Here is a 72,089-nt window from a genome sequence, read left to right as displayed (position 1 = left end):
CGCAACTCATTTGATCTAGCTCGGGAATACCATTACGATTCCTGCAACCGACGAAGCTCCTCGATCTCATTTGCAATGTCGTTGCAAAGCTTCAGCCTACCCCCTTGGACCTCTTGCAATTTACTCTATGCTTTTTTATTTTTTTCTTCAAAACACCAAATGTCTTCTCTGCCCAAGAGGTTAAACTCTCTTCCACCCAAGCTATTCTAGTAGGCACTGACTCATTCACCCCAACACACCACACATCTGATACTACATTACCACACTCCGCATTCGATAACCACAATGCTTCAAACTGAAACAACTTATCATTCTTCCTATTCACATCTTTGTCACCAAATTTTAACAAAATAGGAGCATGATCCGAGTGGAAAAGGGGAAGATGGATTACCTCCATGTATGAAAAATAGAACACCACCCTACACAAGCAATGTATCTATCAAGACGCTCGTGAGCCAACGTCTCTTCCGAAGTTCCTCGCTGCCAAGTGTAAATGTTCCCTTTGAAACCAAGGTCCTTGCACTCGCAAACAACTAGAGCCTCTCGAAAAGCATCAATTTGGCGCTCTCCCCTAACCGCTCCACCCTCCTTCTCATGCATCCCAAGAATCTCATTAAAATCCCCGAACATCAAAATAGGAAGACTCGACTCCGCTTTAATTTTCCTCATCAAATCCCAAGTAAGGTATTTATTTGCCGCCTCCGGCCACCCATAAATCCAAACCAACCTCCAGACCGATACATTCTCACTGTTCAAAACATCGGCATAAATATGATGAGCAGAAAAAGACCGAACCTTCAAATTAATTTTCTTCCACCACAACCCAAGACCTCCTTGACTTCCCTAAACTACTTAAATATAAATGATGTGTCTATTTTATATAGTATTTTATCCCGTCCCTTGGTCATAATTAGTAGTGTTTTTGGCTCTTCAGATCCACTTTTATTACTAATTGGTGTTTTCTAGTGTTTTCGTAGATTTGGTTGACTTTTGCAGGGATTTATATTTTTTGAGTATTTTTCCGAGATATTTTGGAGCAATCACGAACATTGGAGAAGCACGACCCGATTTTATAGCCCAGGGCCGGTTAGAGCCATCAAACCGGTGATTAAGGGCTTGGTATGTGTGATACCGGGGTATTTAGACCGAGTATTCAAGACCCAAAGAGGAAACCCAGATTGGCCCGAAGAATTGGAGCCCAATCGAAGTCCAAATAGTGGCCCAAATGAGCCGCCCAGCCAAAAAGGCTGGCGCCCGGAGGCGCGCCCGGCCGGGCGGGAGAAGCTTAGGCTGGCGCTCGGTGACGCGCCCGGCTAGGCGCGAGATTAGTAGTAATGAGCAAAAAAGGCGCGCCCGATCGGGCGGTGCCTCGCCTGATCGGGCGCGTGTTATTATTAGGAGACGCTTAACGTCGTTTTAATTTGTTTTAGTTTAGGATTTTTGTACGGAGTATAAATACTCCTCCGTAATACGATTTTAGATGACATCTTCTTCTTCTTTTTCACTTTTCTTTACTCTCTTAATTATTCTCTTAGATTTCTTCTCTTAAACCTTTGTTCTTAATTCTACTCTTAATTCCAGATTTATTTTGGTAACGATTTCTCTTCCCTTAATCTTAGTTGCTTATTTTTATTCCTTTCATCATGATTTATTTTATTACTTTGATTAGTTTAGTTTTTAATATGTGTGAGTAGTTTAATTTCTAGGGTTTATGGGGATCTAATAAATAATATGAAGGGGTAATTTATTGTTGTTAATTATCAATGCTAGATTAATTTCCTATTGATTGATTTAAGGCTCTGTGACTAGATTAGGCCTATCTTTTATGCATGAGTTTGACAATATTTATTCAAGATGCGAGAGATGAGAATTGATGTTTAGGTCTAGTTTCAATAGGCAGGTTAATTTATAAATGGATAAGTCAAGATTCGAGAGATGAGATTTAATACCGGTAAATTAATTGTGTGATTGTAATACGTAGCGAAAGCCCTTTACAATCTGGTTAATTGATGCATTGATGATTGACTATTATTGATTATTGGTATTGCATGATAATTTCTTATTGAATTGTATTAATGTTTTACAATTGCGGCTTGTAAAAGTATAGCAATATTGAATTAATGAATCGAGCAGATGTTAATTTTATATTAAAGGCTATTTTCAATAGGAACTTAGATCTAGTAAATTGCGAGAGCCTGTTAGATCTATGTTGGTTAATAAATTGCGAGAGCTTGTTAATCATGTTATTCATGCAATGTCAATGATTGATTACTATGTTTTACCCTGGAGTATTATTTATTGGTGAACCTATGCCCTATATCCTTTTATTTATTATTTTCTCCCTATTCTCAATTTTAGTAGTTTAGTTTCTTATTCAAATATAAATATTGGTTAATTCATAATCTAGATTATTTTAGTTAATTAGGAATAGAAAGACTTGTTTCCCTGTGGAGATCGACCCTACTTCCCTATCTACTTTAGTTAGAGGATTTAGGAATTATTTTTGATTAGGGGATACGACTTTATCCTGTCAAAATTTGGCGTCGTTGCCGGGGAAACGGTTTTATTTTTTATTTCTGATTGTTTTTGTAGTCTAGATTATTTCCCTTTTTGTCTCAGAGAGCGTTAGTTCTCTAAGACAAATCTCACATTTTCTTCTAGTTTTTGTTTATTCCCAGGTGTTCCAGATCAGGTTATATCCCATTCGATCCTGAGATCGAACGCTCCTTCCATAGACAGAAAAATCTCTACAAGCAAATCCTGGCGGATTCTGGTGATAATAATAATAATCACCGCGATCCTCCAACTGATTCCAGCGATTTAGAGGCATCATCAGACGCAGAATCAGAGATGACGGCTCCAAAGAAGCTTAGTGATTATTCACAACCAAAGCTTACGGATTTTCCACATCTCACCCCTACTCCGGCTCTTGATGGGGTTCAATTCGAAATCAAATTTCAATTTATAACGATGATAGAGAGGAAGCAATTCAGTGGAGCCAAGGGTGAAGACCTGAATCTTCACATTGCTGACTATTGTTAATATTGCAACACCATCAGGCAAGTCGGGGTTACTCAAGACAAAATCAGGGAGATTCTCTTTCCCTTCTCTTTAACTGGAAAAGCTAAATTGTGGTTTAATGGCTTAAATAGAACTACACTTGCTATAACTGACTGGGAAATTCTTGTTTTGAATTTCTATAACAAGTATTATCCTGCAGAGAGAATAGCAGTACTACGGAGTGCGATTCAGAACTTTGCCCAAGAAGCCGATGAATCTTTATTGAGGCTTGGGAGAGGTTCAAGGACTTACAAAGAGAATGCCCTCACCATAATTTAGCGCAATGGCAGTTAATCCAAGCCTTTTATAACGGCATTGGAAATTCCTCTAGAATAATTTTAGACTCTGTAGCTAGTGGGAGATTCATGAATCTTAATGTTGATGATGCAGGTCAGGTTATTGAAGATATGGCGATACACAATTCCCAATATGGGAATCCCAGAGGATTTGCTAACAAGGGGAAGCATAGTCTCGACTCTGTATCCTTTTTGCAAGCTCAACTAACCTTTATTTGCCAAAAATTAGATAATCTGAGCACTGCTAATGTAGCTAATGTTTCTGCAATTAATAATAATTCTAATGAGGCTTTCTGTGAAAATTGTGGTATTGTAGGTCATTGGGAGCAAGATTGCAGGAGTTCCGTGGAGCAAGTTAATGCCTTCCAAGCTTATAGGCAGAATAACCCATACTCCAACACCTATAATCCTGGGTATCGAAATCGTTCGTACCTTTCTTACTGGAGCACTAATGTTCAAAATCCACCACCACAAGAACCACATGCGCCAAAGCAGCAGAAATACTATCATCCCAATGCTAGCCAGAAGAACCAACCACAACAAACCCCCTCATCTTCTGATCCTTCTCTGGGGGAAATTAGAGCAATGTTGGCTAATATGCAAAAGCACATGGAGAGCAGAGATGCGACAATTGATCAAATTCTAGCGCATAATAAAATTATGGATAATCAAATTGCGCAACTCTCCGCTACTCTACAAGCCCGCAAATAGGGAGCCTTGCCGGCACAGCCTACTAGGCCTACGGATCAAGCATTTGCAATTACTCTACGGAGTGGTTCAAACTATGAAGGGCCCTCTATGCCCGAAGTTGATGAACCTATTTTATCAAATAATGCTAATCTTGATTCCATTAAACCAAACAATGTAGTTGATAGCCCTGCAGGGCTAAAGGATAATACTAACATATTTAATTCTACATTGTAGGGTACAACTCCAGAGAAGGTGGCTACTCCAGACAAGAATAATAATGCTCCAAAGCCAATTATCAAACTTCCTTTCCCCAATCGTCAATTGAAGACAAACTTGGATAAGCAGTTTGGTAAGTTCCCGGAGGTGGTAAAAGATTTGAAGGTAACAGTTCCCTTTACTGAATTGATCACACAAATCCCCTCGTATGCAAAATGTATGAAAGAAATATTGACGAGAAAAAGGTCTATTAGTGAGGTAGAGACAGTAGCTTTCACTGCAGAGTGTAGTGCCGTACTTCAGAATAAGTCTCCACCTAAATTAAAAGATCCGAGTAGTTTTTCTATCCCTTGTCATATGCAATCTCTTGATTGATAATGCATTATGTGATTTGGGTTCAAGTGTTAGCGTCATGCCATTATCTGTGTGTTCTAAGTTGAATATGGGTAAACTAAAAGCTACCAATATAACTCTACAAATTGCCGACCTTTCTTTCAAATACCCCTTAGGTGTTTTAGAGGATGTCCCCGTTAGAGTAGGTAAAGTTTATATACCTGTAGATTTTGTTGTTCTTGATATGGCTGAGGATACGCAAACCCCAATTATTTTGGGTAGACCATTCCTTAACACTGCAGGAGCAGTCATAGATGTAAGAAGTGGTAAGTTAACACTATCAGTAGGGGATGATAAAGTTGTTTTTAATCTGAATAATGCCCCTAAAAGCTCCATGACTGAGGAGAAATGTTTCAGTGTTAATGTGGTTGTAAATTATTCTAACAAGCCCCAAGCTCTTGAAAAAGATCCCTTGGAGGCGGTATCTTGTGTTGCATCCTTTTTAGATGAGATAGACAAATGGCAGAAGGAAGTCGATGCAATAGAAAGAGCACTCTATAATGTTGGTCTTGGTTTCGAGGATAAACAAGTGGAACCGATCAAGCAAGTTGTGCGAATCGAGCCTACGGTAAGTGTTCCGCTAGATCGAGTTGCAAGTGTTGAACGCAATGACAATTTGAAACAACACTCGATTGAAGAAGGATTTTTAGTGCGTAGCATTAAAGATCCCCCAGTCCAAGTCAAGGAGGATCCACCGGATAAGGTGATTTGGCGTCCCACAAGGTATGTCAGGAAGCCGCATCGCAGCCTAAACACCGCTAGACCGGGTGAGAAACCCTCGATCAAGCGTTAGGCCAAGGGTCCTAGAAATTGTACTTGGTAAGAAGGTCGTGCGGGACCTAGATAAACCAGCGCTTTGCGGGAGACAACCCGTATTTTTAATGCTTCTTAGACAAGTTTTTCTTTTATTTTTCTTATGAGAGGAGAGATGAGGGAATTTAACGAGTTCTATGAGTGTTTGTACAGGTTTGAAGGAAAAGAGTTAGCCAAATTTTGGAGAAAAGACGAAAATTAATTTTTCGCCGATTTAGTCTCGGGCCCGACCAGGCGACTCTCGCCCGATCGGGTGCGAGAGCAAGGATCTGAAAATTAGTAATTTCGCCCGACCGTGCGCAAAATTCTTTGTATACGGACTAATTTGTCCGCCCGATCGGGCAAGCCTCGCCCGACCGGGCGCGAGAAGGGCAAAATTTTGAATTAAAAATCGCCCGATCGGGCGAATGGCGCCCGACCGGGCGCGAGAGCTAGAAGAAAATCAAGTCGTTAGATCGCCCGACCGGGCGCGAGAGGTTGCGAAATCAGAGCAAATCAGATTGCCTGACCCGGGCGAAGGTCGCCCGACCGGGCGCGAGAACCAGCTTCTGATTTTTTTGCAGATCGCCCGACCGGGCAACCCACCGCCCGACCGGGCGCGAGTGGTTCCGCGTCTTTTTCTTCTTCCTTTTCTTCTTTCTTTCTCCATCTCTTCTTTCCTCCATTACTTTCTCTCTCTAAAACTCAAATTTTCTCTACCTTCTCTCTAAGATTTCTCCTCCATTTCTTATCCAAATTCAAAACTCTTTACATATTTGTGATCTCTCTTCATCCTCTTCACTTTCATACAAAAATTTTTCAGTTTTAATTCAATAATTTTTCAAACCCATTTCTTGAACATGGCATCAAAGAGGGCTAGGTCCATTTTTGGTAGGAGCTCCAGTTCGAGGGAGGAATACGACCCGGAATTGCAACTCTCGTATTGACCGACGATCCGGATTGTGAGCCGGGAACAAAAGGAACGGCTAGAGCATTTGGTCGGTCATGAGGTAATTCCTTCTCGGTGGTTACACCGCCCTACCCTAGAATCATTTGGTTTGTATGATTTTGTTTAACGATTTTTGAATGACATTGGCATGAGAAAATTTGTTGACATGCACTATCCTACATACCGAGAACTTACTTGTGAATTCTTGTCCACTTTTCATGTTGTTAGTATTAGAAATGGGCAAAATTTATTTTTCAGGTTAAATAATAGAAATATTAGTTTAACTTTTGTATAATTTTGTAAAATTTTTGAATTAAATTCTGATTTATCTCACCAGTGGCATGCGGACTATAAAATGGGTGACTTATATTATGCTTTGACTGGTTTACCTACCCCCGACCCCCAACATGCTAGTACCAAACCTATTCACCACCCTGTCCCAAAAATCTGGCAAAGATTTGTGGGTTTGTGTTTTTTAGGTAGGGCCGAGCCTCATAACGCTCAAACTAACGAACTAGCTTTCATAGGACATTATGTGTACGGGTACGGGAAATTGAACATAGGTAGGTCTATAGTTCACCATTTGAGTAGGCATGCCACAGCCAGCACCACTTCCAAGTCCCCTATCCGTTTAGGTGGCCTTATCACTCGAATAGCGGTGAAAAAGGTCGGTTTTGTAGTAGACGGACTCCACCAGCTGACTAACGGTGGACCAGATACCTACATGAATGCTAGGTATTTTGAGGATGTGGGGTAGGTTAGACCGGATAGCGAGCAGACACCATTTTGGTGTATTCGGACTGGGAACGAGCAACCTTTGCCTATTTTTCCCTTACCCAGTCCTGACTTGACCGCTTTTCCCCCAGGGCAGCCTTCCTACACTTTTGATGTTTTAGTTGCCAACGCTAGGGGGCAGGCACCACCACCACCAGTTCCACCACCCCAGCCTCAGCCCGAGGTGGCTTTCTCTCCACCTCGTATGTCCCACTCCGTCCCTCTTGTTGACTCTGACCCAGTTTGGGATCTTCAGAGTATAGGTCAGGCCCTAGGACGTATCGAGCATTCACATTCTGACCTTAGGAGGATGGTAGGCTCCTTAGACCAGAGGTTAGGGTACCTAGAGAGGAACCAGGGTAGAGCTCTCTACCCTATGTACGATGATTATGCTCGTCGGGGCAACATTCCCGACGATGCTATTCACCCTGACTGGTTTCAGCCTCCACCCCAGGGATACGATAGGGATCCCATTGCCCGTGGTATTTACACTGACTATTCTTCTTTCTTCGGGTACGGGCAGGACATTCCTTTCGGGGGACCAGCGGGGGGGACTTTTCACGCTGATTATTTTGGTGGTAGCTCTTCTGGTGCAGGTGGTGCAGGTGGAAGTGGAGGTGCGGGTTTTGGCTCGATGGATGAGGATGATGAGGACTAGCTATGCTGGGCTAGTTTCCGAGCCAATGCGAACATTGTCTGACTCTTGCTTGGGGGAGGTTTTGGTTTGGTATATTTCTTTTTCTCTTTTCTTTTATTTTTGGTGTGTTTTCTTAGGTTATATTTCTTGCTTTCTAGGTTAGTTTTATTGCTTTCTTTATATATAAAAATACAAAAAAATTGAAAAATAAAAAATTCAAAGATACGTTCCAATGAATTATAAATTATGCTTCTCTGTGCCCCTTAATTGAGAAAAATTGTTTTTATTCCTGGTATTTGATGATAAATATTGTGGATTAGTTGATCATGATTTGATGTTTGATTGCCTTGAAACCTTAACTTGCGTCAATTTTGTCCAACTACTTGTGAATATAGTGCTTGACTAGTTGATTTGGTAAGGAATGTGTGATAGTTCCATAATTCCTGGTATGTCAATGAATTTGAGTATTGGTTTGCAACTATTAGTAATATTTATATGATTCATTATTATGCACATTGTGGAGGACGAAGGCATTTGTTCTTTTAGGTAGCCTCCAGATATTGTAGATACATTTGTTCCCTTCTTGCTACCCATGTTGTTGCCTTGACCTTGTGTTGTTTATTAGCCGCATTACAAGCCTATTTTGCCCCATCGGTTACTAGTCTCAAGCTTGGCTTGGGGGAGCTATTAGTGAGTGAGGTGAGGGAGTTTGTAGTGTACTTATTATTTGCACAATTTGGGTGGGTTTTTGAGAAGTTGTTTTGTTGTTGATCATGTTTATTTTTGATGAGTTTGAGAGTTATATTTTCTTGAAAAAATAAAGCATGATGTTATGAAAAAAAATAGAAGTTAAAAGAAAAAAAAATGTAAAAAAATAAGTGAACTTCAAAAGAAAAGAAAAGTGTTCAATGTTCAAATGTTCTAGTTGGAGGTCAATCAAAAGAGAAAAAAAATTTGAGCTTCAATGAAAAACTCAAGTTTGGAAATAAAGTTTGATTATTCACTCCACTTCTTCATTATTATATTTTTATGAGTGAAATTGTAAGAGTTAGGATTATTTATTATGATTGGAGTATATTTGGTTGATGTTAGAGTTAGTTATGTAGGAGATGTTGATCATTATTTATATTGGTCATGGGATTTATTAGGATTTGCTCCCTTAAGCATAGCTTTACTTTCACTTGTTCCCAAATGATTCCTACCCTTTACCCTAGCCTTACATTACAAGCTTTAAAGACCTTCCGACCTTTGTGCATAGAATTGTATGAATGTGAAAGTGTTGTTTATCAATGCAAGTTATGATTTGACATATTCCGAGTCGACTAGTAAGTTGAGCATACATCTTTTTATACACACGAGAGTGTGAGTTGGGAGGGCATTATTCAAATTAAAGGGGTTGGTTGGAGAGCGATCGAGTACATCTTTTACTCGCCACAAAAATGAGAGTCGAGTGGGTGAGCACTAGTTTTAAATTCTATATGCTCTTGTGGTTTGCTCTGTTTGGCAATTGTTAGGGAAGATTGGTAATTAGATGGATTTGATTGGTTGACTCTGAAGCATGTTCATTTGATTTACCCTGGATCGTTTGTGCTTGATTTTTACTTTAGGGGTGGAGCATATTTATTGATTCATTGATGAGATCTTTGCTTAGGGACAAGCAAAGGTTTGGCTTGGGGGAGTTTGATGTGTCTATTTTATATAGTATTTTACCCCGTCCCTTGGTCATAATTAGTAGTGTTTTTGGCTCTTCAGAGCCACTTTTATTACTAATTGGTGTTTTCTAGTGTTTTCGTAGATTTGGTTGACTTTTGCAGGGATTTATACTTTTTGAGTATTTTTCCGAGATATTTTGGAGCAATCACGAACATTGGAGAAGCACGACCCGATTTTATAGCCCAGGGCCGGTTAGAGCCATCAAACCGGTGATTAAGGGCTTGGTATGTGTGATACCGGGGCCTTTGGACCGAGTATTCAAGACCCAAAGAGGAAACCCAGATTGGCCCGAAGAATTGGAGCCCAATCGAAGTCCAAATAGTAGCCCAAATGAGCCGCCCGGCCAAAAAGGCTGGTGCCCTGAGGCGCGCCCGACCGGGCGGGAGAAGCTTAGGCTGGCGCCCGGTGACGTGCCCGGCCGGGCGCGAGATTAGTAGTAATGAGCAAAAAGGGCGCGCCCGATCGGGCGGTGCCTCGCCCGATCGGGCGCGTGTTATTGTTAGGAGACGCTTAACGTCGTTTTAATTTGTTTTAGTTTAGGATTTTTGTACGGAGAAGAAATACTCCTCCGTAATACGATTTTAGATGACATCTTCTTCTTCTTTTTCACTTTTCTTTACTCTCTTAATTATTCTCTTAGATTTCTTTTCTCTTAAACCTTTGTTCTTAATTCTACTCTTAATTCCAGATTTATTTTGGTAACGATTTCTCTTCCCTTAATCTTAGTTGCTTATTTTTATTCCTTTCATCATGATTTATTTTATTACTTTGATTAGTTTAGTTTTTAATATGTGTGAGTAGTTTAATTTCTAGGGTTTATGGGGATCTAATAAATAATATGAAGGGGTAATTTATTGTTGTTAATTATCAATGCTAGATTAATTTCCTATTGATTGATTTAAGGCTCTGTGACTAGATTAGGCCTATCTTTTATGCATGAGTTTGACAATATTGATTCAAGATGCGAGAGATGAGAATTGATGTTTAGGTCTAGTTTCAATAGGCAGGTTAATTTATAAATGGATAAGTCAAGATTCGAGAAATGAGATTTAATACCGGTAAATTAATTGTGTGATTGTAATACGTAGCGAAAGCCCTTTACAATCTGGTTAATTGATGCATTGATGATTGACTATTATTGATTATTGGTATTGCATGATGATTTCTTATTGAATTGTATTAATGTTTTACAATTGCGGCTTGTAAAAGTATAGCAATATTGAATTAATGAATCGAGCAGATGTTAATTTGATATTAAAGGCTATTTTCAATAGGAACTTAGATCTAGTAAATTGCGAGAGCTTGTTAGATCTATGTTGGTTAATAAATTGCGAGAGCCTGTGTTATTTTAGATGAACTACTACAAGAGGGGGGGTGAATGGTAGTAGGTTCCAATCGCGCAACTTATGCGGAAATTAAAAACAAAACGTAAAGGAACTTAAAGCACACAACAAGTTTTACGAGGAAACCATCCAGTGCCTAACTGGAAGTAAAACCTCGGCCCTATTGGAACTTATAAACAAATTCCACTATAATAGGCAACTCTCCTAGTACAACCTATTACACAGACCTTTGCTTTGCAAGTTCCACCACGGACACTTGACTATATGATAGGACACCTCCTACCAGACCTAAGACACCTCTCAGGACCCTTTTTCTCCCTTTACCCAGGACACTTCCTAGATGACCCAAGACACCTCTCAGGTTCCTTTCACTCACTGTGCAACCCAAGACACACTCAGGGTGACTAACTACCACACGAATTTTACGAGATTTCAAACTCATACACAAGCGTGAATTTATGAGAATTCACAATCTCACCCCAAAATACAAAACACTCAAAACCCTTTTTCCCATTATAAGATCTCATCGAATATCCCTAAATACATATCTATGAATAAAGAGATAAAACTAATATGTTGAACACTCAAGATCTGTCTGGAACTCACTAGACGTACTGTAACCAAAAACCTGATAGGAACTTTGACCAGGAGGACTGACTTAGCTTCGTGGTGAAGGATAAAACCATTAAGCACGACCACTACACTTCGTCAGCCTCATCTTTGAATGAATGCATATGAGCATATTTATAGTACACTCGAATTATTCATTTCATCTTGAAAAAGATAGATTTTCTGAAAAGATAAGTTTTCTGAAAAGATAAGTTTAAAAGATATTTTCTAAAAAATCAATTTTCCGAAAATATATCTTTTTGTTAAGAATAAAAACTGTCAATAATAATAAGATAAACTTAGCATAAAATCAGATTTTATTCAAAACTTATCTTTTTGTTTAAAATACTTTTTAAACAATCTTATCTTTTTCCAAAAGGGATTTATTAGAAGATAAATATCTTTATTCAGTAAAACCAAATCCCTAAAAGATATGCACATATAAGGTAAATATATATATCATTAAAACCGACTTTTAACGATGTGCATACTTAAGTTCCTATTAGGTTCCTGAACTCTGACAGTCTCCGAGTTCCTGACAAGTCAGTTACTCTAATTTCATTGACTGTTTGGAGTTCACCTTGGTTCTATATAGACTTATTCCAGACCGAATTTTATGTCCAACATACTTACATGAATCCTAGAGCAATATACTTCTATTTCTCTGTCTTCATGTTGCTTCTCTGAAACTCTTGTTCTGGAATCCTGTAGTCTTGATATATTCTGGATCTTAGGGTTTGCCCTAGCATTACACCGGAACCAGGTCGTTACAACCCGTTTCGAAGTTCCTGTTAAGAAACTTCTGGAAGTTCCATTTCTAGAACTCTTCTTCTAACTTTACTTGTATCCTCATGGATCCTCTAAAGTTCCTCTGTTTCAGTTCCTAATTCAGCTCTCAACGCTTACTGAACCTGCAAACATCACAACACTAGATAATCCTTATTAAATGGAAGTTTGCTCAATCATAACTATCATCATCAAAACCTCATAAGGGTCAACAAGTTGCCCCTTTTTAATGATGACAAACTGAGCAAACTTCTGAGGATAACAAAGTAAAACAGAAGGTTAGTTTTTTCATTTATAAAAACAATAAAGAAAACTAAACTAAATTAAAAGACTCCTACACATACATAACCTATATTTGTATAGGATACTTACCTTATGAAGCTAACATATGTAAACACATGTTTACATAGTTACTTTCATGGTTCCTTAGCCATCATCATGCTTATCAACCATAACACTTATCGTTGTTCTTGTTCCTCTATTGCTTATCCTATATTGCTCAATTTCCTTACATATATACATGTCATTACTCATGTTCCTTTTATCCTGTTCCAAGCATAACTTGCTCTTTCTATGCACAACTTAACATACACGTTAGATAGAAAATCATCATTAGTTTATAATCATCAAAACCTAATTGCTCAATAGCCTACTAATCATGTTATTTATGCAATGTCAATGATTGATTACTATGTTTTACCCTGGAGTATTATTTATTGGTGAACCTATGCCCTATATCCTTTTATTTATTATTTTCTCCCTATTCTCAATCTTAGTAGTTTAGTTTCTTATTCAAATATAAATATTGGTTACTTCATAATCTAGATTATTTTAGTTAATTAGGAATAGAAAGACTTGTTTCCCTGTGGAGATCGACCCTACTTCCCTATCAACTTTAGTTAGAGGATTTAGGAATTAATTTTGATTAGGGGATACGACTTTACCCTGTCAATAAACCATTAACATAACCACACCTATTCCTTACTAGCTCCAAGCGCTTGTCATCAATTTTAGTTTATGAGACAAACACCACATTTGGCCTATCTCTCCAACACCAATCTTGGAGAGCTATAACTGTTAATGGGTTGCCAAGCCCATAACAGTTCCATGCTAATATTTTCATTGCTCTTCGTAGGGTTGGGAATTACCAACCTCCACTACTTGACTCGCCACAAACAAGTCCATAGACACATCAGAATTTTTTGCTCTCTTCCCCATTTCCATCCTTTCATCCCCTTCTAGCAACTCCTCACATCCCATATCCTTCCTTTTGCTACCAGGTGGTGTCACCACAGAATTTGCACCTACCTCACCAACTAAGTTACTCCTATGCACCCTCACTTTTTTTTTAACCTTATTAAGTTGTGTCTTCACAGCAGTAGACACCCCAATATTAAAAACAGGAGCATTTTCATTAGAGTAATCAATCTCATCCCCACCCTCCACTTCCATACTTTCCTCCATCAACTCCCTCCCCAACTCCACTATTGGTAGCAGAACCTTAGTAGACTCCCTCTCCTTCTCAGTCACTCCCCCCTTCCCATCCTTCCCCAGCCCCCTTTCATGTTCTATTTCAGGCCTCACCACCAACTCTCCCAGCCCCTTCTCCACCGTCTCCTTCCTTGTCACCTCCAACACACCCTGCTTCTCAATAGGTGATTCTTTGGTTACAAAAGAAAGCTTTTTTGCAGCACTCAACTCTTGCACCTCAGCAGCATCCGACCTTCATTCGACCTCTTATAGGTGACGCTTTCAGCCATGAGCCCCACGTTAGGCCTTGATTCTGCATTTCCTCCGGCACAGAAACACAATCTTTCTCATTATGTCCCATCACACCACACAGGAAGCAGAAGAATAGCCTTTCTTATTTAAGATTAATTCTCACAATCGCACCTTCTCTGTTCTTCGCATTTACAAACCGTCTCAAAGGTATACAAACATCGAGCAACACCTTTACCCTCCTAGTTTTTCCTATACCCAAGACATCATCCTCGACCTCCAGAATTTCGCCCAATTTACCAGCAATTGCGCACATGGGCTTCTGACCTGCAATTGAAAGGGAGGTTCTCAAGTCTAACCCAAAACGGCGAGTGGGTCAAGACCACATTGTTCGGTTGTTCATCTCCCTTAATTTCGTTCAGGATCAATAAGCTCTGTTCAAAGCACCACGGTCGCCCTTGCAGCACCTTCTCTTTATCCCTCAATGAAAGAATTGGAAAACAAAGAGATTCGAACCAATCAACCTAATTACAACCTTCCCCTTCATTCCCCAAGATTGAGAAATTGTGCGTTTGAATGCCTCTACATTCACTCCTCTATCAGTCAACAACCTACCAACAACCATTAACGAAACCCTCGCATCGTTCTCGGACGTGTCCACAGTCCCAAAGTCCACGGTTTCACCATCATCCTCCTCTAGATTTAGATTAGCACATATAGCAATTAGGTCATCGGCCATTATAGCCGGAGCAGAACCACGACAAACGGTGGTAGGAAAATCCTTTCTTGCGAGGGAGTTCGCCCTTTCTTTTGAGGGAGGTTCTTGTTGTTACATTCGCAAAACACTTAAAACTAGGATATTCATTCATTCCCAAATTAGTTCCTCCAAACTATAAAAACCCACCAACACTCCCATAATTTCTCTAAAACCCTCTAGTCTTTACATTTCCCGCCAAAAAAAAAGAGTGGAGCTCGGTAGTCACTCAGTCAGTTACGCTACTCAATAGAGAGTCACTGCTCATACCCATTTGGAGATAGTGCAAGTCGCAAGTTTGCAACGGCAACGGGCGAAGGAGTAAAGATGAACATGCAGCAAAGGCCTTCATCAGAAGAGTCGTATTGTGATCTCCTGCAAATATGGCCTTTATATTTCCCCCAAATTGATCTCTCCTTTCGAGATTGGAGATACCTTCTCATCTCTAAGCTTGTTTGCTTCTTCGCTACTCCTCGCGGCCAACGTTTTGTCCCTCAGGTACCTTTTCGTCGGTCTATTCTCTACATTTTTTCCCAATTTTGCATTTGTATTCTAATTTTTTGATTTTGCCCTAATTTCTTTGCTTTATCAATGTTGTAATTTTCAGATTTATCGAAACAAATTTATGAGGGTGATTTTACTTGTTTCTTTTTATGTTTAGTTTTCTGTGAATTATAAATATATTTATCAATTTGATCAATTATCATATCATCTGAGAAATGGAATGGTAAAATTATTTATAGTTATTGGCTGTGTATTTTGGCTCATTATTAGACATGTAATTGCGGTTGATTTATGTGAATCTAGCCTCTATAGAACTGGGAATTTTAGTTTGCTGAAGGTCTAAATATAGTTCTGATTGTGATGAAATATCATGTAAAAGGTAATAAGATGCCAAGATCTCATCGGGGTAAGGTTTAGTTGAAGACGTGCACTTTTAAATGATAGGTATGGTTATGATATTCCAAAACATTTATGTAGAAGGTTTCCATTTAATAGAGCTGACAGGCAAAATTCTGTGTAATTAAAATTCAGTTTCATGTTGATTGGTATCTATCCCCAGATTCTTCTTTCGTGCTTTGATGTTTGAGAGAGTTGAGCTTATTCTGTATGACTAAAACATGATTTGGTTGAGTTAAAATGATTTTATCCAAATCGCAAGTTGTAGATTTTCTTGCTGCAATTTGCTAAAAGTTCAATGAGGTTTAATATTTTAGCAGCATGTGGGAAAAATGTTATTCATTAATGATATAAGTTCTTATCATCATGTCTCTTACCCATTCAGACACAGAACTCAGCATGTAGTATGAGTGCAGTTAGTCATTGAACATTTTGCAAGATATGACAGTCCTGTGATCTGTGAATCAAAGGCTCACTTGAAATCTCTGTTCAATTAGAATTAATGGGATTTGTCAATTGTCATATGGGTAGATCCATATATTAATCAGTTTTTTCAACCATCTTTCTTTGTCCATCTTTTCTGCGTTTTCCAATATTTCGAGTTGACACCTGTATCGTCCATCATCTTGCATAACTTGAGATCTACAATATCTGAACTTCAAATATAAAGCTTTCTAGGTTAATGATAACAAGAAATATTGCCTCTTGTATTGGCATCCTTACTACTTTTCTCTCTTATAAGCGCATTCACTGATCCTCTTAATGATTCTCCTTGTTGCGTAAAAGCCGTTAATAAAGAATTGACATGAATTTTGTAAATGTTGACTTGTTTATTTTGTCTTTCGTTTCTTAATTATCAAAGAGCCTTGATGAAGAAAATGCTTTGTACAGGTAAAGCATGAAGATGACACATTTTCCTTAACACTCAACTATCAAAAGTTCAGAAAGATATGTGACCTTGAGTGTTTCTTTGTTAATCTGGAAGAATACCCCAAAGAAGCTCTTCTATGCATGGGTGCTGCCATTCATAAGGTTTATCAAGCAGTGATTAAAGCTATTGATTAGCCTATTCCATTTCTCACATTTGAAAATACGCTGAGCGCATGATTGGTAAACTCTTCTACTGGTGCAGGTTTCATCTTTTCAGGAGAAAAGCAAGTTAGACTCTCATGGGAAGATCAATATCCGGCTTCATAATCACCCTGACTCATTGATTGCTTTGAAGAACCTTAAAGCAGCTTATATTGGTAGTTTTAATATAATTTGATTCAATGCTTTGTCCTAAAAGTTTTTAAAAATTTCTTGAAATTTCAATCTGGTTCAGGCAGGAAAAAAATTGATAATTGTATTTGGGTATGGTAGACAGGCTGGTATCTGTGCGTGGTACCGTTGTGAAGGTCAGCACTGTTAAACCATTGGTAATGCAGATGACTTTTAAATGCATCCAGTGTGGAGCAGACATCATGCGTTTCTTTCCTGATGGGAAATACTCTCCACCAGCAACATGTATTATGCGATGTTGCAAAGGCAAAACATTTGCACCAATTAGGTCTACTGCACAGTCCATTGATTTTCAGAAAATAAGGCAAGTCTTGTCCTGTTTGAGATTGTTTTTCTTCTGTGACAAAACTATAGATAGTTGCATTTTTCAAGATGCAAAGAACTGTTTCTTTTAACCATAGAGATAATTATATATAAAGTTAAAATTGATGTTCACATAGAATTTCATTATGATGTTCAAGAGAAAGAGTTGACTCTGTTGTAAACTGTATTTTAGTGATTTGTTCATCTGTCTTGTCCTTTGTTTCTTATGAAATGAATGAAAAATATGGGAAGCTTGGAAATAGTAGCTGTTTGCAAGTCCGTGATATTTTGGGGCACCCTAAAGAAAAATGTTGACATCTTTATATGAATATAGGGAGTATATTGTTTTCTGTAAACAGTGTTGCATTCTGATTTGTTATGTTCTTTAGATTGCAGGAGCTTTTTAAATCTGATAATCTCGAAGAAGGCCGGGTTCCTCGGACAGTCGAATGTGAACTTTCAGAAGATCTTGTTGATGATTGTATTCCTGGCGATGTGGTGACAGTAACTGGAATTATAAGGCAAATTAACAATTACATGGACCTTGGAGGAGGTAGTGTTAAGAATATGCATGAACCTAAGAGCAAGTTATTGGCGTATGTGTGCACTTTGTGGATGTCCCTTTTACAGATTCTACTAGCTAATGAGCTTGGTCATAGTTGCTATATTCATATATTATGTCTTCTTAATTGGTCTTATTTCTTTGCTCAAATTTGAGTTTTAGCTAGAGTTTGGCTTGATTTAATCAATAACACATTATCAACATTAGTTTCCAGTTGATAGAGACTGGAGCCTGATTTCATGTCTTTCTCTATTGGACTCATTTTTCAATTACAATCTAAGATAGTTAGATTGAGGTATAGTTCAGCTTTGATTATCGTTCTATTTGGCCTTTTTTTTTCTTTTTTTACTTTTTAAATTTTTTTTTTTAATTTATTATTTTTAATAATTATACATGCTCAGTGGAACTTGGCAACAGTTATGGCAAAAGGCTCTTTATTTTACTTGAACAAATTTAGTTCTTTCAATTTCCTTGCTTATCAGTACAAAATTCAACCACTGTTATATAGCTTCTTCAGTTTAAATTGTTTCAGGTAAATCAAAAAGCAAGTATCAAGGATTGTACTATTTATATATGGAATCTGTCTCTGTAACAAATTCCAAATCACAGACCATCCCAGAAGATTCTGAATATCCTACTGCTGATACTAGGGCGACTGAGATGTCTGACTTATATTCATTTTCTCCGAGGGATTTGGAATTTATTGTGAAGTTTAGGGAGGAGCATGGTCCTGATGTCTTCCGCCAAATGATTCAGTCTATCTGTCCATCAATATATGGTCATGAACTTGTCAAGGGTGAGTTTCTACTCCTATCTTGTGTGTTGAAGAACTGCAATGCATTTTTTTTCCTTCTTTTTAAATTCAATGTTGGCATGGTAGAGTTGAACTATGCAAGTATTTGTGAAATTAACAGAAATCAACTGTTTGTCTTAAGAGTAAAGACTACATACCCATTCCTATGTTCTCACGAATAGCGTTTTTTCTTTTCAATTGTATTGATTATAGAAAGTGTACTGCCTGCTGAAACATGAGCTCCCATTTAAGGCCTTTCATCTATTCTTATTTACTTGACATTATGACTATTGACAATATTCACTAACTCTACTTTGACTATCTTTAATTATGATAAAAAATATATTCATGTGGGATGTTAGAGTTGTCTCAAGGAATATTTTCATATTGTTAACATTTTATATATATTTTTTTTTCTACTTATTGATGAATAGAGATATTAATCGTGAAACTTGTGCGTTGGCAAACGTGATAAAAGAAACGTGTCAACAAAAAAAGAATGGAGGAAGTATTAAAGTTGCTACATTGTTTAAAAATGACAAACTCGATTATGCTTAGGCAATTATTATTTGTAAGAGGGGAAAACGAGGCCTTTTACACGTTCCAAGCCAGGGTAGACTAAGGGCTTATTTGCGCTGATTGTGGACTGAAGAGATCTCCAGTCCCAATTATGCATTGCTGTACTGACAAGGTGCTGTGGTAGACTGGAGAGATCTCCAGTCCCAATTATATATTGCTGTACTGACAAGGTGCTGCAGGAAACTAAATTCCCCAAACCTCAAGGATTGAAAGTGTGAAGCTTTAGAAGTATTTAGTTTAGAGTAAGCTCAAAACTTTTGGAAAAAAAATTCTTCTTCCATTTGAAAAAGTTGCCACATTTTGTTCCAATACATTATGATTAAAAACATAGAACATAATTACTAGAAGACCCTTCTACTATGATCATTTTTACACTAATCAATATTCAACCTAAATAACTTTGTCTTGGGGAAATCAATTGCAAGCCGTGACTCCCTCCATGATGCAAAGGTGCTTTTTCTTACAATTATGTTGATTCTTTGAGAATGCCTCAAGTGTAATTGAAAAAGAAAAACATTTCTTTTTTACATAAGGTCCCGTTTGTTTCATCTTATTTTAACTTTTATTATCTTATTTCAAACGAAATAGTTTCAGGTAAAATAAGTTTTAAAAATAAGTTGAGTTAAGATAAGTTTAGAAAAAATAAGTACAAAATAAGCTCAAACGTATAAGTTTAAAAGGTTGTTATATCCAAAATAGGGATGTATTAAAGCGAACGTAGATGCTCATGTTCCTGATGTTGTGTTGGTAGGGTTAGGGGTGGTGTTTAGGGATGCAGATGGAAATGTTGCCCTTACTGCTACAAAAAAGGTTGAAATCTCAACCCCGAATGCTGTGAAGCACAGGCTGTTCACTTTGGCTGTTCACTTTGCTCTTCGTCTGGCACAGAGATTTGGGTATAACAACCTTTGGGTGGAGTCGGATGCTATTAATGTGATTAATACAATTACTTCTCATGATGGTGGCTTTTCCCCTATTCATCTAGTTTATGATGATATTAGAATTGATAGAGCGAGTTTTAATGTTTGTTTATTTTCACATGCTAAGAGGAGTTGTAACACCGTAGCTCACCTCATAGCTAGGGGTGATACGAGTGGAAATGCGGAGTTAGTACGGTTTAATAATTTTCCACAAAGTATTGTAACTTTGGCCGAGATGGATATCTCCTCTTAATGAATTGAAGCTCTATCTTTCTTTCAAAAAAAAAAAAAAAAAAAACTAGTATAAAAAAAGGCCTTAAGTTTAAAAAAACTGTGACCTCCAGTTGGGGGGAAGAATGCCTTTAGAGTATGAAGGTAGATGATAACACCCCCCCCAACCCCCGACCCAACTCCATTATTTAATTTGTGATTGTGATTGCGATTGCAGTATTGTTCCTGCATTACAAAAGCGTACAATATTGTAATGCCGCTTATAGAGTCATGGTTGATGTGTTATGGATTTTGTATTAGTCATGTCAGTTGTAAAGTTTTACTGGTCCATTTTCAGCTGGAAGCACCTTAGTATTTGCTATATAGTCTCTAGATTCGCAAATACTCAGTTTACTCTAACAAGTGCCATATACACAAGGCCCTGTGAATGGACTTTGTACTTCACTCTCTGTGCATGGATTTCTATCTTTTTTTCTGGAAAGGTAGCCCTCTGTACAACACTTGGTTCCATGTGTAATTACAGTACATTGGCTGTTTTATGTACAGCGGGAATAACTTTGGCTCTCTTTGGTGGAGTACGCAAACATTCCATGGATCAGAATAAGGTACCAGTCAGAGGAGACATTCATGTGATTATAGTTGGTACGCAAGGCTGCTTATCCCTACCTTTGGATTTGAGAGTTGAGAATAATCTGTTTGTACACTTCATTTTTGATCATTGATATGAAGCTTCAGACTACTACATAGGACTATAGGAGCTAAACTAATATTTGCACACTCAGGTGATCCTGGATTGGGAAAGAGCCAATTACTTCAAGCTGCAGCTGCTGTTTCTCCACGTGGTATCTATGTCTGTGGAAATGCTACAACTAATGCTGGGCTTACTGTAGCTGTTGTGAAGGACCGAATGACTAGTGACTATGCTTTTGAGGCTGGTATTAAATCTTTTGCCATTATTTTCACAAGTGCACAAATGTCTATGTTTATATTGATAATGTGTGAACTGAGTCTGAAACACATAGATTTGCATCTATATATCTACTAAAAGTACAACATACAAAGCAAGAAGGAGTTATGCAATGCAATTTTATCTCTTGGCTCAATTCATTAGATAAATCTATTGTGTGCTTTGACGAGGGGTGAGACTAGGTCGTTGACTAATCCTCCCTTGGTCAAACTAAATTTATAAACACTTAACAAACCTAAATACAAGTATAGAGGCAAGTCAAGGGTCGAAACCAAAGGAACAGTAATGTTCAAATGCTCTCGATTTGGGCGCCTAAGCTAGATAGAAACCAAAGAATAAAAGGTAAACACTAACCAACTACCAAAACTAAAAAACCAAACAAATAAAACAGTAGGGAATGAGGATCAACAAGTAATCATGACAATTGTAGCAACTCGGGAACAACATGCAAATCAATGGTTGCGAAAACTAATGGTAAGAGCAATCAAAAGAGCTCGACAAGTTATCTCCTAGAGGTCTAATTAGCGCCAACTACGAGAGACACTAACTAGGAACGTCACTAATCAAACTCAATCGGCAATTGCAATTCCTAAATCAACGGTTCGTATCATTAGCAATTACAATGCAATCTAGCATAATTCTCAAGGCCTAATCGAATTACACACATACACAATTTCCATCAATCACTTTAATCTCAACAGTCAATCAACACAATTCCCAAATTAAGCACAATCAATCGATCATATAAGTTTTACCCAATCCCTAGCTAAACAACTACTCTAACATCATCATCTAATCAATTAACAACTAAAGAAATCAAGAATCAACAATATATGAAGAATAACTACACTAATCAAGCATCAAACATCAAAATCAATCCAAACAAACTTGAATATTAAACAAAGCAATAAAATGAGATAGAGTTAGAAATGCTCATTGATAATAGAGAAGATCTTCAACACAATTGTCACCATTGAATTTTCAATCCCTCAATCACCACTGAAATTCCTCACTTTCTCTCTCTAAATCTACTCCTAAAACTAACCCTAAAACTAGAGAGAGAAGCTCTCAACTAAGCTGAAATTATGATATAATTTCAATCTAAATCTCCTTTTCCTTCCCTCTCTAAAACCGGGTAACAAGTATATAAGTAGGAGGTGCAAAACGAAACCGATCAATGGCTTCGAATGAGCGCGGGCGTGGGCGCGGGCGCGTAACCCACAGGCGCGCCTTCCTGGGTTTAGTTCTTCTCGAAGGTTCGTGCGTTCACTAATGGCTTCGAATGAGCGCATCGAATGATGATGATGGACACCAAGACTAGCAGTCCTAAAAAGCACTTGACAGTGGGTTCAACACCCCATCTTCATGAGAGCGCGTCTTGAAAGCGCAAGAACTAGAACTTGGAGAACCCACTTTCTTGAATCTTGAGCTTTTCTATTTCCATGAGCTTGCTTCAAAAGCATCTTCCACCTTAGTAATCCATCCATATCAAGACCCGAACCTCGTACAATACCTACAACCACGACAAGAGAGCAAATAAAGGAGAAAATACTAGAAAAACCATCAAAATGCACAAAACCACAAAATAAGAGAAAAGGTAAAACAAAGAGCAAAAGCATGAAACTAAGCATTTATTAAGAAGGAAAAATATGAAAAGAAGGTAAAAACAACCTGAATGCTCATCAAATGGGTGCCATTTATGACACCCATCATGCTAGTATTTATTAACTATTCACGAGAGTGGTTTCTCTAAACTTGAACAACATAGCAATTGCAATTTAGTTTCTCCTCTAGCTGTGAAGTAGGATGGGTGAATTTTAATTTCATCATGTAGTTTGCAAGTGTGCAAATATGCATTTCTATATGCTCTTTTTGTGATATCTTAGAAAATTCCACTTTAAACCTCTAGTTTTTTTTTTTTTTTTTTTTTTTTTTTTTTTTTTTTTTTTTTTTTTTGGTAAATTTATTTATTTTTAAGTCATATCTCTTTTTTTGATGTTTGACTGAAAGCTATAAACTCATGTTTTGAATAAGAGCTATTTTTTTCTTGTAGGTAATTGAAAACTTATACCATCTCGATTTCCGCAAGCTCTAAATAGTTATTGTATACACGCAAATTAAGGTTATTGGAGAGAAATTATTAGTGTGGTGAGTAGGTGTAAGAATAAGGAAGAATTGCTCGTCCGCCCAAATAAATCCGTACTTTCGATTATTATCTATCACTCCCAACTTTAGGGGGTATTAATTTCTATTGCACCCAACAGGTCAACCCAACCTGATGTAAACACGTGATAGGTCCAAAAAGAATTAAAAAAAAAGAAAAAAAATAAAAAACAAAAATTTAAAAAACAAAAACAACCCAGCCCCACTGAAGACACCTCTCCCCCTCCCACGCACTGCCAGAAAACAGTGGCCAACCCACCCTCGAAAACCCCTCCCCCGCTGCCGGAAAACGGCGCCTAACCCTCCCCCGCTGCTAGAAAACGGCGCCCAACCCTCCCCCGCCCTCGAAGCTTACCCCTTTCCCTTTCCCCACCCCGAAAACCCCTCCCCTGCTGCCGGAAAATGGCGCCCTACCCTCTCCGCCCTCGAAACTTATCCCTTTCCCTTTCCCCACCCCCGAAAACCCCTCCCCCGCTGTCGGAATCGGCGCCCAGCCCTCCATTTGCTGTCATTTCCTCCCCCTTTCTCTTCCGTTTTCGCCCTCTTCCCTTCATTTTCGCCCTCTTCCTCTTCGATTTCCGCCCTCCCTCGCATCCTTGCTGATTTTCGCCCCTTCCCCTCCGAGTGGCCGGTGCTTCGGGGGAAACGGGGATGGCTGTTAGTGGTGGCTGCGGGTTGGATGGTTTTGTTTTTGTTTTGTTTTTTTTATAAATTTTTATGTTCTGATTTTTTTTTTTTTCTTTTGAACCAATCTGGTTGCGACACATGTGCAACTAATAAAAAGTCAGCAAAACTTACCTCTTCAACCGATTCCAAGTCATTTGGGTGCAATAAAAATTAATACCCCATAAAGTTGGGAGTGATAGATAATAATCGAAAGTACGGATTAATTTGGGCGGACGAGGCAAAGTTCAGATTAATTGGAGCAATTTTTACTAAGAATAATCGAAAAAATAAGAGAAATATAAAGGTGGGTGAGTGTAAGAATAAGGTAGATAAAGTAAGAGAATGTGAGTGGAAAGGTGTTAATATTGTTGGGTAAGAGAGGTAATGTAGTAAAAGGGGGTTGCCAAAACTGAAATAAAGTGAGTTTTAAAACATTCTTAAATGGACGAAGATAGAGTTTGTAAAGAAGTTTCAGATATGGAAGTAGTAGCTTTCATCAAAGAATATATACTCTTAATTTATTCTTGGTTTTAAAAAGCGCGCCTCAGGCGCGCCTCGCTAAATGGGCTTTAGCTAGGTGAGGCTCTGTGCCTCAAAGCGCCTTTGCGCCTCAAGGAAAATAACTAAGATTTAAATTATAAATTGAAGAATGATGGGCATTTTTTCAAATTCAGACTACCGTTTTACATATATATTTTTTTAATTTATTATGAATCTTTTTAATTGGTATTCTGTACAATCAAAGTACAAAATAATTTAAAATAAATATATAAATACATGCGCCTTGCATACAAAAGGTGTGCGCCTTCGCCTTGCGCCTTGCATCTAGGCTGCAAGGACCATTTGTGCCTTGCGCCTTTTAAAACTAAGCATTTATTACAGGTGTACAGATGCTAGAAAAATGAGGAGAGTGATGAAATGTCCTATTTTTTTAGTCTCATCCACTAGAAGTCAACATGTTGTGTGACTTGTGTCTTACCCCAGAAGGGTTGGGAGAACTTCATCTATGCAATTTTGTGTCTGTTTTCTTGATAACAATTAACATCGGACAATGGAAACTAGTTTGTCTATTTTTATTATTTCATTTGTGAGTGGTGACAGCAAATCACAAAAGTTTACGATAAATTTGAAAAGGTGTAAACAATAAGTTTTATACGTGATGTGTACTGCAAGAAGATATTGCTGGACTCATTTTTTTTCTAATCTAGCACTCTATTTCCAAAGGAACAATACAATCTTCAGTGAAAATTCCTGACAACTGTAGCTGTAAGTCATGAAATTATGTTTAATGTGGCATGTGGTTGTGATGTTAGGATGAAAGAGTACTTAAGTCATTGAGCTTGTTTTTTTTGTCTGTTTTGGGATTGGGGAAGATGAAGAGTTCAGGTCTTTCTCCCTTTCTAGAAGGTGGGAGGACCTTACTACTGACCTCATATTGGTTCTTTAGTGTTTCAAGAGCTAAATTTAATCTCTTTGTAATCTTTTGTCTTTTCTTGTTGTATGACTTGTATCTATAGATTTTCTTTTAATTGCCAAATTAACAAGGAAAGATTGGCCCGCACAGCACCAACGATGCTTAAGGTGCACACTAGCACAAACTATTGCGTGTGCAAATAATATCACAAATTTTGACCAAGGGTGGATGAAATGACATAAACTACACTATTGATGGCAAAGGGTGACATTAATCTTTAACCATTGATGCTTCAATAGTGTAGTGTATGTCATTGTGTACACCATTGGTTAAAGTTTGTGCTGCATCCATTGTAGTCTGTGCTGTTGTGTGCTCCTTACATGTAGCTGGTGCTGTTGTGGCCATTTTTTCAAAAAATTATTGTGGAACAATGGATATTTTGGGAGGTCCACCTGCACATACTGCCTAAATTTCAATGTTGTTAAACAATCAATGCTTATGGGAGGCTTTTTTCAAAAGATCCAGTTCCTGTTTAAAGCATATTAGAGTTATTGTAGGATAATTTAGAATTATGCAATTTATAATACTACGTATTATTTTTAAGTTGGAGGTGGAGCTGTACTGCAGCAGGGATGGGACACCCACCACTTTGTTTTGCTCTCTAACCTGACCGTTAAGCAGTGCAACATCCTATCTGGGCCATATCCTCAGTGAGAATATAATAGGAAGTTCATTTCTTTCCCGTTATTCTTAATTTGTACCTTCTCTTGCTACCCCTTTTTAAAAATTCTTTCACGTGTCTGTATCTGGTGCTTTCTGTTTAGGTGTTTGAGCTATCTAACCCTCCTTACCTCATATCACTGCGTTGATTTTCTTTCATATTATTGCAGTATACTCTGCACTATCTTTATCTCTGTCACAATTAGTATGTTATATTACTTGATTAATTGCCCAACAAAACTTTATGTTTTAGAAACAGAATAAAGAAGAAATAGCCAAAATATTTTACCAATACTCTGCCTTTCGGAGGATGAATGGTCTGATTGTTGCTCAACAACAATTTTGTTCAAGTTTGACGATACTTGTTTGTTTGCTCAAATTTTAAATGTGCTCTCCGCTCTAATCACCAAATTTTGACATATAATGTCATTGTATGTCTACCTGACGCCTTATGAATGAATGATGAGTAATGGAATGTGGAATGGGGTGTTTCTTTGATTATTATATTAAAATTTAGTTTACAATTCCATGAACGGAGGATTAAAAGTTATAAATGTTTCATACTCACTCTCAAATCGTGTCATTATATTAAGTGTCTGAAGTATGCTTGTGCTGATACTCTGAAAGTGGCTATCTAATTTTGTAGGTGCTGTTGTCCTAGCAGACCGTGGTCTGTGTTGCATTGATGAATTTGACAAGATGTCTGCTGAGCATCAGGTTTCCTTGGGTCCTGGCCTATTTTCTCCAGTTGTTGGAAACTATTAATGATACATGTTAGCTTTATTTGACTGTTTAATGGTCTTTGTGCTAGGCTCTGCTGGAAGCAATGGAGCAACAGTGTGTCTGTTGCAAAGGCAGGACTTGTGGCAAGTCTATCAGCACGCACTTCTATCTTAGCTGCAGCAAACCCTGTTGGCGGTCATTACAAGTACATCTTTAATTATGTTTTCTCAGTACCATCCTTATCTGATGCTTTTTTTTTTTTTTTTTTTATCACGTAAACCTATTTATGAAATTTTATTTATCCACTTTGAAATTGAGGGTTGAAAGTAAATTACTGTAAAAGAAAAGGATATTAAGTGTAAGCTTAGCAAATACGTCCAAAAATGATCTCGTAAAATGTTATTGGATGGTCTTAAAAAAAAAAAGATTATTGGATGTGTTTGGTTAGTAGTGTGTTGGAGATTTTTTAACAAAAATGAAAACACAACAAACTGTCAAGCTCAACTAACTTTCTAACCAAAAATACATATTCTGACTTTATAAAGGCTACAAGTATTATTTAAATTTCCCTTGAGAGAAAAGAATTGTAAGGTTAACTCAGGGTATTGTTCTGCAAAGGCTTAGCTGGTTTCTGATTGGCTTTGGTTTCAGGACAACCTTCCAATTGAATTAGAGACTGGACTTGTGCCTTTTTCCTATGCTCAAATACTCTTATTTCAAGGGTGTTTGTTGGAACTAAAAATCTTGTTATGAAACCAAGCTGGGATGTGAGATACAGCAAGTAAAGTGTCATTAATAGCTTTTTAATCGTGGCACATGGAACACTTGATGGGGTTGAGCAATTTTAGGAAGTTGTAAGGCTTTTAAAATTTTAATTTGTAAGCCACTGTTCCAACTTTCTCAATGATCTAATATGGGCTTAAAAACCTGGAAGCCAACTTTTTCATTTTACCTATCAAGACTTTTGCTATAGCATTTCAACCATACCCACTTTCTAATGTTAAAACGTCTGATCTGTTCCTGTGAGCCTAATTCTTCATATTGATTTGTGTCCTTTATAAGTGAAACTTGCATGTATTAGAGACTCTAAATTTGAATCTAATACTAATAAGGACAAAAACACAATACCCTAGATAGAGCTTCAGCTACAAGATTCTCACTCTTACTTTTGTGCAGAATTTCATGGTCAAAACCCATGATCTTGGGCTTTTGGCAACCAGAACTGTTAGAATGGTGTTATATTTCTTCTGTTGTATAACCCAATTTTAACTTTTTCCATGTCTAGTGCAAACCCTAGAAGGCTAAAGGATCTGTCTCAGTAGTGAAAGGCTTGGAGAAACAAAGCAAATCCAGTACTAATGCTTCAAAAGATTGACTAGACCAATTGAATCCTCCTTTCCTTAAAAATCTGAGTACTTGGTTTACCAATCCCATCATAAAATTTGATTAATTTTCTATAATAGCCTGTAACCAAAGAAAACACCTCAGACTATTACATATTTAGGAATTGGCCATTTACTGTTTCTGTACCTTTTCCTGAACATCAATATGGTTTGTGAGATCCAATGGCATCATGGAATACAATAACACATAATTAAGAAAATTCATAAAGATATGGTTTGTGAGATCAAATAACATTACCAAAAATTCATAATGTCCATTTTGGTTTAAAATGCAGTCTTGCATATATGATATATCTTCTTTTGTACCCTCAGTTGAACTTGATTCACATGCAACAGGTATAGGAAACTTGTCTTTTACTTTGTTTCTTATCCAGATCCCTATAATCAACCCATAACCTCTGTGAGTGAAGACTAGAATCAACCTAGAGAATGAGAGTAAGAATAAAAAGAGAGAGAGCGAGAGAGAACGCAGGTAGATTTTAAGTGTTGTCGTTTGGAGATTTGTGACCTAAAGTCACTAATTTGGAGAATTGGCTAGTGGTAGCCCCAGGCTACTGATTTTGTAAGCAGACTGTCTATTTCAATTAAGGCTTTAAATTTTTATTGCTATCTTTTCTTTACGTCTTGTGAAATCTATGTGTGGATTGAAGCAGGTGTTCAGTCAATTACACACTACTATACTTGGGAATTGAATGACAAGGTTTATTTTTTAGAGTAGCACTTTCTTTACTTCTCTGTATGTTAATTAAATAAGAGAATAGGAGGAAACTTTCCACATATTCTTTTATGTGATTAAAGAAATAATTACTTTAAATCTGTCTTCTATACCTGTATTAGCTAACACCATTAGGTTAAACAAAATAAAGATGCACTGTTTAGTTTCATTGCCTTAAAGTTTGACTTTATTTGAAAATATTTATAAGACAACAATCTCATGCATTTTGAGCTATATCTACATCCTTTACACTATGTTTGGAGTTTGGATACAAGCAAAGAGAGGGATAAATTTTCTCCTATTTGGATAGCAATTGCAGGGAGTTAGGAAAGTGGAGGGGAGGGGACTGAAAGGAAAATTTTCCCCTCATTGCTTAAGGATCAAATCTCTCTAAATTTGGAAAGATTTGTAACAAATATGACATTTTTGTGTAAATCAGTCTTCTTTTATGGTCTTGAATTTTTCTCTCATATCCTCTACTTTTTTCCAGTGAACAATGGAAGTAATGGAAATTTTAAACTATTTCAACTCTATCTTTTTCGTTACTTTTTGTTCTCTGCTCCATTCCTCTCTCTACTGTAAGCCTGTAATATTGGAGAAAAAACAATCCCTTAATTATCCTAGGGTTATGATCTAAGTTCTCTCTATGTCCTCAAATATTCTCTCAAGAACTTGCATATTGGTTTGCTAATTTTATTTATTTGCGTCATCTCTGTAGTATTCAATTGCCATTGTTTGATTTGCCTTCGTCAATTAGTGAGATGCAATTGATTCATACAAAGTTCCTTTGATCTCCTTTTTTCTCTTTAAAGAAGAATATTGTGTTGATGATTTTGCCTTCCCCTTCCCTCCTCTTTCTTATCCAAACAAGAGATAATTTTCTAACTTCCTATACCTCACTTTGCTGTCTCTCCCCTTCCTGATTTCCCGATCCAATCACACTGTTAATTCAAACCTTATATTTTTGCCATATAATCCAAATCACCAATTCTTAGGCACAAAAACAAGTAAAAAATTTCTGTAAAAAGAGTTGTCACCACCAAATCTTCTCTTCTTTTGCTTAATCCTTTCTTCAGTTTGTTTAATTCTTCTCCTCTTGATCGGAACATAAACTTCATCAAATGGTTATACATAGTATTACCTGGAGGGTCTCTGAAGATAAAAGGTACTTGTAAACATGCAAAGAGGAGCCCTGTGGAGTAAGCAACAATAGTTCTTTGTTCACTGGCTAGCAGACTGTGTGGACAACTGAAAGGCCTTGTATGCAGTGTGCCTGATAGATGCCAATGACTGGCGGATGAAATGACTTAAGCACAACGCAGGAATCTCTAACAATTGTGTTTGTTACCACCTTTATCCTTTCCAGGTTCTTATAAATAAGATTCTGCTATCTCAGTTACAGTATGGACAATTCTGACCAAGAAAAGTGACCCTTAAAGTGAAAAAGAAAAAGGGCTTGCTTTACATGCTGAAATGATTACTTAATGTTACAAATCGTGTATATTTATCATGATAGCTTCTTATAGCACAGTGCTAAAATTATGTATTTGCTTTTCCTCAAGCTCCTATTTACCATACCCAATCTTGCCTCAATTCAGGTCTAAGGGAGATCATCATTATATACATTCTATACTACCATCATATGACATTAATTGTCAGATAGTTTCATTTCATAATGTTATCCTAGTTGGGGCAGAGATGAAGGAGGATTGTATATATGCAGCATTTCCAGCACTATCAATTTATAAGATAACATGTGATTTCAATCCAAAAGTTCTTTCATGTCTGAAAGAATTTGCTTACACAAGAAAGGTTTTTATTTTTTATTTTTTAAAATTTTAGGAAAAATTGATAAAAATAATCCCAACTTTCGCCGATTCGCTCAAAATAATCCCAACTTTTGATTATTTTTAAATAATCCCAACTTTGGGGGTCTTTCGCTCAAAATGGTCCCAACTGTTCACCCAACCTATTATAACAGGTTAAGGTGACACGTGTCATCATAACATTGGTTGAAAAAAACTTTTTTAAAAAAAACTTAAAAATACAAAAAAGAAAAAAAAACAAAACAAAAAATCAAACAAATACCAGCCCACGACCACCCTCCTCACCACCAGCAGCCACGGCCACTCCATCCTCCATCTCCACCGCACTGAAAAACAACCTCCCCCGCGCCAGCACAAGCGACGCCCCCACTAACTACCAAAGCAGCGGCAGCCACCAATAATTGCAACCCAGCAGCCCGCAACAACCTATTCACCGTCAATTGCTTCCCTCACCGCGTAAAAACCCCCAAACACCTGTACCCCACCATCGGAACCCTAGCGCTAGGGTTCTAGGGTTCCGATGGTGGGGGAGGGGCGTTTGGGGGTTAACACTTTGTGGGGGAAATAATTTAGGGATTTCGGTGGTTGTGGGATTTGTGGTTTTAGGGAAAGGGCGTCGGGAACGGAGGTTTCGACGGCGGAGGAGGGGGTCTAGCCGTCTAGGCGCAACAGGGTGAGGGCCGAGGACTTGGGCTGGGACGGTGGGAGGAGGATCGTTGGACGGGAGTGGTGGTGGGGTTGTCGTGGGTGTTGGGGCTGGGTGTTCAGTTAATTTTTTTGTTTTTTTAAATTTTTTATTTATTTATTCTCAACCATTCACATAGTGACACGTGTCACTAAAAATCTAAAAAAAAAATTACCTCTTTAACAGGTTACGGGTCACTTAAGACCATTTTGAGCGAAAGACCCCCAAAGTTGGGATTATTTTGAGCGAACCGGCGAAAGTTGGGATTATTTTTATCAATTTTTCCTAAATTTTAAGGAACTTTCTATATTTTACAAGCCATAAATAAATTCGTTAAATCTTGCTAAATAGTTGGGTAGTAATTACTAACATATTTCATTTCTGCAACTTACTAATGCGTTATCCAAATGCTTAAGTCAATAACTATAGAAAATTAAATATCTAGGTGATTGAATATCTTAGTACTTGGTAGTCTTATACAACAAACTGGAAGTCAAACTTTATGCAAGCTAGATATTAGGTCTAGTCACCCCTAAATATTTTGTTTTGCTAACATGTCAGAAATGTGGTTTTACAGTCGTGCTAAAACGGTGAATGAAAACTTGAAGATGAGCTCTCCTCTGCTTTCACGATTTGATTTGGTTTTCATATTGGTGGATAAACCAGATGAAAACATGGATAAACGACTTTCTGAGCACATTATGGCTGTAAGTACTGTACACACAAGTTTTTTTGTTTGTTTTGTTTTGTTTTGTTTTGTTTTGTTTTGTGTAGGCTCTAACTCTGTTTTTTTGCTGCTGTGATTCTTGAGGGTCTTAAAAATCCACAGAATGTCAAATAAAAGATGAATTTTCTGTTAAAAAACAATTTCAAATTATTGTGCAAGATTTTTTCTCAAATGGCATTTGTATGTCAGCCATGCAAAGATATTAAAAGACTTGTTTCTGAAAGATCATGCTATCTTTAGGTCTGATGTATTTAACATCAAACAACAGATTGCTATCTGTTTTGTCAGGCTTCTGTTTAGTATTTTGTTAATGACTGCTGTGAGTTAAGTAACTGATTAGTTTTTCATGGCTCTCTTGTCCATATTTGATGATGTAAAATTGAAAGGCCAGACTATATTTATAACAACAGATTTGCAAGCACATGAAAACTTGAAAATTTTGTAATCATGCTTCTGGTATGTAATCTCTTTGCCCATATTGAGTGGGTTTGTTTGTTTTGTTTTTTTGTTTTGTTTTGTTTTGTTTTGTTTGTTTGTTATTTTTATTTATTTATTTATTTTTTTCCCCCTACTGGTTCCCAAATTGTTTGCAAGTATTTTACACTCATACCATCAAAGTTCTCTTACAACTCTCCTATTATGGGTATGAATCTAAAGTTCTAGTTGACTGCTCAAGATTAAAACATTCAATATATTGAAGTATTAACTAACACAAGTAATAATTATTAACAGAAGGTTAAAACTTCATTTTTTTTTGAGGAAATCCAAGTTACTCAACATGAGTAGCAAAATATGTTACTCAAAGGGGTACTATTATTGTCTTTTCAATACTACAATACTACCTTTCAACTTTCTCTCTCCTCACTCCTCTTCTACCTCAAGGACTCAACCATGGCAGCACCCCGACCTCACTTGACCACCACAACCACCATCATCACAGCCACACCATGGCAGCACCCCGATCTCACTTCTTCACCACCACAACCACCATCTCTATAGTCGAACACATCACAACAGCAACCACCATCATCACTTCTTTGCTCATCTTCGAAAATTAAGCACAATTAAGGGAGCTTCAATGGAGGAAATGGTCCCTTCCCTTTGGGGTTGACCATGCCCTTAATTTCATCCTTCGTTCATAAGGTTTTTGTTTTGTTCCAATTTGGGTGGAGATCGGGGAAGGTGGAGATGGGGACGCTTGAGTTTTGTTCCGCCGCGGCGTTTTGGGTTTGAGAAAGGATGAAGAAGAGTAGGTCTATCGAGGAAGAAGATCGGTGGGTTTGAGAGATGGTGGTTGTGTTTGGCAGAGAGATGGTGGCTTTGATGATGGTGATGGTTGTGGTGGCTGTAGTGATGGGTGAAATGGTTGGAAATTGTACCCTCCGGAAGATGATGGGTGAATGGTGGGAATTGCCGAGTAAACTTGTAAAAATAATTAAAAAATACAAAAAGTTGTTCGAATTTACATTAGTGCCATTTGAGTAACAAAAATCGTTACTCAAACTGAGTAATTGGGGCTATCCCAAATTCTTTTTATCTACTATGCATAATATTTGATGACTGAATACTATAGGTGTCGTTCGAAGAGTCGAAGTGCGCCTTCGTAGAACGTGTTGTGAATATGCTTTTGGCAATCATAGGAAATTGGATTTAATATTATAAGAATATGGATGAAAAAGTAGGGAGCCGTTAACTAGTTTGTAAGGAACCTGTAAAACTGTTCATGAATCATTTAAAACACCACAAAAGGGAGAAATCGAAAGACAACAACGATTTAATCCATAAAGATTACACTCCATTCATAATCCATGAGGTTGCTAACTCCATAATCTAGATATTCGGGGATGATGGTATGGAATTGAGTCATGAAGTCAATTTTGCCCATATTGGCTACAACTTGATTCTTTTAGCGATATGTATTAATTGTAACCCAAAAGACATACAAACAAGGTTCAATTCGCTCCAAAGTCCAAACTAATTAATTTGAGTTGGTTAAATTTTAATGCACATATAAATCTAATGACTGAGATCACTTCAATTAATAAACAAGATTACTGGGAACCTAAGCCGGTTGTCCAAATTATTTATTAGGCGTTATTTCCAATTACAGGTTTTGATTAAAACGTGCAATGTTGATGATTTAAGCAATAAGTAGAATAATCAAGTAAAAGCATGTATAGAAATATTGGAAGCAACTTGATAATAATAATAATAATAATAAAAAAATGAATTTAGGCATCCTAAACATGATATTAAATAATTATTAATACAACCCTAGGCATGATACTAACCTGATTAATAAAAACGCATAAACACGATACTAATAGTTAAAAATCATTCCCTAAACATGATGCTAGTAAGAGCAGCTATTGTAGAATTAATTAAACTAAAAGAATAATTAAGTCTACTTACGTCGATCGCCAAACTTTGCATCTATATCATAATTAAATCGTTAGTAAACTTCAATAAAATTAATAAATTGAAATAATTAAGGTTAATGATCAACTTTTCACGCCGTGGCCCCTAATATAGCTTCAAGTGTAGTATTGATGCCTAGGAACACTAGGAAGAAACGGTGAATGATTAGTATGGAGAGGATTGAGAAAAAAGAGAATTAGAGAGAAATTGAGACTCAAAATGATGTTTAACTCTTGAAAGATTATGGATTTATGGTAATCATAGACCTGAAGTCAGAAAAAAGAATAGAATTTACGGGAAAGCTGGTGCAAAAGAAAAACGATTGGCACCACGGGAAAGGACTTGGTGTGGCACGCCATATTTGACGCACCCTGTGGCAGGTTGGCGCCACACCACGATATTTGGCGCGACACTCGGTTTTTACGGATTTTGTTTTTATCATATTTTTTAATCCCGTATTCGGATTAAGGCAAATAATATTTCGTTGGAAAGTTCTTGAAGTTACTTTCTAATTCAATTGGAATCATGTCGATATCTTTTCTTGATTTAAAGATGTGGTTAAAAATAATACAAGGGTGTCGGTTTTGGACCGAGTTTGGTATTTTGATCATACTTTTTCCGTTTCAAATCGAAATTGGCCTTATGATATTGGAAAGCAGTGTTGAGGCTACAATTAGGGGTGAGCAAACCGGGTACCCGGTCAAAATATTAGGACCCAGACTTGGAATTGGTTGGAACCGGGTCCTAAAATTCGGATCTGGAATTGGAATTGGTTCAACCGGGTCCTAAAATTTAGGAATTGGTATTGGAACCACCGGGTACCGGTTCTGGTTTCGGGTACCCACTTTATGTATGTAATTGTAAAAATATAATACAAATTATAATTTTTATTTTAGTTAGCTTCATTTTTAGCGTTTAATACCTACATTTATATATGCGTTAAGCTATTTGTATTTATGTTAGGTATTAATAATACTTTTTTAATTTACAAATTAGATACATTCACCATATTTTTATTATTTAAAATTTATTTAGTTTAGCATATATTAGGTAATCGGGTACCCAACCGGTTCCGATTTCGATTCCAAAAAATTGAGAATTGGAATTGGAATTGGTTATAACCGGGTCCTTAATTTATTACCCGGAATTGGAACCACCGGGTCCAATTCCGATTCTGGACCCGCCGGTTCCTAACTGGTTCTGGTTCCAATTCCGGGTACCCGGAATTTTTGCTCACCCCTAGCTACAATGGCACAATGCATTAGGGGCCCTGTGCAACTTCTCAAAAATGAGGCCTTAGTGAAATGAATTTGGTAGATAAAGGATTTCCATAGATTAATTAATAATTGAAGAATTAAAGATAAAAATCGTTAAAATTAACCTTGGTAATAGAAAGATTTTGTAGAAATTAGAAAAGGAAAACTGAATAATTGAAGGAAGGAAATTAATTTGGATTGAATATAAAAGGTTTAAGAATGGAAAAGGTGATTATGATGTAGCTGATTACCGAATTTTGGGCGGAGAGGTTGAGGTGATGTAGCTGATTACCGAAATTGAGTTTGAAGTGAGTGAAAAAAAAAACAAAAAGTGTTGTGGAAGAGAATCAAACTTGTGATACCTAGAAAACTATAAGCTACACTCTCGAACTATTCATACACATAACTATATAGAACAAAAAAAATATATATCCAAATTTTGGGGCCCCTTAAATTTGGGGGCTCTGTTCTGTCGACCACCTCGCACTAGGCCAAAATCGCCCCTGTTGGAAAGCTTATTTCAAGGTCTATCCAATGATGTAATATTTGGCTGATAATTATGAACCACAAAAGTCAGATTTGCTCGGTTTTAGACTGCAATTATGAAAAGAGAAAATCTAGCTAAGGTATGTGGATTTTGGGCTAGGAAACAAGGGAAAGGGTTAAATAAAAGGTTTGAGCTTACTGGGAAATAGGATGGGCTAGGGAAATGAAATGAACTGGGTATAATACTCTACTCGAACCAAATGGGGATGAAAGATTTTACTCATCATTGGGTTTCGATCGAGTAGACATTTTTAGGTGTCTACAGATACGAGATACCGACAATAAACATTTTTTTATTAGTTGAAGCTCTCAAGGATTGCATCAAATAATGAATAAGGTAGGTAGTTGTATGTCATGTATGCCGGTATGTAATGTTGTCTAGCCAAGTTTGAACTTGTATGCTAGTTTTTATGTGGTATATAATTTATGATGGAAAATTCATTTGCTAGTTATTAGTCTCAAAACTCTCAACCCTCTCTCCCTCATATTAAGATATTTTCATCGTTGTCTTTTCAAAAACAAAAACATGCTAAAATGTAGTCTCTTGCAGCTTCATTCTGGTCACGGAGATAATTCCTCCACAGTTAAGAGACACTGTAGAGGTGATATTCCTTCTTAAGCTGATAATATTGTTCTCAACTCATATGCTGATACTAACAACTGTTCTTCTAAATGCAGCATCACAGAGTATTGGACAAATAGTTGTTAGTGCTTCAAGTGAGTCATTGGTTTCAAGGTTGAGACTGGATCCTAGGAAAGATAGTGAATTCGTCCCACTACCTGCTCCACTTCTACGAAAATATATTGCTTATGCAAGAGCTTATGTCTTTCCGAAGTGAGTCAAATGGCCCTCCTTGTTACTTCTACTCATGAGCTTTATTCACCTAATTCTGCGTGTGAACTTGTTTTGATCAGGATGTCAAGGTCAGCAGCAGAGACTCTTCAAAATTTCTATTTACGGTTGAGGGATCGTAACACTTCAGCTGATGGTACTCCCATAACTGCAAGGCAGTTAGAAAGTCTAGTAAGGCTGGCAGAGGCTCGTGCTAGGGTAGACTTGAGGGATGAAATAACTGAACAGGATGCTTTGGTAATTGTAGCACGGGAAATGAATTTATTCTTACACTAATATATGACTGCTACTCTCTGAAACTGTCTAGAAAAACCATGGAAATAGTAAAATATCCAGTGATATAAATTGGAGACTGGTAGTTAGTGGGTATAAAACCAAGTCAGATCTTAGGTCTTAAATTAGCAATTCCTTCTAGGAAATCTTTTCATGTTTGTGCTTCTTGGAACTAGTAATAATCTGTGTTAGATTATTATACAAACATGGCTTGCTTAATTATTCAAGCTCAAGACACCTTTTTTAACTTGCAGATTTTGTTGTGTATAACTAATTCATACTAAAATAGAGCACCTTATTATTATATAGAGCCCATTTGGTAAGTGGTTATAGGAATGATTTTGAATGTAAAAATTGTGAAGAATATCTTCTGGCATTCTCATGGTAAAGCTGCTTCACTTTAAAGTATATGTTCTTTTTAATAAGTTTTCACTACCATAAATTACCATTCGGGGAATGATACCACAAAGGTCTAAAATTGTTGTTATAAGGGCATTAAGATGACACCTTTTTTTTTATAAAAAAAAATAAAGAAAATTACACCTAATTCATTCCTATTATCACCGTCTAATTCTACTTGCCAACTGGGCTGATAATTACTCTTGGATATGTGACCTCAATTCAATTTAAAGTTGGACTGTAGTTAAAAAAAATCAAGAGCTAACCATGTATTCCAACTCTTGGTTAGGAAGGACACTGAATTTGTATGTGTATTGAGAAGTTAGATTCTTCCGACTGTGTTTTCCTGCATAGATTGCAAGGATGTGTTTGTTCCTTATCCTTCTTTTCTGATAATAAGTTATGCCTTTTTCTGAAAAACTAATTGCAGGATGTTGTTGAAATCATGAAAGAATCCCTGTATGATAAGTATCTTGATGAACATGGAGTTATTGATTTTGCTCGTAGTGGAGGCATGAGTCAACAGAAGGAAGCAAAGCGATTCTTGAGTGCTCTCAATAAGCAATCAGAATTGGACCAGAAAGATTGTTTTTCAATATCTGTATGTTTATTTGTTTTTCAATCTTCCTCGTTTACATTTTTCTTTCTTTGCTTGGTTGCAAACTGATCCTGCTGCTTCTTGTGATCATTATTGACCTGTATTTCACATATTTTCAGGAAATATACGGTTTGGCGGATAGGATTGGTCTCAGAGTTCCAGATATTGATGTCTTTGTTGAAAATTTGAACACTGTTGGTTTTTTGATAAAAAAGGGACCCAGAACATATCAGGTACTTGTACACTACACTATTTGAACAGTGCCTACATATATGCTTGTAATTGGTAATAGTTTACTAAGGTTACCAAGCTAGGCTTGACTCAACTGTTAAGAGTAGAACCTTAGTTCTTAGAGGTCTAGGGTTTGAATCTTGTCCCACCTAATCAGAAGTGGGGATTTCCTTACCTCTCCCCGTACTTCCAAGTTACTATTGGACCCAAAAACATGAGGGTTGAAGTTTAGTCCCACATTAGTCAATGTTCCACAAATCACAATGGTCCCACTTTTGTGTGCTAGTTATATATTGATGATACACAATCATTGATTTGCTCTTAATGTGGTGAGAATTCTAGCAGTCACTGAAATTTCATTGTGTAGGGACTTAGCTGATTTTCTCTGCCTTACATAGGCGTGATGATGGTTATAGTAGCTGATTTTCTCTGCCTTACATAGGCGTGATGATGGTTATAGTAGCTGATTTTCTCTGCCTTACATAGGCGTGATGATGGTTATGGGTTATGATTGATTAATTACAGCACGCAGTAGCTGGTCATTAAACTTCCTATCATTATCGTGGAGTTGCACGTATCTGATAGTTACTGTTATTATACGAAGACTGCGAAGGTTGAAGTTTAGTCCCACATTAGTCAATGTTCCACAAATCGCAATGGTGCCACATTTGTGTGCTAGTCATATGTTGATGATACAGTCACTGATTTGTTACTTACCAGTTTCTTAATGTGCCTTACATAGACATGATGTTAGTTATGGATAATGATATCGACTAATTACAACACTAATTGATCATTATACTTCCTATGTTTACCGTGGAGTCGCAATGTATCTGATAGTTTCCCTGTTATTACAGCTGCCTTCATCATCATACACAAGGAGTCAGGTATCAAGGTCCAGGGTCTAGACATGGGGCAGAAGGATATTTGCAGGTTATCTTTAATACTGTACTTTTGGTTATGTCAAAAACTCAAAATACAGCTATATGTCATGGAAAAGTGATAGTGTTCTACAAACAGAAAGCATAAGCACATCACTGCAATGAGGAAGTACTAATCAGTACTGGATTAATCTGTATTGATTTACATATACCATGACATGTTTGTACATAATGTCAACTATATTGTGCCCCGCTTTCTTGTTTTACATGTACATTCTTTCACTCAAGTCTTTTTGTTGAGACGCGTATAGTATACCAACACGTAGATGGTACTTTTTGATGATTTAATGATTTTTAAACCTTCCAATGGCACACAGTTTTCTGAGAAGTCAATCTTACATAAGTTGCAACATTATTTGATCTTAAAATGTGTTTCTAATACAAGTAAATTAATCAATTTTTCTAAATTTAGCCATTTTCCTTGCAAAATAATTTCCAAACTCATACTCTCAATGATCAATTAAAACGATAATTGATTCTGCATCAAAGCTCGCCAATATAAAGCTCCTCACTTTAACTAACCTGCAAATGTTTGAAATGAATCTAAGTCCACAACAAAGCTAACAATTGTCGAATTTTGATAATCGTCTAACTCTAAACTAGTAGAATTTCATGAATTAAAACCATATATCAAATGTATGATGCCAACTTGTTAAGATACGCAAACATCTGTTATGCCTCCAAGTTTCAATTGAAATGAAAGGGGTAAGTCGGATAAGAGGTTCGTTTGGCATCGCTATGATTTTTTGTTTTTTTTTTTTTTTTTAAATCAAATGACATATGTCATATAATGAATCAAAAATTATTTATGTAATACCCCAAAATTTTTTAGCTAGTATAAACTTTTAAACTTTAATTATATATGTTATATTAATAGATTTTATGATTATTATTTATTTTCTAATTTAAAAAAAAAAAAACCAAAACTGACTAAGGATAATTTTCAAAACCTATTTTGAATTTGGGTAAAGGAGAAAATAGTGGTGATTAGTTTTACCGGATAGAGATGAGCTAGTACTTCTAAACTCAATCTAATTTGGGTTCTATCTTTTGAACTTTCGAGAGAAATAAATCCCTACATTATATATACACCTCCTAAATACCAAAGTTGTATACCGTACAAAAAGAAAACCCACCTTTTTCAATTATTTCTCAAGCAATCAACAATTTGCATTGTTATCTTCAACCTTGATCTTTGGCTGGTAAGCTATAATTCACCACTATGATTCTCATATGAAATAAATTTTGTTTATTTTGGAAAATTCAAGTAACGATTGAACCTCACCCTCTGTTTTTATGTCTTACCCGTTCAAATTATTGATCCCATCCTCTTTAATAACTCTTGAAAATCTCGATCCGAATAATTTACCAGAACAAAATCATGAAAATATCCTATCTTTGAATGAAAGGAAGATGAAGTCAAGCTATTGTGGTTACGTGGGATGTGCTTCAAAGCACTGTATTAAGATTACTTTAAATAAGAAAAGTCTACCTTAGCATCTAATTTATAATGAGAACATTATTCTATAAATTGTCTTTTCTCCAATTTTATTATAAAATAGTGTTTTCTTTACACAAAAGTAGTACACTAGCTTACTAACCCTCGTGAGCATTATATAGCTTCGTGACGTGTAGGACTAATTACTTATCGGTTTATTGTAGACGGAGGCTACTAGGTGAACGTTTAGGAGGCTACTTACCTTGATATTTATGCACAACTCAAGGTAATTTTCAATGTCCATCATCTTTAGAATCCCGTTAGAAAATTGTTTTGAAACATTGTGCGTCAAATATGTGCTTATGTAATTATATGTGATGAGTGTGCTATCGTATGATATATTATGGAATCATATTATATACTAGATTCCTATTTTGTGAACTAGTATACTTCCTCCGTTCTTTTTTACTTGACCCAATTTGACTTTTATACTATTCACCACCCCTCCTTTGATCGTGTTTTGTGAATAATATGTAAGGAAAAACATATTTATGTTGATCATTTTGAATTCGTCTCAATAAGTACTATTATAATATATAACTTTAATATTTTTTAATTATGGAGAATTAAAGTTATTGACCGTTAAAGTTTTGCGTTGGCAAGCGTGATAAAAGAAACAGGTCAAGTAAAAAAGAACAGAGGAAGTACGTATTTTCGAAAAAAAAATGATTATTTGACATCGACATCGTATGAGTTATTTAAAATAAAGAAATCTTTGGGAATTGGATGATTTGATTATATGTGATTGATGGCCTCATGTGGGATGACTATGGACTAATAATACTGAAATTGAAGTATTGTTACTTGGGATTAAATTGATTTGTGCAATACTTGTGTATAGTGTAATTGGATGATTTTATCTAATAAGATGTACAGTGAAATTTAATCTAAGAAGGGAAATGAAGCCCGAAAGGGTGAAGAACAGGTTGCCCACTAGTAGTTATGGTTGCTACTAGTTGGTTTAATTATTGTATGTTGTTGTTAGTCTTCCTCCTAATCACTGGGTATTAGTGAGGGGTGTGCACACTAGGGACATTCTGCTTTATTTCATGGCCATTTGGGGTTATGCGCGACCCTCCGTAAAGTAGGTGGTGACATGGACTAGTCTCGGCTTACTGGAGTTCTCTTTCCCTTTTTTAAATAAAACAATAATATGTTATGTGACATGTTGATTTTGGATGTGTAATATAATGTCTATGAGACTAAATTATGTATAAAGTGTTTTGAACTAAAATTATTTATTTTACGGGATGAAGTTGGAATTACTCAGTTTATCTAATTTTTGGGAGTTTTCTCTCTTTTCTTGTTTTTGATTTATTTTGCAGGTTGGTTAGATGGTACTCAGTTACGTGTGAGGAGACGTTAGAATATTCATGTAGCTAAGACATTTAGTTTATTGTCGAATTAAATTATTCCCTTTTTTTTTATACTGTTGTTTTAAAATAATTGCAGTTTTGATGTAATTACTATTTTATTTTGCCACCAATTAAACCACTTAGTTTATTTAAATATTATTTCAATTTGCTTTGCATTTATTTTCTACGGAAAATAAGTGTAGCAGTAACACTCCCAGAGTTCGATGGTTGGGTTTTTTGAAAGTTAAAACTTACTCTTATTGTTTTAAAAAGCTCGAAGTCTGGGGGTGTTACAATTTAAACTTATTAAAATCGCGATAATTTTGTAAACTAATAACAGAATAGTAGAATCACCTTTTTCATATTGCAAATATTTTTATTTTATTTATTTATTTATTTATTTTTACTATTGTTTATGATTTTTAAATTTAAAAAAATAAAAAAAAATTTGAAGACTGTCAACTAAATAAATGGTGTAGATTTAATATTGAAAGTGAACGAGTGTGATTGTTGACACCTTTGCTGCCAATGTGTATCATTGGTATCGTCATTTTTACCATTGGCATGTACACTTTTTACAATTCATGTTGGAATCAAATCAGTCGCTTCTTTTATATGAGTGTATAAGGTTTGGCAAGAAGCTCAGCAATATGAGGCATAACTGCATAAGCATAAGCATATCACTTGTACAAATATGAAGCATAAGCATATTGCTGATATGCATATCACTTGATTTTCATTGTAGCACACAGCTTGAAAAGTACAAATCAATTGTATCAAATTTCATTGATTCGTGTAAGTGTCTTGAGTTCTAGAAGCTTTACATATGATACATGATGAAAACCTAATATACAATTTTACTAGCTGATGATACCTAAGGTTTAACTTCAGTTGTTTCTGAGTTTTTGATACAGCTTCAGATATTAACTTTGTCAGGTAGACGTCTTCTGCAAAACAAGGCCTTAAGGTTCATTATATCGGATGTTTTTGAATTTGTGATACTTCATAATTCATATAATAACTTTGTCAGCTGTCTTCAGCAAAAACCAGACCTGGCCTTGAGGTTCCATTTTAAAAAAATGTTTAGTCTTTTTAATACAGCAACTTTGTCAGCGGTGTTCTGCAATGTCATCCCCTGCATCCAGTTCATATAGAATCGGATTCATACTGATCTTGTCTGCCGGGTGGATTTAGACTCCATTCAGTAGCATAATACTCATTTGGTAATCCTAACCAAAACTTGAAAGCTTCTGAAGCTCTCTTTTTCTCTCGCCTTCTATCTTGCCTGGCTTTGGATGCATGCTTACTGGTAAACATCCTCGAGTGCATTTCAACATAAATCCTTGTAAATTTGGTCTTATTTGGAGAGATTCCATTCTCTTCCATGCAAGCAACAATCTCCAAAGCTTTCCTAAAGAAGGCTGCTCTTACACATATGTCGGCCAAAGTATCTAGTAGCCCTTCATCAGGTCTTATTGGTGGTGGCAATGTAGAATTGTTTGCATCATCGTCTCTTCTTGGAGCACATCTCTCCTTTACTTCATTCCAAAGAAGTAATGCTTCACCAGGCTTCCTAGCCAATGCTATGCCGTTAGCAAGGCTGCCATAGGTGGCCACATTTGGATGAAATCCATGCTCCCTCATTCTTTCAACCACACTCTTGCCTTCTTCAATTAAACCCATCCTACAATACCCTTCAACCAACATATTCCATGCCACTTGATCAACTTTTACTCTAGGATCCTTCAACATTTCCTCAAACACCTTATTTGCTAATTTCGGTTGCCCAGACAAGGCAAAAGCCTTCATCAAAGTGGTGTAACTAATCTTTGTTGGAGCAATTCCTCGAGCCCTCATCTCATTAAAGTATGCAAGAGCTCCCGCACTATCATCCACCAATATGCACCCATCAATCAATGTATTGTATGAAACTACATCGGGCAATATCCCGACAACATCAGTCATTTCCTTAATCAGTCCCTTTGCTCTATCAACCTGCAACTGTTGGCAATAACCCTTTAGTAGAATATTGTATGTGACCAAATTAGCAGGTACGCCAATCCTTGTCATCTCATACAGGACTTGCCTAGCCTTGTCCATTGACCCTGCTTTAACAAGTGCAGATATAACTGTAGTATATGAAACATGATCAGGATGACTAGCACTATCTTCCTGACGCCTCATTGCCTCAAGCATTCGCACCGTGTCAGACAATCTCCCAGCCTTCATATAACCCTTCATCAAGGTTGTGTATATCCTTGAATCCGGTGAATAAACTCTTGGCAGTAATGGAGGTTCTGCATTATCAATGATCGACTTAGGAATTAGCTTTTCAAAGCCATCATTTTCATGCTTGATTACAATATCATCATTTTCGTGCTTGATTTCAATCTCATTATCCACACCATCAACTTTAGCTAAACTTATGTCCCTAAGAATCCTACAAAGATCCCTCCTCCCCTCGCGCAATGCCTGAACCAACCGCTCAGCAGTCTCTAAATCACCAAATCCAACATAAGCAGCAACAAGAGAATGCAAAGTAGTGATACAAGGCTCAACACCTTTACTAATCATCAACATTAATACACAAACAAGCAAGTCTTTTCTATCAATTCTAGCACATAATTTAATCACCACATTATATGTCAGAGCATCAGGCACAACATCCCACTCAGGCATTTCATCAAACAGTTGGCAGAATTTTGTCACATCCCCAAGATTAGCACAGGCATTAAGCACGGCATTGAAAGCGGCCGTGTCGGGCCATGAATGAGCCACAAGGGTTCGATCCTCAACCCGACGAATACGCTTAGTAACCGAATAATACAGCCGAATAGCATCATTAGGACCATTATCAGGGGACCCAGAAAGACGGCTAACAACAGCACTCCAAGCCTTAAAGTGGGGGAGATAATTGGACCTAAGCATAGACTTAATTATGGAAATGGCGTAAAGGGTATGCCCAGATTTGACAGCAGAGACAGCAAGTAACCCAAGAGAGTTGGAATCAAGGCGATGAAGCTGGCGTTCATGGTGGAGACGAGAGATAATGGATTGCGCGCGTGAGAAAGATTCAGGGGTGTTCTGGTAGGAAAGCTGAGAGACTAAGCGGCTAAGGCAAGTGGGGTTTGGAAGATGAGGTGATTGAGAGTACAGAAGCCAAGCTTCCTCGGTCTTTCGGCTGCGAAGGAGGGATAGAAGGGTGTGGTCTTCTGAACGTTGTGAGGGAGTTGGGTTAGTGGTGATCGAGGTGGTTGTGGTGCGCTCAGCGCGGATGAAGGTTGTGAACTTGGCGGCGGAGGAGGTGGAAGGTGGGGATGTTCGGAGGAGAGAGAAAGTATGGGAGTTGAGTGAGAAAAGGGTGGAGAGAGGTGGTGGTGGGAATGTTGTTGTGTTCATCATTTGTCCATTTGGGGGAGCAAAGGAATGAAGTTGGGGGATTCAAGTTAACAAAATTTGAGTGATATTGGTGGATGTTAATTATGTTACGTTGAGGATATTGTTTTCTCTAGTTGTTCATCATTCCACATACTCAAGCATAGAGATGTGATTCTAAATTACAGGGTGTCAGAGTATATTGTGTTCTATTACTAGGTTTGGTCCCGTGTCATACACGATTATTTTCACTACATTATTTTATTTTTATAAAAAAGGAAATTCTATTTTCTTGAACATATTTCTTATCTATTTTCTTCATACTTCGCATATTTAGTGAAATTCAACATAAAATATACGAGTTTTACACCATACATCCATGAGTTGTTTTGTTTATTCACCATATATCCATGAAGTTTATAAAATTCATCATATACCCTCGAGTTTTCACAAAAATACATCATATACCCTTGATGGCTAATGATTATTAACTTTGTCAATTATAAATGTTAATTATGACCCAAAACTACCCAAAATACATTCCCCCACCTCCGAAATTACCCACATTTCTTTTTCTCACCTCCAAAACCACCCCTAATATCTTTTTCTTTTCCTGAAAATCGATTATACAAATATGATTTTTGAGGTTTGGAATGGTTTCAGGGATTGGATAAAGGAGAAGAGTGATTTCAGGGATGAAAGGAGAGATATAAGGTGGTGTCGATGCATAATTAATCAAATTTCATTCATCTTGTTGTTATTAAGGGTATATGGTGAATTTATGTAACAATTCAAGGGTATATGGTGAATTTGAAAATTTTCATGGGTATATGGTGAATAAATAAAAAATTCAGGGGCATGTGGTAAAAAAACCGTAGAATATAATGCTAAATGGGTATCATTTTCTTTTTTATTAACTGTAGACACCTAAAAATGTCCCCCCAAAACCAAACCCGATGATGAACACCTTTCACCGCCATTATTGGTCGGGATGAGTATTTAATCTTTGGAATACTTAAATCCATGTTCTATCCAATACATTTCATAAACCAATCCATTTCCTAGGTCATTTCCCTAAACCATAACCTATTTTCCTTTTTTCGTGTCCACATCGCAAAACCGAGAGAAACTGATTTTATTGCTATATAATTTTAATACAATTATTATTTTGTTGGATAGGCCTTGAAAAAATATTTCCAACCATATATCATAAACCCAATTCCGAGCTATAACAAAAAAGATATGAACAAAACACTAAACTCGGCCCAAAACCAACACCCTTTCACTAAAATGGACATATCTTAAAATCTACAAATTATTTTGACCTGATTTTAATTGAGTTGGAAATTAGACTTGATAAGATTTCCAATGATATATTATATGCCTTATTCTGAGTTACGGATCAAAAGTTATGATGATTTTAAAAACGGATACAAAAACTGGAATCACCGCGCATAGTGCAAAAGCACCGTGTCACGGGAGTGTGCCCCGTCTGACGGTGCCTTCCCCCGTTTGACGGTGCCTGTTGCCGTGACACGGTACCTTCTGCCGTGACACAGTATTTCTCACCGTGTCATGTTACTTTTTCCATGTAATTTCTGCATTTTCCCATACCGTGACACGGTGTACTGTACCGTGCCACGGTGGACACTGCCTTGTCACGGTACATGTGCCGTGTCACGGAATTTTCTCGTATATTTTTCGCGTAAACCCTTCACGCGTTTTCACTTCCCGTAGGTCAAATATTTCCCGTGTCACTCCAGATGTCCACCGCGTCTGGGGATTTTCCCCCGTCTGACGGTGCCTGGCACCTGTCACGGTGTTTCCTGCCGTGTCGCGATGTTAATTTTTAGGGCTTTTATCTTTTTAGGGTTCCGCGTGTTTCCTTTACTCAATTTCCCTATAAATTAGACCCTCATTTCTGCAGTTCGGGGCATCAAATCCTTCTCTCTTTCTCTCTTTTACATCGAAAATCATTCTCTTCTCTTTCTCTCATTTTCTAAGCCTCAAACCTATATTCCTAATTACATCATTCTTCCCCTAAGCACTCCAAGGAGTCCATACTTGACCCGAGGTTTCATCCTTAAACCAAGGTGTAAAAGGTACAAATAACTGAGGGTTTGGACCAAATCAACTCTACTTTTTATTTAATTTAATTTAAATTAATTTTCATTTGATTTATATTTTTTTTATTGAAGTTACTTACACTTTATTCATGATGTAGCAATTTAAAGGAACGCGCAAAATGTGAGTAATTAATTAATTTAATTACTCTTATATTATTTTTATATTGCTAGTATCATGATTAGGTCATTTCATTATTCGATTTAACTAACGCTATCATTGTTGAATTGCTTCCATTATTAATTTTTATTCTATTATTATTTATGATCACCATATTGCATGTTTAAAGGGAATATGTAATTGAAAATCACGCCTAATAAGATAATTTGGACAACCGGTTTAGGTTCCTTTTTAATCTTGTTGTTAATTCAAGTGATCACAATATTTTAGAATTATGTCTTGCATTAATAATTAACCAATTTAGCATAATAATAGTTTGGAGAAAATTGAATATTTTGTTTATATGCCTTTGAGATCGCAAGAATCATTTTTCACTATAAGAATCGAGTAGAGGCCAATACGGGCGAATGTGACTCCATGACTCACTTCGTACCATCATCCCCGATCCTCCTTTCGTGGTTCCGAACCATATGGAGTTAGTAATCTCATGGATTATGAATGAGGTGTAACCTTCACGAGCCAATCGTTGTTGCCTATCGTTGTCCCTTTATCGTGGTTGCCTATTATGATCCGTGAACGGTTTACAAGTTCCTTAAAACTTATTGGCGGCTCCCTACTTTATTTGTCCCTAATTGTATTATGTCAATTCTCACTTCCTAAGAGTGCCAAGCATATTCACAACATGCTTTTAACGTAGGCGCACTTCGAGTGAAGCCTACAATTTGGCGACTCCACTGGGGAGGATTCTTGGTTATTTATCGATTTGAGTGATCGGTATTAAATTAAGATGAGTGGATGAGACTTGAAAGATTCTTGAAAAATATTCTCGTAGGAAAAATTGAATAACTTGATTGCGTACGAAGGAAAACAGGGCACCAATTATATTTTCTGACTGCCGTGTCACAGTGCAGTACACCGTTTGACGGTGTACAACACCGTGGCACGGTGCTCTCTGCCGTGTCACGACAATCCTAAAATCAGTCCGATGGCTTATTTTCTCTTCTCACAGTCAACTTCCTTTGATTTTTCTGAAAAAACGTGTGTGTTCTACATATGTCTTAGCCCCGAGGGGTTTAAGCTCTATCAACCCAAAAACGCACATGGCAATAAGGGTTCATCCGAGTTTTTTTTAAATCCACCCAAGCCATGGAGTCGAGTTCGATTTCATCATGAACTCGCGGAGCCGCTCGTTGGCATACACCCTCAAGGGAGGCTGCCTTGCTAACGCGTCCAAACTCTTAACCATGGTACCCTTTTGACACCAAATAAACCTGACCATAGTCGAACATAGAACTTGACCTTAGGTTGCGAACTATTCTTTGCATCATTGTGCTTACGTGTTTTATGTTTGGTTGTTTTGATCTAACCTTAACGTTCTTTTTCTGTCTATGGTGGATTATTTTATGACTAACAATTGTCAATGGACCGTACTCACTTAGTAATTAGAGCCAAAGAAAAAAAAAGAAAAAAATTCCCGTGCCACGTCAGCATCCACCGTGCCACGGGAAAGTCCATCGTGTCACGACAGTTTCCACCGTGGCACGGTGAATTTCCAGCAAAAAAAAATTGTCATGCCACGTCAGCATCCACTGCGCCGCGGGGATATTTACCGTGTCACGGCAATTTCCACCGTGGCACGGTGGAATTCCAGCAAAAAAGAAAAGATCACCACGTCACGGCAGCTTGTACCGTGACACGGTACAGTTTTCCGTGTCATGGTGCCTAGGAAATAAGTCCAGTCAGCTTTTTTTTAGTCTTCCGTGTTAATTTGGTTCTCGCGTCATCCATTTTTGTTACCGTTCACATGTCTAGCCATACGATCATACCACGAGTCTTATAACATCACTTAATCACTCACGAGTCAAGTATAGTCCACACACTTTCTTTATTTTTTTGACTCGAGTCATACACCATGTCGTTTATGATCGTATACTAGGTTCATGCACCCCCATTTCCATCATAATAAAAGATGAGTGGATCAGAGTTATTCTCACCTATTTTCAAATGACTTTTTTTTCCTATCTTGAGCAATGTATTAAACAATTAAGTGCGGTTGTTTTATTTCACAGCACCTGGTCAAGGAGCAGGGGTAGATTGGTATGGTTCGAGTCATTACTACATCAACCTCTTAGACCTAAGAGGCGTTTAAAGAGAACTTTTCCATCTCCACGTCACTCATCACCTTCAAACTACTTTCAGTTTGTCCCAATGATCACTAAGGAAGATATTGAGAACATTAACACGTCCATTGAGACAACGTCTAACATGTTACAAACACTCACTACTAGAGTCAACACAGTAGAGCAAAACAATGTTACTGCAGCTGCAATGGACAAGATCAAAGAGCAAACGAGCAAGATTTATGAGGATTTCACCTATGTGGAACGACCTCCCACTCCTTTGGATGTGAAGGACAGACTCCCTGAAAAGTTTTCCCCTGTTGATATTCCAAAGTTCAAGCCTACTGACAATCCATTATTCCATTTGAAGGCGTTCTCTTCAACCATGGCTCTTAAGGGATTGGACGTAATACTCTTCCCTACAGTGTTCCTTCTCTCCTTAGAACATGCTTGCCAACAATGGTTTTATTCCCTAGATGCCAAGTGTACTGCGACTTGGTAAGATGTCACCGACAGTTTCATGAACCGTTACAAGTGTAACATTCAAAGTAAACTTCTGAATGTGAACTCTCCATTCTCAAACAGAAAGAGAATGAAGGCTTCACTGCTTATCTAAACAGGTGGAGGGAAATAACTGCACTCTTGGTAGATCCTCCCAAAGAAAAAGAGATAATTCGCCTCTTCATCCAAAATTTGACTCACAAGTACAAGCAACATCTCAAATTTCTTCCTTTGAACACTTTTGAAGCTGTATATGACATTGACATCAATATCAAGGATGATCTAATAAAGACTACCGGAAGTAACAATAATAACACTTGGAAAAACAAGAAGAACGACCTTCCTTCTTCTTTGTCTTCTAAGCACGAAAATACTACCAACAATATAAGCCAAATTAACCTCAATGTAGTATTAGCTCTTGATTCTCCATTGCCCAAGAAAAGGAGAACCTACACTCCTTTAGGAATGACTTATGATGCGGCCTTTAATTGCCTATACGGTCAAGGCTTGATCACACCTATTGGGCCAATTCCAGAGCCTAAACTTGAAGAAAGGAGCGCCAAGTGGAACCCTAACGCCCATTGCAAGTTCCATCAAGGAAATGATCACTCTATCGAACAATGCTGGAATTTGAAGGACGCTATTAAAGATCTTGTTGATGCCAACAAACTTCCAGTCCCTCCAGGCGGCAAGAAATAGTGAACACAAGGCGCACAGTAGATCCTTATTGCAAGATTTCATGATTTCTTTCTTTATCATTCATCTCCATTCCCCCATTCATGTCTAGCATAGGTTTTCCATTTCGAATTTTTATATGTTTCATGTGTTTCGTTCACCTTTTCCATTAATAAAATGAGCAAATTTCCTTTACATCTCGTTCATAGCATTTTTCATTCATTCATTCTTTCTAAAAAAAATAAAAAAAATCAATTGTCGAACTAAACACAAGGTACACCAATGACGTGAGACACCTTTGCAACCCTATCATTTCCCGTTAACCGTTCAATCACATTCCATTTCTTCATCAACCATTTTGAGCCTCGTCTTACGTTTGGACTTCATTTCTTCAACCCACATTCACTTAACCTTGGGATTGGAAGATGTGTAATTGCATAACATTCAAAAAGCAAGTAAAAAAAAAACCAGCAAAGCAACGATAAAACAATGTCTAAGGGCAAGTGTTCCATTGTCTTTGATATGAACACGACTCAAATTGCGTCTCTCATCGAGCGCTTGGTACCGTGCCTAGGAAACATGAATGCTAAGTGAGTGATGGATCGCATGATCTGAGATTGCCTACATTGATTCAAAAGAAAAAAACAAGAAGAAATTAAAAAAAATAAAATAAAATAAACTTACAAAATTCAAAATTTTTAAATTAACAATTACACATCTTGGGGGCTTCTCACGGGTCTTGAGCCTTTTTACCCCTTTCTTCCTTAAACCATCAGTTGAACCATTACAACTCTTGGAAGAGCTCTTTGAGGTGTACATACACTTGTGCAAAGTTCGGTTAGAGCTACGTTCGTCCTGATTCCTAACGGATACGTAGGCAACCTCACATCGAGGTACGGCCACATTCATATTATATCCTTGCATGATTGAGTCAAAGAATATCCAATGCTTACCCCTACCCATTTAGAGCTAGACTTGGGGGCTTGAACCCACATCACATTAGCCTACCTAGCCTAAAGAGTCATCATCTTTGACTCTTCTCACATATATTTCCATCACCATAACCCTTGCAGCCAGCCTTAGTATCACATTCACACACTTCACTCACACATCCATATCCATATCCATATAAATCATCCTTCCCTTTAAGAGTCCTTTATCATGAAATCTTGTTTAAACACTGTGCATGTTTCATTGTCTTTTAGGACAACATTCATTAAAAGAAATATTGTATACTTGCATAGCTTCCTGACCTGAGCAATGTTCATCGTTTCATGCATCGCATAATGTGCTGAGCAACATTTATAAATCAATGATTTGTAATCATACAAAGCATATCGTCTTGATTTGTAATCATAAAAGCATATCGTTCCTAGCTCCTTGACCTAAGCAACATTCATAATCACTTCATCTATATACGTGCTTAGCTTCCAGAACTAAGTGACGTTCAAGATCGTTTCTTTACACCATATATGATGCTTAGATCCATGACCTAAGTTCATTCATCTATCGTGTCACATGATGTAATTGTCCTTAGCCTCCTGGCCTAAGAACATGCATCATGCATAAATTATTTTCAAGACAAGCAATTTAATCCATGCGATTCATTTCGTCTTGCTCAACGAAGAAGTTCAAAACTTTTTCCCTTTCTCATAACTTTTCTTTTGGGGAAATTAAAAAACGTTTTAAAAATTTTCTCATCGAGGGAAGTTCAAAAACAAAACTTCATTTTTCACGTCTTTCTTTTTCAGGAGAAAATCGGTACCCTCCACTCATCTCATGACAAAAATGACGGAATTTTTTTTGCTTGCTCAAACTATACACACACAACCACAAGTTATACACATGTCATGTCATGTCAAGTCAATCTTGGTCAAGTCAATCATAGTCTATACGAGTCCCTTGACAAATTTTATTTTGCAGGTCTCAATTACAGCCAACGTCCGGGGACAAGCGGACCATCTATAGCCCACGTCCGGGGACAAGAGGACCATTTACAACCCAGGTCCGGGGACAAGCGGACCATCTATAGCCCACGTTCGAGGACAAGCGAACCATTTACAGCCCACGTTCGGGGACAAGTGAACCAACTACATCCCACGTTCGGGGACAATCGAACCAGTATCATTTCACGGCGCAAGGTTCTCGATACACAGAGACTTGCAATCTCATCATCTGTCGATTTTCCTCAAGCATGAAAAGTATTATCCGGCGGATTTATTCAAGCATAGAAAGCTGCCAAAATCATCTATCAACTTTCCTCAAGCATGGAAAGTATTATCCCGTGGATTTCTTCAAGAATAGAAAGCCACTAAATTCATATGTCGACTTTCCTCAAGCATGGAAAGTATCATCCAGTAGATTTCTTCAGGCTTAGAAAGCTACCAAACTCATCAATCGACTTTCCTCAGGCATGGAAAGTATTTCAACAAAACGTCATTCGGAGGATTCCTTCAAGCATAGGAAGCTACAAAATTCATTTGTCACCGATACACTGGTGTCAAATAAGCATTCTATTACTTTACACTTTTATATGTGAAACTGTAGGCGTCGCTCGAAGTGTGCCTACGTTAAAAGCATGTGGTGAATATGCTTGGCACTCATAGGAAGTGGGAATTGACATATACTATTAGGGACAAGGAAAGTAGGGAGCCGCCAACAAGTTTTTAAGGAACTTGTAAACCGTTCACGGATCATTTAAGGCAACCACGATTAAGGGACAACGAAGGCAACAACGATTGACCCGTGAAGGTTACACCCCATTCATAATCCATGAGATTACTAACTCCATATGGTTCGGAACCACGAAAGGAGGATCGGGGATGATGGTAAGAACTGAGTCATGGAGTCACATTCGCCCGTATTGGCCTCTACTCGATTCTTATAGTGAAAAGTGATTCCCGTGATCTCAAAGGCATACAAACAAAAATTCAATTTGCTCCAAACTATTATTAAGCTAAATTGGTTGAATATTAATGCAACACATAATTCTAAAATATTGTGATCACTTGATTAAACAATAAGATTAAAAAGGAACCTAAACCGGTTGTCCAAATTATCTTATTAGGCGTGATTTTCAATTACATATTCCCTTTAAACATGCAATATTGTGATCAATAATAACAATAAAATAAACATTAATATTGGAAGCAATTTAACAATAATATTGTAAGTCAAATCAAATATAAAATAACCTAATCATGATGCTAGAAATAATAAAATAAAATAAGAGTAATTAAATTAATTAATTACTCACATTCTGCGCGTTCCTTTAAATTGCTACATCATGAATAAACTGTTAGTAACTTCAATAAAAAATATAAAGTAAATGAACATTAAATTAAATAAATATAGATTTGATTTGGTTCAAAACTTCAGTTAATTATACCTTTCATGCCTTGGTTTAAGGACGGAACCTCGGGTTAAGTATGGACTCCTTAGAGTGCTTAAAGGAAGGAATAGTGAAAGAATGGAGAGACTAGTGTTTAGGCTAAAGAGGGAGAAGAGAATTATTTAATGATAAAGCTTGTTGATGATTGAAAAAGGGGTGATATGACCTCTATTAATAGAGAAAAAAGAAGGGTCGAAAAAACAAGATAAGATCCGAATTAAATCGGAATAAAACTCGATAGACTGCAGTTTTTGCGATTTTTGTTTTTATCATATATTTTGATCCAGAAATCGGAATAATATGAATAAGATATAGTTGGAAAGATCTTGAAATCTACATTCTAACCCAATTAGAATCAGATTAAAATATTTTTTAGAACAAAAGATATAGCCGAAATAGTGAGATGATGTCAGTTTTGGATAGAGTTTGACATTTTATTCATATCTTTTCCGTTATAGGTTGGAATTGATATTATAATATATCATTGGATAGATAATTTCAAGAGCTATCCAACCATATAAAAGTTGGATAAAAACTATGAGACACGAAAATAATATCTGTCTATCTTTGAATGTCTTTCAATTTGGATAAAATTAGGACTTTAAAAAAAGGAGTTTTTTATTCAATTTCAAACTCTTTAATCTTATCTTTTCAAAAAGGATAATTAGGATCTTTTAGAAACTTATAGAATCTTCTAATTAATTCTAATTGGTTTAGGATTTGGATTAAATCATTTGGACCCTCCACATGATCATTGGGTCGTAGGTAAGGTGGGTTTAGGTTCGGTTTGGGCTCTGTTTAATATTTTGTCCATAACTTATTCGTTATTATTCGGATTTAGGCCTATAATATATCGTTGGAAAGCTCTTTTCAAGCCCCATCCAAATATTTAATCATTAGACCCAGATTATGGACCAAAATAAACTAGATTAAACGTTTTTATAAAAAGGACACGAAATGAATGATTTTAAAGGACACGAAATGAATTATTTTGGGTTTAAAGGCACGAAAAGTGGAAAATAAGTTATGGTTTGGGGAAATGGGCTAGAAGTTAAGTTGGTTTACGAAATTGGAATATGGATTTAAGCACTCCAAAAATAAAATACTCAACCCGACCAATAATGGCGGTGAAAGGTTGTTCATCATTGGGTTTGGTTTTGGGGAGACATTTTTAGGTGTCTACAGAATCCCCCACTTTGACTGAGTTTGCAGAAACGTCAGTTACAAAAACGATAGTCAAAGTAGTCGATAGGGACGGAGAATGATTTAAGACGTTCTGCGATCCTAAATCACTTTGTATACGCCGATACCTGTAGAAAAATGTTAATTCCACAGATAAAAGAGTAAAAGGATAGAATACGTATCTGGAACCAGTGTATCGGTGACAAATGAGTTTGGTATTTTCCTATGCTTGAAGGAATCCACCGGATGATGTTCGCTGAAACGCTTTCCATGCCTAAGGAAAGCCGACTGAGGAATTTGGTAGCTTTCTAAGCCTGAAGAAACCTACCGGATGATACTTTTCATGCCTGAGGAAAGTCGACGTATGAATTTGGTGTCATTCTATGCTTGAAGAATTCCACCGATAATGCCTTCCATGCTTGAGGAAAGCCGACTACTTGGCGGTTTTCTATACTTGAAAAAAAATCCACCGATAACGCTTTCCATGCTTGAGGAAAGCCGACTTGGCGGTTTTCTATGCTTGAAGAAACCCACCGGATAATACTTTCCATGCTTGAGGAAAGTCGACAGATGATGAGATTGCAAGTCTCTGTGTATCGAGAACCTTGCGTCATGAAATGATGGTGGTTTGATTATCCCCGAACGTGGGTTGTAGATGGTCCGCTTGTCCCCGGACGTTGGCTGTGGTTGTTTCGCTTGTCCCAGAACGTGGGCTGTAAATGGTCCGCTTGTCCCCGGACGTGGGCTGTAGATGGTCCGCTTGTTCCCCGGACGTGGGCTGTAGATGGTCCGCTTGTCCCGGGACGTGGGCTGTAGATGGTCCGCTTGTCCCCGGACGTGGGTTGTAAATGGTCCGCCTGTCCCCGGACGTGGGCTGTGGATGGTCCGCTTGTCCCCAGACGTGGGCTGTAGATGCTCCGCTTGTCCCCGGACGTGGGCCGTAGATGGTCCGCTTGTCCCCGGACGTGGGTTATAGTTGGTTCGCTTGTCCCCGAATGTGGGCTGTAGATGAGACCTACAAAAATAAATTTGCCAATGGACTCGTATATGTTGTGATTGACTTGACCAAGTTTGACTTGATGTGACATGACATGTGTATGACTTGTGAGTGTGTGTGTGTATATGTATATGTGTGTGTGCAGACACAAGCAAACGAAGATGCAAAAGCAAAAATTTTCCGTCAATTTTTGTCATGAGTGGAGGGTACCGACTTTCTCCCGAAAAAGAAAGATGTGAAAACTGAACTTTTATTTTCGAACTTCCATCGATGAGAAAATTTTAAAAAAGTTTTTTAAAACTTCCCCAAAAGAAAAGACGCGAAAAAAGGAAAGAAGTTTTGAACTTCCTTGTTGAGCAAGACAAAATGAATCGCATGGATTGAATTGCTTTTCTTGAAAGTAATGTATGCATGATGCATTTCCTTAGGCCAGGAGGCTAAGGACAATTACATCATGTGACACGATGAATGAACTTAGGTCATGGAGCTCAGCATCATATATGGTGTAAAGAAACGATCTTGAACGTCACTTACGTCTGGAAGCTAAGCACGTATACAGATGAAGTGATTATTGCATAATGAACGTCGCTTAGGTCAAGGAGCTAAGCACGATATCCTTTGTATGATTAAAAATTATTGATATATAAATGTTTCTCAGCACATTATGCGATGCATGAAACAATTAATATTGCTCAGGTCAGGAAGCTAAGCAAGTATACAATGTTTCTTCTAATGAATGTTGTCTTTAAATATGATGAAACATGCACAATGTTGAAACAAGATTTCATGATAAAGGTCTCTTAAAGGGAAGGATGATTGATATGGATATGGATATGGATGTGTGAGTGAAGTGTGTGAATGTGATACTAAGGCTGGTTGCCAGGGTTATGGCGATGGAAAGAGATGTGAGAAGAGTCAAAGATGATGACTCTTTAGGCTAGGTAGGCTAAATGATGTGGGTTCAAGCCCCCAAGTCTAGCTCTAAATGGTAGGGTCATAGGGTTAAGCATGGGATATTCTTCGACTTGATCATGCATGAATATGAATGTGGTCGTACCTCGATGTGAGGTTGCCTACGTATCCGTTAGGAATCAGGCCGAACGTAGCTCTAACCGGACTTTGCACAAGTGTATGTACACCTCAAAGAGGTCTTTCAAGGGTTGTAAGGTGGTTAAGCTAAAGGTTTAAGAAAGAAAGGCATAAAAGGCTCAAGACCCAAGAGAAGCCCCCAAGATATGTAATTGTGTATTAGACTTTGCAAGTTTTATTTTTCGTATATATTTTTTTTGTTTTGAATTTTTTTTTTCTTTTTTCCAATTCCCGTGAATCAATGTAGGCAATCTCAGATCATGCGGTCCATCACTCACTTAGCATTCATGTTTCTCAAGCACGGTACCAAGCACTCGATGAGAGACGCAATTTGAGACATGTTCATATCGGAGACATTGGAACACTTGCCTTTAGACATTTTTTTTATATTTACTTATTCTTTTCTCTCTCTTTTTTTTTTTTTTTTTTTTTTTTTTTTTAAAAAAAAATTTGAACTTGCTTTCTGACTGTTACACAAATTGCACACCTTCCCATCCCAGGGTTAAGTGAATGTGGGTTGAATAAATAAGGTCAATCGTTAAACGAGGCTCAAAGTGGTTGACGAAGAAATGGATATGTGATTGAATGGTTAATAGGGAATGACAGGGTTCCAAAGGTGCCTCAAGTCATTGGTGTATCTTGTGTTTAGTTCGGAAATTTTTTTTTTTGATAATTACGGGATCGAATGTAAGAAAGAGAAGCTCATTTATGAAAAAGGTAAGAAATGTGACACAGACACAATGGATAAGGAGAACCTATGCTAAACTTTTAGGGGGAAGGGTTTGAAACAAAAGAAGAAGAAAACATGAAACCTTGGTGAGAAGCTTGCATCGTGCTTTGTCTTCATGGCTGTTTATGAGTTACTTCTAGCTGCCTGCTGAGGAAAATAGTTTCTTGTTGTTGATGCTTTGATTGGAAGGAAAGAAGGAAGGAGTGACGTTCCCCTTATTCTTCCAACTATTGTCTAGTGATTTTAGACTCAAGTACTGTGTAAGGATGATTTGACTTAATGCATTCACTCAATACTCGGATTGGAAAGGAAGAGTGTATGAAAGAATTTTAAATATCAATGGGAAATACTCCACTCATTCCTATTACGACGGAAAACGATGCATGCATGGTCCTAGTATACGATCATAAACAATATAGTGCATTACTCGAAGACAAAGTGTGTGCAATGACTCAACATGTGTGATTAGGTGAGTATATTAAGACTCATGCTATGATCGCATGGCTAGACATGAGGACGTTGTGAAAAACAAAGGACCCAATGACCAAATAGCACGGAAGACTAAAAGACAAACTAACTTGATTAATTTTGTCCAATTTTAATGTTTATGCTATTTACTAGGTGAAAACGGTCCATTGGCAATTGTTAGTCATAAATAAGATCAACCACAATTAAAGACAAAGAACACATGTTAAGGTTAACACAAAAATCGATCACAAGAAACTAGGAAGAGGACTAGAATTCTAGAAGAGTTATGACTCATGGGTATAAAAAAAAATAAATAAATTAAATCTCTAATCCTATGTTATACGAGTTAACACAGATTAAAGGACTTGGCTAAGACTAACTTGACACGATTTTTTTTTTTAAAAATTAAATAAAAAAAGGTAACGCTAAAAAGACATCTAAACTGGACAGGCTGTAGTATATCGGTTATAACTTTTGATCTGTGACTCTGATTTTGATGAAACCAATTCTAAATGAAATATAAAACTCGGGGCTACAGATCCGTAGGTTGCACGACACGTAACTCTTTCTAGAGCTCCGGATATGACCAAAATAAGTTGACTCTTGTGCAGTATACGAGAATAAAAATCCGGGTTGACTCAAAAATTAAAAAAAAATAAAATCTATGGCTCGACTCTAATAATTAAAAAAGGGTTTGATAAGAGAAAATAAAAAATAAAAAGGGTCAATAAAAAAAAAATGCATACATAAGCATATCGTCACGCATGATGCAATGAAGTTCGCAACCTAAAGTCAAGTTCTATGTTCAACTATGGTCAAGCTTTTGGGTGTCAAAGGGTACCATGGTTAAGAGTTTGGACGCGTTAGCAAGGCATCCTTCCTTGAGGGTGTATGCCAACGGGCAGCTCCGCGAGTTCGTGATGAAATCGAACTCGACTCCATGGTTTGGGTGGATTTAAAAACTCGTATGAACCCTTATTGCCATGAGCGTTTTTGGGTTGATAGAGCATAAATCCCCCGGGCTAGCCACATACGTAGAACACGTACTATTGTGGAAAAATAGGTAAGCTAAAATGCATATGCATATGTGACAATGCCAATTAAATCACAGGAATAATATTCAAGAATCTTTCAAGTCTCATCCACTCATCTTAATTAAATACCGATCACTCAAAGCGATAAATAACCAAGAATCCTCCCCAGTGGAGTCGCCAAATTGTAGCCGTCGCTCGAAGTGTGCCTACGTTAAAAAAATGTGGTGAATATGCTTGGCACTCATAGGAAGTGGGAATTGACATATACGATTAGGGACAACGAAAGTAGGGAGCCGCCAACAAGTTTTTAAGGAACTTGTAAACCGTTCACGGATCATTTAAGGCAACCACGATTAAGGGACAACGAAGACAACAACGATTGACCCGTGAAGGTTACACCCCATTCATAATCCATGAGATTACTAACTCCATATGGTTCAGAACCACGAAAGGAGGATCGGGGATGATGGTACGAAGTGAGTCATAGAGTCACATTCGCCCATATTGGCCTCTACTCAATTCTTATAGTGAAAAGTGATTCCTGTGATCTCAAAGGCATACAATCAAAAATTCAATTTGCTCCAAACTATTATTAAGCTAAATTGGTTGAATATTAATGCAACACATAATTCTAAAATATTGTGATCACTTGATTGAACAATAAGATTAAAAAAGAACCTAAACCGGTTGTCCAAATTATCTTATTAGGCGTGATTTTAAATTACATATTCCCTTTAAACATGCAATATTGTGATCAATAATAACAATAGAATAAACATTAATATTGGAAGCAATTTAACAATAATATTGTAAGTCAAATGAAATATAAAATAACCTAATCATGATGCTAGCAATATTAAAATAAAATAAGAGTAATTAAATTAATTAATTACTCACATTCTGCGCGTTCCTTTAAATTGCTACATCATGAATAAACTGTTAGTAACTTCAATAAAAAATATAAAGTAAATGAACATTAAATTAAATAAATATAGATTTGATTTGGTTCAAACCCTCAGTTAATTATACCTTCCACGCCTTGGTTTAAGGACGGAACCTCGGGTTAAGTATGGACTCCTTAGAGTGCTTAAAGGAATGAATAGTGAAAGAATGGGGAGGCTAGTGTTTAGGCTAAGGAGGGAGAAGAGAATTATTTAATGATCAAGCTTGTTGATGATTGAAAAAGGGGTGATATGACCTCTATTTATAGAGAAAAAAGAAGGGTCGAAAAAACAAGATAAGATCCGAATTAAATCGGAATAAAACTCGATAGACTGCAGTTTTTGCGGTTTTTGTTTTTATCATATCTTTTGATCTAGAAATCGGAAAAATATGAATAAGATATCGTTGGAAAGCAATTGAAATTTACATTCTAACCCAATTAGAATCAGATTAAAATATTTTGTAGAACAGAAGATATAGCCGAAATAGTGAGATAGTGTCAGTTTTGGATATAGTTTGACATTTTATTCATATCTTTTCCGTTATAGGTCGGAATTGATATTATAATATATCATTGGAAATATTATTTCAAGGGCTATCCAACGATATAAAATTTGGATAAAAACTATGAGACACGAAAATAATATCTGTCTATCTTTGAATGTCTTTCAATTTGGATAAAATTAGGACTTTAAAAAAAGGAGTTTTATTCAATTTCAAACTCTTTAATCTTATCTTTTCAAAAAGGATAATTAGGATCTTTTAGAAACTTATAGAATCTTCTAATTAATCCTAATTGGTTTAGGAATTGGATTAAATCATTTGGACCCTCCACATGATCATTGGGTCGTAGGTAAGGTGGGCTTAGGTTCGGTTTGGGCTCTGTTTAATATTTTGTCCATAACTTATTCGTTATAACTCGGATTTAGTTCTATAATATATCGTTGGAAAGATCTTTTCAAACCCCATCTAAATATTTAATCATTGGACCCAGATTATGGATCAAAATAAACTAGATTAAACGTTTTTATAAAAAGGACACGAAATGAATGATTTTAAAGGACACGAAATGAATTATTTTGGGTTTAAAGGCACGAAAAGTGGAAAATAAGTTATGGTTTGGGGAAATGGGCTAGAATTTGGGTTGGTTTATTAAATGGGAATATGGATTTAAGCACTCCAAAAATAAAATACTCAACCCGACTAATAATGGCGGTGAAAGGTTGTTCATCATTGGGTTTGGTTTTGGGGAGACATTTTTAGGTGTCTACAGGAACTAACATTTTTCTGCAGGTATCGGCGTATACAGAGTTATTTAGGATCGCATAACGTCTTAAATCATTCTCTGCCCCTATCGATTGCTTTGACTTTCGTTTTCGAAACTGACGTTTCTACAAACTCAGTCAAAGTGGGGGCTTTTGTAGACACCTAAAAATGTCTCCCCAAAACCAAACCCGATGATGAACACTTTTCACCACCATTATTGGTCGGGTTGAGTATTTAATCTTTGGAGTACTTAAATCCATGTTCTATCCAATACATTTCATAAACCAATCCATTTCCTAGGCCATTTCCCTAAACCATAACCTATTTTCCACTTTTCGTGTCCACATCGCAAAATCGAGAGAAACTTGATCCAATTATTATTTTGTTGGATAGGCCTTGAAATAAGCTTTCCAATCATATATCATAATCCCAATTCCGAGCTATAATAAAAAAGATATGAGCAAAACACTAAACTCGGCCCAAAACCGACACCCTTCCACTAAAACGGACATATCTTACAATCTACAAGTTATTTTGATCTTATTTTAATTGTGTTGGAAAGTAGACTTGGTAAAATTTCCAATGATATAATATATGCCTTATTCCAAGTTACGGATCAAAAGTTATGATGACTTTAAAAATAGGTAAAAAAAACTAGAATCACCGCGCACAGTGCAAAAGCACCGTGTCACGGGAGTGTGCCCCGTGTGACGGTGCCTTCGCCCGTCTGACGGTGCCTGGTGCCATGACACGGTACTGTACATCTTTTCACGGTGCCTTTTTTGAAGCTTTTTTGCGTCAAATTCAACTGTGGCACGGTACATGTTGCCGTGACAAGGTACCTTCTGCCTTGACACAGTACTTCTCACCGTGTCACGGTGCTTTTTTCGTGTAATTTTTGCATTTTCCCATACCTTGACAAGGTGTACTGTACCATGCAACGGTGGACACTGCTGTGTCACGGTACGTGTGCTGTGTCACATAATTTTCTCGTGTTTTTTTCCGCGTAAACCCTTCACGCGTTTTCACTTCCCGTAGGTCAAATATTTCTCGTGTCACTCCAGTTGTCCACTGCGTCATGGGATTTTCCCCCGTCTGACGGTTTCCTGCCGTGTCGCGGTGTTAATTTTTAGGGTTTTTTTTTTTATCTTTTTAGGGTTTCGCGTGTTCCCTCTACTCAATTTCCCTATAAATTAGACCCTCAATTCTGCAGTTCGGGGCATCAAATCCTTCTCTCGTTCTCTCTTTTACACCGAAAATCATTCTCTTCTCTTTCTCTCATTTTCTAAGCCTCAAACCTATATTCCTAATTACATCATTCTTCCCCTAAGCACTCCAAGGAGTCCAAACTTGACCCGAGGTTTCATCCTTAAACCAAGGCGTGAAAGGTACAAATAACTGAGGGTTTGGACCAAATCAACTCTACTTTTTATTTAATTTAATTTTCATTTGATTTATATTTTTTTATTGAAGTTACAAACAGTTTATTCATGATGTAGCAATTTAAAGGAATGCGCAGAATGTGAGTAATTAATTAATTTAATTATTGTTATATTATTTTTATATTGCTAGTATAATGATTAGGTTATTTTATTATTCGATTTAACTAACGCTATCATTGTTAAATTGCTTCCAATATTAATGTTTATTCTATTATTATTATTATTATTATTATTATTATTATTTATGATCATCATATTGCATGTTTAAAGGGAATATGTAATTGAAAATCACGCCTAATAAGATAATTTGGACAACCGGTTTAGGTTCCTTTTTAATCTTGTTGTTAATTCAAGTGATCACAATATTTTAGAATTATGTTTTGCATTAATATTTAACCAATTTAGTATAATAATTGTAATGCCCCATATTTTTAAATATATTATAAATGAAATTATATATATTATTTATAATATTTATTTGTATTTTCCGGAATTTAATTTCAAAAGTTTCAATTTTTAATTTTGGGTTGAAAATTTTTTTGGTACAAATTTTTATACATACCTTCATTCTATAATTCATGTCCAAATAAACAAAGCCAAACTCATCTTACTTACTTAATTGACCCATTAATTTTATGAGGCTCAATCTTACTATTTACCCTACACCACTCTCTCTCTCCTATAAATACCCCATACATCCCCAACTTTTTCCCCACACAAAAAGGTTAGTAAACTCTATTCTCTTTATTTTATTTCTTTTATTTTCCTTTTTTTTTCTTTTTTTTTCTTTTTTTTTTCTTTTCTTTTCTTTCTTTTTTTTTCCTCTTTTCCTACGTGAGTTTCACTACTCACCACCATTGCTGCCCTTCATCAACTGCCATCCAGCCACCTCCGGCGCACCCCCCTTCCGCCGCCGCCGGCGACCATGCCGGCCCACCAACCCAGCCACCACCGTGGTCTTACTTTCCTCTTTCCTCCTTTGTTTCATTATTTTTGCTTAATGTTTATTTAATTATTTTTGGTTTTGATTTTATAGTTTAAAGATTATATTTTTAGTATCAAAATCATGTTTTTGATAGTTTAAAGTTATAATTTCAGATTATAATTGTTATTATAATTTTCAGATTTTATGAATTATAAACCTAGGGTTTCAATTTAATAAAATTGGGATTTTAGGGTTTTAATGAGCAATTAAATTGGGGATTTTGTTTCTATTGAATTTCTAATGATTAATTAAGCATATAATGTTTTTGATGAAGTTTTAAGGAGTTTTAATCTAAATTATATTGCTGAAAATTTGGTTAAGTATTAATTTATTGTTGTTGCTTGTTTTCTAGGGAGTGATTATTTCGTAGGAGACTTTTAAGTGATTAAAAGTGGCACAAAGGATTGTTTATACGAGGTACGTACATATCTACTTCGTTGTAAGTAGTATCATGTTTAGGTACCAAAGAAAAGAACTTAGTTTCATGATTAGAGAACACTTGGATGAAAATTGTTTGGTTATACATTCAATTAATTCATGTGCTTATATTTATGAGACATGTTTTGGTGTATTGATTATGTTTGTATGTAATTATGGATGCAAACATGTTGAATTATATTGGAATAATTGTTTGTATGGAATGTTGATACAAGCATAATTTTATTGGACTGGTTTGTTAACCACATTTGGATTATTAAAGGATTGGAATTGAATGGTTTAATTTAAGTGGAATGAATTTATTAATTATTCCACAAGGTTGTTATTTATTTTATTTATTAATCAAGCATGACTTGTTAGTATGTTGAGTAAAAGTGGATTAAGCCGAAATGGCTAGGTGGATTGACTATGTTCAACAATTTGGATAATTTGGAAGTTTAATGAAATTAAAGGTCAATTTGTGATGTGATCACCATTGTCCTAAATAAGATTAAAAGTAAATTGATGTATGATTTTTATGTATGGTCTATTTAATTGAGTCGGCTATTAATTAAAATTGTAATCACGTTGGGGGAAATTTATGGAGTTGATGTTGTGATTAAATTGGTTAATTGATTAAGTGCATGTGTGTGATTAATTGAAGAGTAGCTAACTGGGGTACTCGGTGGTAGCCCGTGGCTTTTCGAGGCTTGTTTGATCACCATGTCCTCTTTTCTTTTGGTATTTACATTTTTATTTTATAATGAATGTTAGATGGGATCCTAGACTAACTTTGTGAGAATGGAGTCGCGTCTATTCTTGCATCGCGCTAAACTTTTATTTTAAATGGTCATTTGGGACCAAAAATGATTTGATGGATTGGCAACCTCGTCTATTACTTACTCGAAACTAAATTAATTAAATTAAATATAAAGAGATGAGTGTTTAGAATTGGTTAGAAAGTATGTTGAGTCGATTGAATTGTTTAAGTGTGGAGTCTTGATTAATGAATTCGTGTTGTATGTTTATTTACTTTAATTAGTTGAGCATGTCAGGTTTTGTGCGTTGTAGCTTGCATGTACTCAGCTTTGCTGATTGTGTGCTTTTGTGTGTTTTTCTTTTGGTCATGGCCTTCGCCTTTCAATGACCATGTGATGATCCAATTGTTACACTTGTATTATTGGGGAGCAGTATTGCATAGGATAGCTTGATGATGTGGAGTTCGGTGATTTGACATACACATTGTCAAGGGATTGGTGTGATTGAGAGTATTCGTTCTTTGTGTTGAACTTATTTATGTTTTACTACTTTAATTATGTTTTGGGACTTTGATTATTGGTTTAGTTTTAAATAAGGGCCTTTATGGTTCCAATTTGTAAGCTTTGTTTTATTGGTTTTCTAAATTATATTATTTTAATATTTAAGTTGGATTTCCGCTTCAATACTTTGATAAAGCCTTAACGTTTTAACACGTGGCGGTAACATGCCAATGGTTCTCCTCTATATTTTTTATTTAAAGTAAGTAGTTTGGAAAAGGGAGAATTATTGGGGTGTTACAATAATAGTTTGGTGCAAATTGAATATTTTGTTTGTATGTTTATGAGATCGCAAGAATCATTTTTCACTATAAGAATTTAGTACAGGCTAATACGGGCGAATGTGACTCCATGACTCACTTCGTACCATCATCCCCGATCCTCCTTTCGTGGTTCCGAACCGTATGGAGTTAGTAATCTCATGGATTATGAATGGGGTGTAACCTTCACGGGTCAATCGTTGTTGCCTATCGTTGTCCCTTTATCGTGGTTGCCTTTTATGATCCGTGAACGGTTTACAAGTTCCTTAAAACTTGTTGGCGGCTCCCTACTTTGTTTGTCCCTAATTGTATTATGTAAATTCTCACTTCCTAAGAGTGCCAAGCATATTCACAACATGCTTTAACGTAGGTGCACTTCGAACGACGCCTACATTAACCAAAATAAGTATTTTAAATTTATAATATTACATCAAGTGGACATGAATAATAACCTTGTTTTAACGATGGAAATATTGAAAATAAAAATTTAAAATGGATGTAATTTTTATTAATCAAACTGTCTTGTGCATGATTATAGGTTAAGGGTTTATAATGTTAAAGCTATATTATTATACACAAACTACTGCATTAGTCCGGACTGACTAAATGTTTCGTCAGTCCAACGGGTTTTTGATATCCTCTATTGGCTGAATGATATTCTCTATTGGCTGAATGATCTATTGGCTATATGATGTCATAGTTGGATGATATCCGATATATGCTATATGATATGATTGATATCATTTATAATTGTGTCTATGATATCCTTTATTGGATAGATGATATTCTTTATTGACTATATGATATCATAGCTGGATGATATCCTCTATTGGTTATATGATATCATCTATAATTGTGTCTATGATACCCTATATTGGCCGCACATAATACAAATTCTCACAAATCACCCGCTGGAAAAAGCATTACAAAAAATGGATGCATCAGGCAGACTCTTGAAATGGGCCATTGAGCTCTCTGAGTATGAGTTTGAGGTCAAACCTAGGGTAGCTATCAAAGATCAAGCCTTAGCAGATTTAATTGTGGAAGCCTCCTACGAAGAGAAAGAAGATGATATTGGAATCTGGAAGGTGGAAGTGGATAGATCATCAGCCCAAACAGGGAACGGAGCAGGGATCGTAATGATGTATCTAGAGGGTAATGTATTTGAGTATGCCATTAAGTTTAAGTTCAAGGAATCAAACAAAGAGGCAGAGTACGAGGCAGCTTTAACAGGCCTGCGTATGAGTATAGCAGCTGGAGCCAGGAAAGTCCATCTGCAGACTGACTCTCAGCTTGTCGCTTGTTAGCTGAAGGGGGAATATGAGATTAGGGAATCTACAATGCTGAAGTATGTAACCAAGGTAAAGGAGTTGGCAGCTCATCTAGTTCACTTCTAGATAGACTTGGTCCCTAGAGCGGGAAACTCCCAGGCTAACGCGTTATAAAAGTTAGCTAGTTCCACCTAGTAGAGCCTCACAAGGACAGTGATGGTGGAAGTCCTGGAGGAAAACAGTACCGCTGAAAAGGAGAAGGTGAACTGCATCGGGCAGCAACGAGCTTGGTTCACAGACATACTGGCATACAAAATTTATGGCTCGTTGGCGGACGATGAAGTGCAAGCTAAGAAAGTTAAGAAGGATGCAAACTAGACATGATAATGGATGGGGAAATCAACAAGAAGGGCTTCTCAAAACCACTGATAAGGTGTATCCCAGTGTGGGAGCAGGAGAAGATCATAGAAGAAGCACACTCAGGAATATGCGCCAACCACATCGGTGGAAAGGCCTTGGGAGTAGAAGTGCTCAGAAGGGGTGCATACTGGCCAACTCTAATGCAAGATGCACTAGCATATGTGAAAAGTGTGACAAGTGTCAAAAATATTCCCCAGTCATAAACCAACCAGCAAATGATCTGACCCCAATCCTCAGCCCGATCCCGTTTGCTCAGTGGGGAATGGAGATATTGGGACCTTTCACCACTAGGTCAGCGGGCAGGAAGTACCTCATAGTGGCAGTAGACTATTTTACCAAGTGGATAGAGGCCGAGCTTACTAAGTATATAAAGGCAGTCCAAGTGAGGACATTCATATGGAAAAACATGATCACAAGGTTCGGGGTGCTGCAGTGCATAGTCTTTGACCACTGATGCCAATTCGACTATGACACCGTCAAAGATTACCCGGAGGAAATGGGCACCAAGTATGCAAGTGCATCAGTCTGTCACCCGCAGAGTAATGGCCAAGCTGAAGTAGCAAACAAGCTGATCTTAACAGCCCTGCAAAGGAAGCTGGAGGAGCACAAAGGCCTATGGGTTGACCTAGTCCTAGAGGTGTTATGGGCAAATAGAATCACCGAGAAAGAATCTACCGGTAAAAGCCCTTTCACTCTAGCCTACGGGGCTGATGCAGTCGTCCCAGTAGAAGTGCAAATTCCTAGCCTGAGGATACAACACTATAAGCAACAAGGAAATGAAAATCGCATGCTGGAAGAGCTAGACTTCTTGCCGAAAGTAAGGCTAAAAGCAACTCTCAAGCTGGCAACCTAGAAGAGCAGGATTTCCAAAGCTTTCAACAAAAGAGTCAAGCACTGGGAGCTCCTGCCAGGAGACTTGGTCCTTAGAAGGATAGCAACAGTGGGAATAGGAAACCAACATGGAAAGCTATCAGCCAATTGGGAAGGCCCCTTCATCATTCATGAACAGGTAGGACCTGGTGCATTCCTCCTTGCAGATCAAGAAGATCAGGTCTTAAGGAATAGTTTCAATGCTGATGTGTTAAAGAAATATTTTGTTTAAAAAGGAAAGAATTTAGGTAGAAATGGGGATAATTGTTTCAATTTTGCAAGAATTCTGTTTAGTTTGTATTATGTCAATTAAGGCATTTAAGCCATTTCAATTCATTGAAATACAAGCCTCTACGTAAGGAGTATATTGCATAAACTTGTTTAAATATGTTATGCTTTAGCATCATGCACTAACATGCAGAAATAAAAAACCATGTAAGTGCTGAAAGTAGAAAGCACCCTAGCATGGCACAACAAAACAACGTTAAACGACAAAAGAGCATCCTTCCCTAAAATTTCACCTTACCTGATCAAAGTAAAACAGGGCACCACCTCGGGGACGCCTGAGGGGGAGGCCTGACACGTTCAACTTGAGTAGGGAAGGGCAGTAAAAACGAAGAAGGATGAGCTGTGCGGGTAACACTAAGGTCCTCTTAGTCCCACCTAGCTCGCCTCTTTGAGGGGGAGAGGAGGAGATAGACAAACGATAAGCCCTTACAAAGAGAAGTAAGAGGCACAAAGCAATAAGTTGCAGCACAAACAAGATAAACAATACAAACAAGTCACAACGAAATAAGCTGAATGACATAAAATGAATAGCCAAAAGCCGGTTGACACGAATAAGTCTCAGCAGAGCAGACTGAAAGATGCCAAACAGGCAACAATTGAATAACCTAATTAATATGCAAGCAAGTCTCTTCAAAAATTAAGTAGATTACATAAAGCACAAGCATACAACATAGGGCAGAAAGAGCAAAGCTCACCGAAGTTCCTACTAAATATAGCACAGGACAAGAAAATAAGAAAGCCCTCAGCAACCAAATCAGGAAAACAAGGAGGTCCAACCTACGAGGCTTCACTGAGCGCAACAAAGGGGATGCTGTGCTAAGGTCTAGGTACCACTATACCTTGGCCCAGTAGCAGGTTCGGACAGGCACACATACTACAAAACAACCAACAGACGAAATAGTAGAATGATCATCATATACATATGACACAAAGCTGAACCCCCACCCACCAAGGCAGAGTAAACATTCAGCAGGTAAAGTCATAATATTTATAAAGCTGAACCCCTGCCCACCAAGGCAGAGTAAACATTCAGCAGAGTAAAGTTAATAAAACATAAATTCAAGTCAATCTGGACAGGCCCAACAGTGTAAAGATAAAGTGTTATGAGAAGTCACAAGAAAAACATAATCTTTGGCGGCTATACACCCTAAAGATAGAAACAAAAACTATCTAGTTACCACAGACCTAGGTGAGGGAAACTGAGAGGAACCACTAGAGTAGGAAGGTGACAACCGCCATAACCTTTGTTGTCCACCAGCCAAGGACTCCACCCCAATAGCTGCAGCAACGTCAGGGCAGAGAGGAACCTCCAAGTTCAGCACAACATGGTCAGGAACCTTGTAGCTAACAACTCGAGGGTGGTCAGCAGGTAGCTTAAACAGGCCAGCATCTCCATTAGCCTCAACCTTAGCCTAGAAAGTGTTGAAACGAGCCTACTGTTCCTCACCCTCACCATACAAACTGCTCACACATCGGGCCGCAGCTTCCCAGCCACCATCATGGCGATAAGCCAGAAGCTTAGCAAAGGCGGGAAAGAGTGCAAAGGCCATAAGTGCCTCCTTCCTAGCAGTTTCTAGCTCAACTATATGCCCAGCCCGCAGATCGGCAATCTCCGCCCTCAATGTCTGCACTGTGGCTTGAGAAATTTGCAGTTGTTCCTCGCAGCTCGTCAGCTTGGTCTTGGTGAGCTGAAATTCTCCCAACTAAAGCCGCAGTGCATCCGCTCTTTCTCTTAGGGGAGTCACCTCACTGACCATGGTATCCCTCTCAAAACAAGCCTGCTAAACCTCCAATTTTTTTTGAGAAAGGATCAGACCTTGATTCTGGTATCCCTTCTCCATTGTAAGCAAGGCATTGTATAAATCCCCAACAGACCTGACAAGCTATAAAAAGGAAGAGAAGGGTAAGAGAAAACCAAGGCAAAAATTAAAAGATGATAAAAATAAGACAAGGCATTAATAGGAGAGCAAGCAAAAGGAGGAAAAGAAATCAGAATTAGAGAAGCAAAGAGTGAAAGCAAAAACTAACCTTTTGCAAGTCATGACAAGCAGTGGCCGCATGAAGGCTGACCAAGCTGCGTGTAGAATCAAGAGGGGGACAAACTCCCTGTGTAAGACGATACCCCAAGG

At 37.2% G+C, this 72,089-nt stretch overlaps 3 protein-coding genes across 3 annotated transcripts; 2 read left to right on the top strand and 1 right to left on the bottom strand.

The window, feature by feature from the left end:
• Positions 1-13,384: 13,384 nt before the first annotated feature.
• LOC110702716 (probable DNA helicase MCM8) lies at positions 13,385-40,402 on the top strand. Its single transcript, XM_021880468.1, is given in 18 exon segments — positions 13,385-15,229; positions 16,523-16,663; positions 16,764-16,878; positions 16,994-17,216; positions 17,605-17,768; positions 18,310-18,573; positions 20,847-20,942; positions 21,083-21,235; positions 26,877-26,947; positions 27,042-27,070; positions 27,072-27,158; positions 32,160-32,289; positions 37,080-37,131; positions 37,208-37,364; positions 37,445-37,619; positions 38,485-38,655; positions 38,772-38,885; positions 39,741-40,402. Coding segments are annotated over 18 exon segments (2,364 nt in total). The 5' UTR covers positions 13,385-15,058; the 3' UTR covers positions 39,792-40,402.
• A 2,970-nt stretch (positions 40,403-43,372) lies between these two features.
• Positions 43,373-46,367, bottom strand: LOC110702714 (pentatricopeptide repeat-containing protein At3g09650, chloroplastic-like). Its single transcript, XM_021880467.1, has one exon. The coding sequence runs from the start codon at positions 46,077-46,079 to the stop codon at positions 43,824-43,826; it is 2,256 nt and encodes a 751-aa protein (XP_021736159.1). The 5' UTR covers positions 46,080-46,367; the 3' UTR covers positions 43,373-43,823.
• Positions 46,368-69,298: 22,931 nt separating this feature from the next.
• On the top strand, positions 69,299-69,904 carry LOC110702692. The gene is made up of 2 exons (XM_021880447.1): positions 69,299-69,619; positions 69,812-69,904. The coding sequence occupies exons 1-2, from the start codon at positions 69,299-69,301 to the stop codon at positions 69,902-69,904; spliced, it is 414 nt and encodes a 137-aa protein (XP_021736139.1).
• The last annotated feature ends 2,185 nt before the right edge of the window (positions 69,905-72,089 follow it).

The sequence above is a fragment of the Chenopodium quinoa genome, unplaced genomic scaffold, assembly GCF_001683475.1.
Source record: "Chenopodium quinoa cultivar QQ74 unplaced genomic scaffold, ASM168347v1, whole genome shotgun sequence".
In the NCBI taxonomy this organism is placed as follows: Eukaryota; Viridiplantae; Streptophyta; class Magnoliopsida; order Caryophyllales; family Amaranthaceae; genus Chenopodium; species Chenopodium quinoa.
The sequence above is the reverse complement of the archived record's forward strand: the minus strand, read 5'-3'. Positions and strand labels throughout refer to the sequence as shown.

What these genes read in the sequence shown, in the direction of transcription:
- LOC110702714 (XM_021880467.1), bottom strand. Translation starts at nt 46,079, where the DNA reads ATGATGAACACAACAACATTCCCACCACCACCTCTCTCCACCCTTTTC.
- LOC110702692 (XM_021880447.1), top strand. Translation starts at nt 69,299, where the DNA reads ATGGGCACCAAGTATGCAAGTGCATCAGTCTGTCACCCGCAGAGTAAT. An exon ending in AGCTAGACTTCTTGCCGAAA is followed by an intron (nt 69,620 to 69,811) that starts GTAAGGCTAAAA and finishes ATTCATGAACAG; the next exon opens with GTAGGACCTGGTGCATTCCT.